The sequence below is a fragment of the Nelumbo nucifera genome, chromosome 2 (assembly GCF_055504915.1).
Source record: "Nelumbo nucifera cultivar China Antique chromosome 2, China Antique-T2T, whole genome shotgun sequence".
Classification (NCBI taxonomy): Eukaryota; Viridiplantae; Streptophyta; class Magnoliopsida; order Proteales; family Nelumbonaceae; genus Nelumbo; species Nelumbo nucifera.
The window spans coordinates 22,779,900-22,851,105 of NC_142650.1; the positions used below are offsets into that span (position 1 = coordinate 22,779,900).

Below are 71,206 nucleotides of genomic sequence, written 5' to 3' on the forward strand. Positions count from 1 at the left end.
TTCATTTTACTTTGGTAATGTATCTGACTTAGCTCGTTTTTATCGCAACTGCCATGGACGACATCCCTACCGATGAGCTCTTCGGGGGCATGAAGAAGGGGAAGAAAAAGAAGAGAGCCTCCAAAAAGGCTCGCGTCGATACTGAAGCAGCCACAACTGAGGTTGCCGTTCCTGAGCCCGTGAACCCACCAATTTCCGAGCAACCTCCCATAATCGATCTGGTCAAGGAGCACTCGGGCAAGGCCACCCCACCCCACATGCCCAAGGAGGCTACGTCTTCAGAGCCCGTCCCAGCAACCGCCACTTCTTCGGCCAGTGACGCTCCAGTTTGGAGCATTTTGACTCCGAAGTTTGGCCTTCTCAAGAACAAGGATGCGGTGTTCACTGAGGAGATCGCTCGTTGGGCCGACTTGCTAGTTGCTCAACTCGGGGCCCGAGCGGCCACACACTGAATGGTGGTACGTTCTTGAACTTGTCTTTCAAATTGTCTTGTACTTAGATTTTTTGGCAGGTGAACTCCTCCAACAAAATGAATCAACTGAAGAACGATGCACGAGCTAAGAAGGAGCTACTAACTCTGTTGATGTCAAAGAAGAAGGAGCTCGAAGAGCATGAAACGGCATTGAAGAGGGAGGTCGAGAACCTCAAGGCCCACGTAAAGGAACGAACTGAACTACTGCTTCAGGCGATAGAGGAGGCCAAGGTTAAGGCAGTTGAGGAGTACAAGTCCTTAGTGGAGTTTCGAAAAAGGCTGGTCGAGGCAAGGACAAGGGGTTACCGCAATGGGTTCAAACTCAGCAGGTGGTTGACCCGGCGTGAATTTCCCCACCTCGACCTTAGCGCCATAACCACGTCGAAGATCACCAAGGAGATGGCCATCGAAGTTGCCAAAGATCTGAACTCCGAACCAGAGAGATGACGACCTGCTTGATGACGAGGAAGAGGAGACTGGTGCTGGCGAGGACCATATGGAGACAGATCCTCCTGCCGAAGTCTCCAATAAGGATGAAGGGCCCCGAAAAGATTGAAGCCTCTTTTCTTGGACCCCCCCTCCTTTTGTAATGCTCAATGTTCCGAGCCTTCGAGCTCGGTCAATTGTAATCTTTCTCTTTCTCTTTGTACTTGAAGTTTTTTATCAATGAAATACAAGTGTTTTGCAATGTTTATGTGCAAACTTTTCTAAGTGTAGATTACTCCCGATCTAACAAACAAAACCAAATAAGAGTGAACTTTTTTCTATGTATAGATTACTCCCGAGCTGGCAAGCTCGACACTAGTGGGAATAATCTAATAACCATTGTATGCCAGGGCGAACAGGCACTCTAGGGTACATACCTGACTTGTCTGTGCCTGGGTCACTTTGCTTTGCCCTTGCCAAAGCGACTGGGTTTTAAGCTGCCTGTGCCGAACAGGCGACTAGGACTTTTATCATACTGAGGTCTGTTATCAGCTCGGCACCATAGCCCTTAGGCTTCCAGGAGTGACTTATGGTCCTCTCTCCAGCTCGTCGTTTATTTGACCAGTTTGGTGATTTCATGAGTGGCTTATACTTGGAGTTGTGGATTCATACATAGTATCTTCTTAAGTTGTCGATGTTCCATGCTCGAGGTACTATCTTCCCTTCCAAAGTCTCAAGCTCATACGTACCTTCCCAGTTCAGTCCGAGCTTACCCGTACTGGGCTTAGGTACCATAACTTTTCGTAGGACTAGATTGCCAACACGAAACTGCCGCTTCTTGACCCAGGCGTTATAGTACCGAGATAGTTTCTGCTGGTATGCCACAGTCCTGATGTAGGCCAGGTCTTGTACCTCTTCTACAAGGTCCAGGTTGGTATGAAACTTGTCATTATTTGTTTCCTCATCATAAGCCTCAAGTCGCAACATGAGCACTTCGATTTCTGTCAGGATCACCGCTTTTGTACCATATGTGAGGTTAAAGGGGGTCTCACCGGTCACTGTCTTGATGGTAGTCCGGTAGGCCCAAAGAACACTGGGTAGCTTGTCCACCCACAAACCTTTAGCACGTGCAAGACGAGCTTTCAGCCCGCGAAGGATGGCTCTGTTCATTACTTTGGCTTGCCCATTTTCTTGTGGATGTGTTACCGATGTGAAGTTCTGCTGAATCCCCATCTCAGCGCATCAATTTTGGAATTTAATATCTTCAAATTACTTCCCGTTATCCGAAATCAAGATTTTGGGGAGTCCGAAATGACATACAATGTTTTTCCAAAAGAAATTTTGCACGTTCCGAGCTGTAATGCTTACTAGTGGTTCGGCTTCCACCTACTTCGTGAATTAGTCTATCGCCACAACTAAGAACTTCATCTGTCTGGTTGCCGGCGGAAATGGATCGAGGATGTCGATTCCCCACTATGCGAAGGGCCACAGGCTAGTAAGATACTGTAAGTTGGTAGCAGGTTGATGAAGGATGTTGGCCTGCCTCTGACATCTGTCGCATTTCTTGACGAGTTCGAGTGTGTCTGCTTTCATTGTGGGCCAATAGTAGCCCTGCCTTAATGCCTTTTGGGCAAGGGCCCTACCCCCCAGGTGTCCTCTGCATAGACCTTCATGGATATCACGAAGTACAAGCTCAACTTTTGTGGGTCGCAGGCAACGTAGGTAGGGGAGCGTGAATGATCTCCTATACAGTCATCCGTCTATGAGGATGTACTTGGCCGATTGTCGTTCTACCCTCCGAGCTGCATTGCGTTCTGTAGGTAAGGTTCCATGGAGCAAATAATCAACGAGCGGGTTAATCCAAGTCAGTTCCACTTGCAACACAGGAGCGACCTCTTCTGCCCCCTGAAAATGCTGAGCTGAGGTAGGTTCTCTATGTACACAGTCCGCATAGTGTTGTCACTCGTACTTGCTATTCGTGATAGAGTGTTGGCCTCGACATTCTTGGACCTCGGGATTTGTCTGATAAAGCAAGAATGGAAGCTCGGCAGGATCTCTCTGACTCTGGTTAAGTAGGCTGCCATGGTCGAGTCACGAGCTTCGTAGTCGCCATTGACTTGGTTAACTACCAGTTGAGGGTCACTACAGACGATGAGGTGCTTCGTTTCCATCTCCTTTGCTAAGTTGAGCCCAGCAATTAGCGCCTCATACTCTGCCTCAAATCTGAACCAGAGAGCATACTCTAGCTTCACCTCGCTCGGGCCGTACAATATCAGTCCCACTCCGCTTCCTCGCTGGTTAGACGAGCCATCGACATGGAAGATCCAGGGCTCCTCGTCCCAGGTCGGTACTGCTACGACCAGACCAGTGCCGCACTGGTTGATGCCTCTGACGTGCGAGCGGGCTCAGTCAGTTCAGGGGTCGGTGCGCTGAATGTGCATTCTTCTATGAAGTCTGCCAAGACTTGGGCTCTGATCGTAGGTCGTGGCTCGAACCAGAGGTCGTATTCACTGAGATCGATGGACCACTTTGTCAACCTCCTAGACACCTCGGGTTTAAGTAGGATGTACCTCAGAGGTCTATCCATAAGGACAACAATGGTATGGGCTTGGAAGTAGGGTGTAATTTTCGAGCTGCTACCACTAGCGTGTACGCCAACTTCTCGATGTCAGGGTATCTGATTTTTGCGTCCTATAGTACCTTACATAGTAGACGGGCCATTGAAACCGGTCTACCTTCCTAATTAGTACCGAATTGACTACCTCATCACTTGCAAAGAGGTACAGCTTCAAAACATCACCTTCCATTTGAAAGCCTCATTCTTTTTAATGGCTTTAAAGAAAGGAAGGCATCGACCTGCAGATTTGGAAATGAAACGGCTTAGGGTTGTTACCCGGCCAGTCAACCTCTAGACTTCTTTTATTTTTCAAGGTGGACTCATGTCCATAATTGCCTTTATCTTTTTTGGATTGGTTTTGATACCACACCGGTTGACATTGTAGCCTAAAAATTTTCCCAAAGTGACTCCGAAGACACACTTATTCGGATTTAATTTCATATTATATTTTCTTAAAATTTGGAAAATAACGTCTAAATCATTAATTAAAGATTCAGAGGACTTTGTCTTTACAACCATGCCGTCAACATAATACTCCACTTTATTGCCAATTAAAGGCTCAAAAATTTTATTTACAAGTCGTTGGAAGGTTGCTCCAGCGTTTTTAAAACCAAAGGGCATAACTTTATAGCAGTATAGCCCTAGTTCAGTTACAAAGGCAGTTTTGTCTTGGTCAGTCGTGTCCATCCTAATCTGATTATAGCCGGAGTAGGCATCCATGAAACTCAGCAACTCGTGCCTTGAGGTCGCATCTACCAGGCGGTCAACTTTGGATAGGGGGAAGCAATCCTTTGGGCAGGCTCTATTCAGGTCGGTGTAGTCGACGCACATGCGCCACTTGCCATTGGCTTTCTTCATGAGCATCGGGTTTGCGACCCAGCTCGGGTAATGGACCTCCCTGATGAAGTCTGCAGCGAGGAGCTTCCCGCCTCCTCATCGACTTCCCTCCACCGTTCCGGGGTGAGGTTGCATTTTCTTTGTCGGACTGGCCTAACTAAAGGGTATACATTCAGTTTGTGAGTTATGACACTAGGGTCAATTCCGAGCATTTCTGCCGCAGACCAGCAAAAACGTCTAAATTGTTAAGTACAAAAGTTAATAGTTGATTTTGAAGCAGTTCTCTTACGAGTGCTCCGATCTGGAGAGTCTTGGTGGGTTCGGTTTCGGACACTGGTATGTGGACCGTCTCTTCCATCGGGGCAGCTCGCTCCTCGTTGTAGTCTGCCAGTTATTCCAGTTCGACATCCTCTGCTATCTTTACTTTTCTTTTGAGAGTAGCCACATAACACTTCCAAGACTCGAGCTGGTCGCCTTGTACAACTCCCACTCAACAATCCGTTGGGAACTTCATTGCGAGGTAGTAGGTCGACACTACTACGCGTAAAACATGCATAATAGGCCGACCTACGATTGCGTTGTACGAGGATGGGGTGGTGACCACCAGGAATGTGTGCTCAAACCAGACAATATTTGGTCACGTGCCCGCCTCCACCAGTACTGTGATACGACCTATAAGCCTAACTTCTTCTCCATTGAACCCTACTAGTGGGGCGTCTACCGGCTTTAGGTCTCTGTATTGTAATTGTAGCTTGTCAAAGGTTTCATTGAAGAGGATATCTGCCGAACTACTTGAGTTCACAAATATTCGCCTTATTTCAAAGTCATTGATGACCATCTTCACAACCAGGGCATCGTCATGAGGATACTGGATCCTGCGGGCGTCATCCTTGGTAAAGTAGATCGGTTCTTCAATCCAAGGTCGTTTGGGTGGGTTCTCTACTTCATGCTTTAGCTCTCGAAATGATGTTCTCCCAGCCGCCACTGTGCACCCCGCTACAATAGATCCCCCTGTGATTATATTAATCACTCCGCGGATTGGTCTCTCTTCTGGTAGCGGGCAAGGTGGTTGTTCGTTTTGTCTGCTACTCTTTGGGGCGTCTTTTTTCTATTCTCCTTGTCGGTTCCCCTGTTCCTTTTCTTCGTGTAGAATGTACTTTTTCAAGTATCCACGACGGATCAACTCTTCAATTTCGTCATGGAGGTTTCTACAGTTTTCTATACTGTGACCGTAGTCCCGATGAAAGTGACAATAGATGTTCGAGTTCCTAGTCGTTGGGTCTCCACAAAGTCTAGGTGGCCATCTGACAATAGGGGAATCCTTTATTGCCATTAGGATCTCTCCTCACTTCGTGTTCAAAGGGGTGTAGTTCATCATCTCCACTAGAGGGGTCCTGGAACGCCGACCCGACCTGTAACTTCGCGAGGGGGATTTGCTTCTCGAGCTCAAGGATTTGCTTCTTCGCTTGGGGGACTTACTTTTCTTTCTTTTCTTGTTGCTCGTCCCCTCTTCCTCCCTCTTCCATTTTTTCCTAGTTGGTTGTCAGTTTTCTGGTTTATTTCCTCTTCAGTGCTGATAAACTGGAGGAACTCGGTGATATTTTTTTGGTTTGTTGGCTACAACATGCCACTTGAACTCTTTATAGGTAATGCCTTTGCGTGCTGTGGTGAGACATACTGTTGGGTCAAGGTTCGGTATTCGTAGGCATGTCTCGTTAAAGCATTTGAAATAGCTGCGAATTGACTCTCCCTCCCTCTACACCACGTTCAGAAGGCTCTCCCGTGACTTTGGGCACTTCTTACTAGTAATGAATTGGGCCGTGAACATGTCTGTGAACTGCGCCCAACTTCCGATGGAACCCCGCACCAGGTTTCTGTACTAGGTTTGAGCTACTCCTTTGAACGTGGTGGAGAAAGCCACGCACATACAAGCCTCATCGGCCCCGACAAGGTGCATTTGGAACTGGAACGTGTCCACATGATCATTGGAATCATAGGACCTATCGTACTTGTCTAGTGGAGGGACCTTGAAATCTTTCAGCATGGGGGCTGCTAGGAGCTCGAGTGTCAAGGGAGAAGGCCGCCTCAAAAGAGCAAGCGTTGTTCCTGTGGCCACCGAGCTCACTTCCTCTCTTTCTCGACCTTGGTCAGTTGGATGGTTGGGCTTTGTTGCTGGATCATTTCTTGCTGATGAACGGCAAGTCTTGCGACGTCGCCACTGCTGGTTCTTCGATGGAGCGACATTTGTACTACTAGCCTCTGTGTTGTTAGGCACTTCGATCTTACTTCGAATAGTAGGGCGAGCTAGTTCGAAGATTCTTCTCGCCGCCTCCTCTTCGTCATGTGTTCGATGCTGGATGCTGTGAGGAACCGAGGGGTCTCTCCTAGAGCCTTCTGTCCTAGAGCCTGCACCTCGGACCTCGGATCATTGCTCCACATGGGAAATTTGCCAACTGCGCCTCTTGGGCTGGCTTGGTTCGGGTCTATTCCTTGGGCTTTCTCTTCGAGAGGCAGGGGGTACGTTGGTCGCCTACAACACCCCGGGGTGGAGTACGTCCCAAATGGGGGCAGTACTTGCGAAGTTCTCTCCCTACGAGGCGGGGACTAGTGCTGGTTGTTCGCCGGCTAGTTTGGTTGTAGTGGTGGGAATTGATGATAAAAGTAATATTGCTAGAACTGATGAATCTGTTGCATCTGAATCTGCATCGTTCGGACACTCTAGACAAGGTCGTTGAACTGGGAGTGTCCAATCCCAAGGGGAATCACGGAAGGCTCCGAGAATGTGGTGCTCACCTGGGGGAGGGGGACACTCACCTATTGGGTAGCGTGGGGTGCAAATAGTGATGAGACTCTAGATATGGTCAGAGGAATGGTGAACTGGCCAATTGTCACCGAGGGTCCTTAGGGAGAGACTATCTGCTGCTCTTGCCCCCCTGTGATGTTCATGTTACCCTTACCGTTGTGGCTGGAAGATGCCATTGTGGTTGAGACTGAGTTTGAAACTGTAAAGAGATTGGGATGACCTTTCAATCGTTTTCTACAGACGGTGCCAATTGATGGTGCGCAATCTGGAAGCTCCTAGCTAGAGGATGATATGGACCTTAGTCGTGTAGCGAGCTGGACCAAGCTGCAAGACAGAGGATTAAAGCACCTGGGGCGGTTAACCCGGTGAGGTCGTTCCGATGCTTAAGTCAGTTCTATGTTGTGATTGCAAGCTAGAATCTAAGTGCTAAAGAGCTTGGATGCAAGTAATCGCGCGTACCTGGACCATGGAGGGGTTGACGCCTTTATATAGTCGAGTTATTGTGGGTTTCCCGGAACATTTCTGAGATCTGCGACCTAAATGGGTGAGATCTGTTCCCGCTTTAGTCAGGGAATAATGTATCAGTCAATGAATTTCATTATCGTCGCCCGATTCAGACGGGGAGAAGATAAGGCTTGCCGTTATGTGGTATGATCCCGTAATATCCGAAGTCTGTTGGGAAGATACTGGGATTTATTACGTGACACTTCGATTCCTGGGCCCCGAACTCGATCAGCAACCGAGGTGTCATTACGCTGAGGTGAACTATTGCTGAAGTGACTTTACGTCGAGTTCCGCATAGCACTGATTAGGCTCCCTTTACTGAGTTGTCATCCTAAGTGCAGATCGCGTCCACGTAACTTTTATTTATCAGGTCGTGCCAAATTATTCCTCGTCAGTTCTCACTAATTATATTATATAAATAATATATATATATATTTATTGATTATATAATAGCATCAAATTTTTTTTAATTACAATCCAAATGGAATGAGATTCGAACCAAATATCCTGTAAGATATTTGAATTCAAATTCAATCATAACCTAATTGATTCTTATCAAATGCGGTTCGATCGAATTTATTATGGAATCGGATTGGATAATACCTTTTGCCAAGTCCGATCGGATCCGTTTGCACTTTGCAGCGCTATTCGTGCGTGATCACTTTACTTTCCATTCAAGAGTGGGTGAACTGAACCACCTGACCGTCAATGGTCAATAGACAAAAGGAATATTTCAAGTTAATCGTGAACGGGGGTAATTTGGAAAAGCCGTCAAGCAGACTGCTGAGTTCACATCTCCGCCCCACAAGGGGCCGCTACGCTAGTCTGGCTATGAAGGAAGAGGCGAAGAGCCAACCCAGCAATTTGAAATCCGGACTTCCAGAGCGAGAGACAACTGTAATCAACAACCGTAGTCCAGCTAATGGGTCGAAATCGAACCGTCGAACAAGTAACAGCTAACAAAACTAAAGAATCGTCAAACCGTCAACCTGAACCTGAAGTCACATACGGAACGGCTCGATCACGATCACAACACAAACTGGTCGCCGGGGCTCAAGGGATAAAACCTCCCGAGATTTGAGTTCAACAGTCAATTATTAAGGGTATTATCGTAATAGCACCTCCTATTACAGTTGTTCTATAGAAGTTCGCCGTTTGAAAGTTGTCTGACGTTGACGAGAGGCGGAAGTGAGTAGTGAGAGTGGAGGAGATAGGAAGTCCAGCGTGGCAAACGGAACCTTGTGCTTGCGTAGTGCTTTCCCTTTTATTTATACACTCTCCAATGTTTATTGATTCCCCCCTCTCTCTCTCTCTCTCTCTCTCTCTCTCTAGCCTATATTTCTCTGCTTTTGAGTTCTGGAGATTCTTTCTTTAATGGTGAACATGGACTCTGGAGATTACTTGATTTGCGTTTAAGTTTGCATCTCAGCTCTTAAATCGACTGGTGATTGAACATTTATTCAGCCTGGTGCACCTGCGTCGGAAATAGAAGGTCGGAGCAAAGATGTTGGACGGATTTCTGGGACGAGGGTTTTCAGGGAAATGGTTAGTCAGAACTCAGAACATCGACTCTGATCGTCGCTTTTAGATCTTCTTCTCATTTTTCTCATCCGTTGGACCGGAGGAACTGGGGAAAGGAAGGATCTTTCTTGTGTGTTTTGTTTTTACTAATTTTTTTTTTTTGGATTTTTGTGTTTCTTGTTGTAGTAAATCGTCAATCAAGGATATCAAAGCTCGAATCGATGTGATACGGAGGAAGAGGAACGCAATGCTGAAGTATCTGAAGAAGGATATGGCTGATCTACTTTCCAGTGGTCTCGATATCAATGCGTACGGCCGGGTAACGTTCATTTTATATCGCTTCCTCTTCACTGTTTTTCGTTGTTTCTTGCATTTTTTTGGACTGCATGATATAAATGCAAATTAAACAAGGATCAAGGTAGAGGAAGAAGAGAATATGGAATCGTGAAATTTCATGGAAAAAGGAAGAAACTAATCATCTGAATTTGTGATGGTTTTGTGCCTCAAACTTTTTTTTTTTTTCAAATTATTAGCTCTTCTGCTTTTTCATTTTTTTTTCTCTGCGAATCTGGAGTATATGGATTGAATTGGCCAAGTAAAGGGATTACGATTCTTTTCTTTTCTATTTTCCGTTCCATTTTTTCCTTGATCTTCATGAGCGATTTTAAGTTGCTTATCCTTGTTATCAAAGCAAATTTAAATTTCGTCTAGCTTTTTCTGAAGTTTCTTATGAGGTGAACGACATAAACTTTATGAGTCCACAATTTGGAGCCTAGAGTTTTTTAAAGATAGGGTGGGTGGCTTGTGTTTCCATTCAGCCACGCATACGGATTCATGTATCGCAGACCTGTTCAAGTGTGCCTTTGTTGTTTTTTCCCATCTATTTCTATTGATTTTTTACATATTTTCTGCTGATTAAAAAAGCTATAGACTTTCTTGAGTTCTACAGGCTTTTCATGTCTAATATATGTTCTTTGAGTCTCTTTTCATTTTCTCTGCTGCTCCAACGATCCTTTTATGCCTGTGCTCTGTATGCACCATGGTCTTATATTAGCAGCTGTAAGGTAAATTTTGTGCTTGTCCCGGAAAATCAATGCAACGTTAGATCTTGATTTCTTAAACATGCATTTCTATGTACTGGATACATGTATTTGGGTAGCAAAAACCTTTTTTCATGCGTTACATGCACATTAGGGAAGGTTGCATGAGGAGCTGATACAGTAACTTGGTGAAAGTTCATTAATTTTTTTTTTCCTATGGTCAATTTGCATGGGTGGATACTGTAACTTAGAGGAGTTTAGGGAGATTTCATACCTAATAAGCCCGACCCAGGCTTTCTCAAATATCCGGTCATTTTCCTATGGTCAATTTCATACCCAATCATTTTTCGGGCCAGGATCGGGCTTTCTCAAATAAGCCCGGCCGGATACTATTACATATAATAAAAAAGCATTTATCTTATATATAATAAATATTTGTTTCTTAAATTATTAATAAATATTAATTTACTGTTAGGAAATACAAATTGGTTTATTAATTTATTAAATTATTACTAAATTAATATAATATTAGTTTATAAAAGTACACTAAAAATAAGACATTTTGTCATTTTGTGTACAAGTCGGGCTTCAGGCTTTATATAAGGGCTAGGCTCGGGCTCAAGGTCTAGGCCCGATGGTCGGGCCGGGCTCGGGCCTGCACATTTTCTGTTGATAAAGAGGCAAAGACCGTCCCGGCCCAGCCCATGAACAGTTCTAATGACTGTAAACCTATATGACTAATACTTCTCTAGAGAAACCTCATGCAACCTTTTGAGGAATGTTAGAGAAGAAAGATAATCCAAAATGCCAAAGAGCTCAAACAGTATATGCTTCACTTGAGTGTGGGTTGTACAAAATAGTTTTCAAGGCTCCAAGGCAATGCTAGGCGATAGGGGGGCGCCTTGTCGCCTAGTTGCCTAGGTGATGGATTTTTTTTCTTTTGTAAGTAAAAAACATATATCCTAAGGTAGTTCCCTAGGTTCCATAACCATTTTTCCTTATTAATTATCCATAGTTTTCATAAGAAAAGCAAACTTCATGTTAAAGTATAGAAAATCAATATATTCCAATTTCCAACATATTCATGAGAAGAAAAAAAAAGAAAGAAAAGAAAATTCAAAAAATATAGGGGCTGAAACCCTATTTTTGTTATAGGAAAATAATGATTGGTTTAGGTTTTGAAGTCTTTGAGGGTTCAATACAACATTTAGCAATGCTTGTGTTGATTAAACCCTAACAAACAAGAAAATAATTAAAAGAAATTAGTATATAATCACACGATGAATATTTTAGTTTAATAATTTCTATTTTATAATTATAACCTCAAAAAATTAAGAATATAAAAGTATTTTATAACACACTGTACAAAACTGCTTGGCGATTAAAAAAATAATAATTTCCATTACTAATGAAATTCCTAATGCAATTAAAAAAATAATGCATTTTCATCTTTATTCACCAAGGTTCTCCAACCTAGTTTCTCTTCCACAAATATCTTGATACATTCCTGAAAGGCTTGTTTTTTGGCTGGATGTGGAACAGGCGGAAGGGCTCCTAGTTGAGCTATACCTCTCTTCCTGTTATGATTTTGTAGAGCAATTTTGCGAGTGTATCTTGAAACAGCTTTCAGTCATGCAGAAACAGAGGTATGCTTGGGTTACCATTCTATCATTAACTGACGTGTCTTATTTTCATATGGCATGTTTTTTAATTTCCTACTTATTATGCCCATGCTTTCTTTTATGAAGGAACTATACCAATGCTTTTAAGCCTTAAGTTATTTACTTACCAAATACCCTTAGGTTGGTTAAAAGTCCTAAGCTCATTTCAATCTCCTTCATTTATGAATTTCTAATCTTGATAAACTTATATCAGGAGATGCAGTTATGAGTTTGTGGTTTGTAACTTTGTGTCCCAAAGGAAATTGATTGTGCAAAATGGTGGAAACACAGGGATGTCTTCTTTCATATGGATGTTGTCCTTTTCATCAACTTGTTGCTGACATTATTGTTCTTTCATCTAAGAGCCAATTAGAGTTGGTTTCAGGTTTCATAACTCCCGAATTATCACTGTCTTGTAGATACATTCAGTTGATATATCTATAACATGCTTGGAGAAGAATAGCTCAGGATTAAAAGATAGAACTCAGTTATAAAAAGTGAAATGAAGTACCTTTACAAAACTATGTAGTCACATAAAGTGTGGCAAGATGAACATGGTGTGGGCAGATGTAGCATATTTCTGTGTTGGGGCCTTAAAGGGATATTAATAACTGGTATTGAACTTCTCATATTTGTTTGTCTTGGTTTCCATGTACCTATTTTTCAAGGCCCTAACATTATGCAGGTTCCTCTTTTCCTTGTTAATTGTGTTTTAGTTTATTTTTGTTTTCAATTACACTATGAGGTATGGCATTGATATATGTTTCTATAAAATTTATTTTACAGTGCATGCCCTGAGGAATGCAGGGAAGCTGTACCATCTCTAATGTTTGCTGCTGCAAGGTTTGCTGATTTGCCAGAACTGCGTGACCTTAGGCAAATATTTACAGAGAAATATGGGAGTTCCTTAGAAGCTTTTGTGAATCAAGAGGTGATAATGCATACCTCTATCCTGAAAAGAACAATCTTTGTACCTTAAAGCTCTATCTAGAACTGATCTTTTAAGATGGTTTTGTAGTTTGTTGAGAAATTGGCACCAAAACCTCTCACAATGGATAAGAAGCTCCAGTTAATGCGGAAAATAGCACAAGAGTTCTCTATAAAGTGGGACTCCACAGCGTTTGAGCAGAATATGTCTAACCAGAAGATGCCTAATGCCCCTTCATCTGCACAGGCAAGCTTATCTGATTTTCTACCCCTTTTGCCTTTTGTCTCCTTTGCTTTTTTTTTTTTTTTTTTTTCGTGTGGTGGGCGGGGGGGGGGGTGTGAGGGACTGAATGCAAGTTTAAATAAAAGTAGTATTGGGACCTTCTGTGTACACTTACATGCAACTATATCTTTTTTCCATTTGACCTCTTGGTTTAGCTAAATATTTTGCAATATTTTTTATATTTATTTTGCAGGACCAACTGAAGAAACATAGATCTTTCAATGATGGCAATGATAATGGACACAATGTGCGTGATGGCAGAGAGGATACTGTCCCTAAAAGAGATAACCAGAATGTCTTCTCTAGAGGAAGGCAGGAAATCACTAAGGATGGGTACAAATCACACAATGATAGGGAAGACACTGTCCCAAAAAGAGATAACCCAGACCATCTGCTTCATGAAAGGAAGGAGCTTACTGGTGATGAGTACAAACTGCACAAGGGTAGGGGAGATGCTATCCAGAAAAAGGAAGACCGGGATCTTTCTTCCCATGGAAGACAGGAATCTAATATTAATGGATACAAATCATTCAATGGAAGAGAAGATAATATCCCCAAAAGAAACAATCAAGATGGTTTATCCCGTGGAAGGTGGGAAGTCATCAAGGATGCCTATGAGCCACGGAAAGGCATGGACCATACTGTTGCCGAAAGAGAAAAACAAGATCTTTTGTCTGATGGAAGGCGGGAATTTACTGATGATGGGTACAAACGGCACAACACCATAGGGGATACTGTTATGAAAAGAGATAAGCAAGAGCTTTTGTCTGATGGAAGACGGGAATTTACTGATGATGGTTACAAACGGTACAACGCCAGAGGGGATAGACAGGAATTTACTGATGATGGGTACAAACGACACAACACCAGAGGGGATAGACGGGAATTTACTGATAATGGTTACAAACGGCTCAACACCAGAGGGGATGGACAGGAATTTACTGATGATGGGTACAAACGACACAACACCAGAGGGGATATTGCTGATGATGGGTACAAACGGCACAACACCAGAGGGGATACTCTTATGAAAAGAGAACAGGACATTTTATCTTGTCCAAGGCAGGAACTTATTGATGATGAGTACAAGCACTACAATCACAGGGAGGTTCCTAGAAGACCAGAAGTGGCTCCCACCCACACAGCACGAGAGCAGGTGAAAGCAGTTGGTAAAGACAAACCCATTCCAGGTAGTAGCCACAACGATCTACAGAATCATTCAAACTCAATAGAAAATGTTCCCAAGGAAGAGGCAAAAAGTATGAAACCTTTTTCCAATAACATTGTTCCCCCTCCTTACATCAAACCAAAAGATGGTAAATACGGAACAAAGCCCGAGGCTCATCTTACAGGTTCAGACTTTGATGGATCATCTCTTGGTCCTGCATTCCATAATAGAGACTTTGGCAATAATCAAAGACCGCAAATGGCAAAAAACAAATCAGACCATGTTGACTATGAGCGACAAATGGCTGGACCTGAAAGGATGAATGGTCAAGGGGATGAAAAGAATCACTATCAACAGAGTGATTCAGCTGATGATGGAAAGCCAAAACCAAGGTCAGTCAGGAGGAGACACTTGAAACCTCCATCAGGTTGTGAAAATGATGGTAATTTTGAATTTGATGAAGGTGTCAAGAGAAGTTCAAGTGGCAGGAGAAGAGATCATGCAAGACGGAGACACCATGCTTTATTTGACGATGATCAAGATCAGAAGGATGAGGAGGAAAAGATGATGGATAGGCTGCTGATACACTACAGTAAGAAGCAACCAGCTTATGAACAGTGTGTACACAACAGACTAAGGAGGGAGTCGAAAGATCCTACTGCACATCAGGCTCGTGCTGATGTTAGTGAGAAACAACCACCTTGTGAACAGTACGTACAAGACAGACCAAGGAAGGAGTTTAAACCTCCTGCACATCAGGTCCATGCTGATGTTAGTGAACGCAGACGGCATAGAAACAGAGATGGGGACCACTTGAGCTCGGAGGCGAGACATCCTCTAGCTAGAACACTGTCACTCCCTTCAGAACCACAAACTCCAACTGAGGTGTCAAGGAGGCCTGTTCGTGCTGCTTCCTTTCAGCCTGATAGGGCGAGCTCAGCTGCCCATGTCCATCCTAAGCTTCCAGACTATGATGATTTAGCAGATCGAATAGCAGCCCTCAGAGGAAGGTGAAAGGTAATAGCAAGTAAAGCTTATCCGTATCTTCTTTAATCCTCTACACGATTTCTCCCACTGTATTCTTACCGCATATTGTTTCCCTCACTCTTACCTCTAATGTTTTCTGTAATTCATTCTATCTTAATGAAAAAATACTGGTTTTTCTCTTTTATTATTCCATTCGCTCTTCAGTAGATATAAATTGTAACGGATCCCACATTGTCAATAAATTGTAATTGAGATTGAGATCATCCGTTTGATTAATGAGGATTCTACTGATAAATACTTGATTCCGTTTTCAACCAAAGCGTTTTACTAAACTATTTCCAGAAGGGGAACACCCTTGTTTTAATGAGTCCTGATTACTGATTAGCTTAACTTGATGGCTGTTTTAGGGACTGTATAATCAAGGTAATGGGTCCATCATAGTAATGGTCATTTTGATTTGTACGTTATTTTTTTTTATAATTATTTTGATTTGTACGTTATTTGTAAAGCTTCTTTTGCTTTACGAGAGAATGTCTTCTATCATCCATTAGATGCCCTATGAAATCAGATCTATCTATACTATTTTAAAAAGTAGGAATGGCCTCAAAAATATTTTTGAAATCTTCCAAGGACAATTTTATCCCTCTATTGATAAAAAAAGGGCAAATAGGGTAATTGGTTTTTGATATTAAGGCTCAGTTTGGAAGGAGTAAAAATACAAATTTGTAGAGTGTAAAACCTTGTATTTTGTATATATTTGTACAGTACATATTTGTATTTACACTCCTAAATTGAGTCTAAATGAGTTGAAAAGAGGTAATTTAAAGATATCCAATACATTCATTTTTTTCTCATTAAATCCAACATTTAAAGTGATTAACTTGCATTCATGTTCATTGAATCATGTATTTAAGTCATTTTTGTTTCTTTTCATCATAAGTTCTATTAATTAAATCCATACTTAATAAATTAATAATTCCAATAACATAAAAGCTTATGCTTTTAAAATCTACCTAATAAAAATGATATTTTCATCTAGGTGGTGGTAAAAAATTAAATCATTTTGGGTCAAATGGGTTAATTCATGTTGCCACAATTAAATAATAAAATTAAAAAATAGATAAAATGAAAAAAAATAGAAATTAAAAAATTGGAAACATTTTTAACATACATATTACACAATAATAAGTATGATAAATAAGAAATGTTTTTATTAATGATGGAAATGGAATGTAAAATTTAAAACCAATTGAAAATAAAATATTTTCTTACTCTCTCTCATTAAATTCTATATTTAAGATATATTTTTTTCATCATTAAATTATTGTAATTAAATCTACAATATTAATTTTAATAGTATAAAAATAAATATTTCGCAAAGTAATATGAAAACAAAACCATTTTCTTCCCTCTCGGTGGTGGGCAAACAATTCGACCATTTGGGGTCAAATGGATTAATAAATAATGTCATAATTAAATAAGAAAAAAATTAAAATAAATAACTATGAAATGTAAGAAGTATTTTTATTAATGATGAAAATGGAATTCCAAATTCAAAATCTGCCTAGAAATGAAATGATGTCATAGTCAAATAATAAAATATTTAATAATAGAAAATACAAAGAATAAAAAAAAAAGATAGAGAAAATTTTGGGCACATATCCAATGTTATATATTTATAAAAAAAATATTATGTACATCTCTAATATTGTGTATTCATTATATTGAACAAAAAAAAGTTTTATACATAAGGAATAATTTTATCAGTGATGGAAATGTGATACAAAATTTAATGTCAACCTAAAAATCAAACAATCTTTATTTTTAGATGGTGGGTTAGTGGTTTGAGTCAAATGATACCATAGACAAACAAAAATTAATAAGTAAAAAATATTTTATATAATGTAAATGAAATATATAATTTAAAGGGAAAATTATAGTCAAAGTCGGTTGTACATTTAAAACCAACAAAACTTTGACAATCAGTTCTACATTTTAAATTATAAAAACCTCCGCCATGTCATCAAAGGCTTATGTGGCTATTGCCAACATGGGACTCTTAGTCCATGTTGGATACAACAAAAAACTTATACCGAAAATAGATTTTCAGTTTCTCTTCCACTTCCTCTATCTCTCTCCCTTCTCTCTCACTCTCATAGTCAACTCTTGATTTCCCACTCCCTGTCTCTCCCACTCTTTCAGCTTCGATCTATAGCCAAATCAAAACCTCTATCTCCTCCTCCCCCCCCCCCCCCCCCCCTCTCTCTCTCTCTCTATTGTTCTCCCTCAATCTTTTTCATTCTTCTCCCTCACTCTCCCTTTCGGTCAATATCTCCTTCTCCCTCAATCTCTATTGTTCTCCAATTGGTGTAAATTTCATAGCCAAAAGATTCATTTAAATTTTTATCAAATTGGTGTAATAATTTTTGAACCATACCAAGTTGGTCTCATGTTCTTTTTATATGATTTGATTAATACCATATAAGTGTGTAAGAAAAAAAAAACAAGAGGAGTGGGAGAAAAACGGGGGGAGAATGATAAAATTAAAAGAAAATGAGAGATCAACCAAGAAAGAGAATATGAGAGATTGAGGGAGAACAATAGGTAGAGAGAGAGAGAATGAGAGAAATTGATATAGAGAACGTAAATATAAAAATCAAAAACCATATTTATTTACTTTCAAATCACGTAGTCGTTGAGTAGATAAAGATGACTATGAGTGAGAGAGTGTAAGGGGAGGGGGAGAGAGAGAGACTAAAACCCATTTTTTTACTTTCCAATCACTCAATATTAAAGGGCAATTTCAATATAAGCTTTTTGTTGTGTCCAACATGGATTTAGAGTCCCGTGTTGGCAACAACCACATAAACTTTCGATGACATGACAAGGGTTTTATAATTTGAAATGTAGAGCCGGTTGTCAGATTTTTGTTGGTTTATGGACCAACTTGTAGCCTAATTTTAAATGTACAGTCGGCTCCAATTATAATTTTCACTAATTTAAAACTAATACAAAAGCAAAGGTATTTTCTTATCTAGATGGTGGGTCAGTGATCGAACTTTTCAAAGAAACCCATGATGTCATAATTGAATAATAAATATTTAAGTTTATTTTTAATCATATTGTTACTTTTGTTCATTTTTAATTTCTATATTAACTATGATATATCTAAAATTCAAGTAATTAATATGAAGAAAATATTCTCACGTATAACACATATACTTAATAGTGGTTATAAGTTTTTGTACATGCAGAATTTTGGCCAGTTGAACCACTAGTTGGGGGCTGTCCACTGTTGGGCTTCAATGCTCAGCCCAAAGCCTCAGTCAACCTGCTTTCATTATTTAGTTTGGTGGGCCGAGTGAGTCCAATAATCCAACATTTACATGTTTTGTTATATACTATGCCCATAGAAAAGGAAAAGAAGACTGGGCACGAGTTGATTTAAAATTCGAATCACTATTTCTGTAGTTGAATTCAAATTCAAATATGGCCTGATTCAATTTGAATTCGCTCAATTCATAGGCCTATGTTCAAAAGAGTGTCCAAAGAAAAGTGTAGTGTGCCTGAGAATATTGGACACTGCTGTTAAAATGGTTGAAGCAGTGTTTGGGTACCAATGATAAAGCTCCACAAATTGGTATGTTGTTATTTTAGAAATCATTTTTCTTTTCTTTTTTCTATTTGGTACCATTGCTGTTGTTGCTGCTGCATATATAGTCATTTTTCATTGTCATGTCAGAGCAACAGTAAAAAAGGAACGATAAAACACCAAAAATGGATTTCAGACCACAGATATTTTTGGTACTGTGTGAGTTAATTGAAAAAATGCTGTCATATAAGCGTTACATAGGTGTTGGCGTTTATTGTGCGTGGTTTAACATTTATCAAATAAACACTAAAAAACATAAATGTTTGGATTTATGTGCACGAGACATTTGGGGAAATGTCAAATTCTTGTTTTCACGATGTTTTTTGTGTGGTGTTAATCTAAGGTAGAAAGTAAGAAACATTAAACCAAACAACAAAAGCAAGAAATGTTTAAAGTAGAATTATTCGAATAAACGTTTAAAGCAATAAATATCCTATTTATAAATGCCCATGAAATGAAATAAATACATCTTTCCAAATTTTCAAAGCATGGTCTAAGAAAACGTTTTTCAAAAAAGCGTATAATTAAACACCAAACATCTGAAAAATAGATTTAAGGTGGCATATTTTTCGAAAAAAAAAACCCAATATTGATTCCAAACACCAATTAAGCGAAAGATTGAACAGTTGTGGAACTCATGTATTTATGACTAGTTGGGGGGTGCTATCATTGGTTCCACTGTTTTCAAAACCGGTCAGACCGGAAAAACTGAGAACTGGTCACCTGATCGGTTCTGTTTTCCTCCAAAACCATTGATTTTGTCAGCAAACCGCTGAACCAGTCGATTAACCATTCGGGGGGGGGGTAGCCCATCCCTCAACCCATAACCCCTTAACCTAGGTGCAGACGGGATTTGATCGTAAGTCTTTGCTATAATCAGTAACAGACCTTACCAACCAGCTAGATGGCACTATATAAACAAAAATAAGGAAAGAAACGGTAGTATGATTGCAAGAAACATCAAATGGCAGCTTTCAAATAAACCAAGGTATTCAAAGTATGCATATTTTTAATAAATATTCCCTACTATGCTTACTTGTTACTGATGTGGAGCTTTTATAAAAATAAAGGTCCATGGTATCAAACACCTATGAATGATAATTGTCTTACGATATGCTTAACAACATGATGTTTACATTAGTGAAAATAAGGCTTTGTTTGGTTTAATAGAAAATAAGAGAGAAACAAAAAAAATGAAGGGAAAATTGTTAATGAATTTTGCCAAAGTTTTCAAGTGACTTTCTCAACTTTCTGTGTCTCTTCTTATCTTCCATCAAATAAAAAATGGTATAAGTTGGTGCTTGGAAGGCTTTTTTCGCAATTTCACTCTCAAGGACTTAAAACTGGTCCTGCTATATCAGCATAGCTCTCCTTTCAGGAACCTCTCATTCTAATTTTTTAATTATTTGATTTTTTTCAATTTTTTAATCCAGATAATTATCCCACAACCAATCAGTCTTTTATGAAATAAAGTGGAGCCAGAGACGTTTGGACTTGCCAAGCGTCCCCCGCCCATGTATGCCATTAATTCCACCTACAACGCTACAATACTTTATTTAAATTTTCATATCGGAGTCCTATTTGAATTTCAATTTGGTCAAAAATCCATTAATTTTTGGCAGCCTTTTCCCCATGAATCTCCTTAATTTGGGCTATAATAGGCAAACCACAAAAATTCCAGGAATTTCTGCGATCTTCGTCATTAATCCCATTAAATTAAGCCCTCTATAAACCACAACACACTAAACTAATACTATAATACTCTATTGGTAAGGATGGAATCCTCCTCAGTGCTACCTGATCCTTAGCATTCAATATGTTGCACACAAACATTCCTAACAAGTCTTGTTTCCATACGAATTTGGATGCTAAGATTCAGATTCGTTCTATTGGAAAGGATGGAATTTGCACACAAACATTCCTAATGAGTTAAAACAAGGTTCACTGAAAGGGAGGTGATGATGCGCAATTTGAAAGTTTCTAGCTGAAAGATGATCTGGACCTTAGTCGTGTAGTGAATTGGACCAAGCTGCAAGACAAAGGATTAGAGAACCCGGGGTGGCTAACCCAGCAAGGTCGCTTAGATACTTAAGTCAGTACTGGGTTGTGTGAGCTAAAAGTTTGTATGCTAGTAAGCTAGTGAGCAAATAATCGCGCGTACCCTATGTCATTGGGGTTGGTGCCTTTATATAGGCATTGTTTGGCGTAGGCTTCACGCACCGCATCTGAGATTTCCGAGAGGTCGTGCCTTATCAGTCCGAAATCCTTGGAGGTAACTGCTATGCACGTTGACCATCCTCCAGAACATTTGGTACGCGAGCCAACTTCAGAGAAACCTGGGAGTGTCGGGGTATGCATGTCGAATTTGTCGGCGAGCACATCTCGCAGGTCACCACCTGGTCCTCAGTTAGGTCGGCAAGCCCTCGAGAGAGGTAGTGCCTCTCGTCGAGGTCACTTCGGCCGGTGACGAGGTGTTGCAAGCCGACCTAAGTTGTGGTCGAGGTCGCCAGGTCAGCGATAAAGCTAGGTTGCCAGGTTGGGGCGAAGACGAACTACGATCTAGGACTCCAAATCATCGCTTAGGTGGCATCTGGGTGTCATCCAGCTGTTTCGGGATGCCATGTGTCATGAGGTTATTGGAGGGCCAAATCCGCCCTCATCAGAAAGCATGCTTTTTGGTAATAAAAATTGAAAACAAATAATCGGATCCTCATAGAACCCATTTTAACGATCGAGCAAAGAAGATGACGAAAACAGGTTTTTCGCGACCTGTTTTCGATAGTATACCAAATTTATCCAAACCCAAATCGTGTTTCGGACGATTCGCACCAACAGTGAATCATAGGTTGTATAAAATCAGTAACAATAATCAATTAATCAATAATAATAGAATTAACAGTCATTAATAAACGTTATTATCAGAAAAATACAAAAGTCAATTGTAGGTCTGTAGTTAACAGTAATTATTTTAAAATTACAATTAAATAATTACATATTTTTAATAATTAACAGTATTTTAATAAATATTGTATTTACTAATTAACAGTATTTATTAAATAACAGTAATTTAATCATTACGATATTATTCATAATTAAAGTATTTTCCATAATTTTTAATAATCTACATAATTACCAAAAATACAGTATTTATTAATTAATAGTATTTAATTAAATTAACAATATATTCATAAAACGGTATTTTGTTAATTACAGTATTTATTTAAAAACAATGTATTTATATTATTTTTTAAAAATGTATTTACAACAACCAAGAAAATTAACAGTAATTATTTTTTAAAATTACATTTAATGACATTTAAATAATTACAGTATTTTAATAATGTCGTATTTATTAATTACAAGTATTAATAATTACAGTATTTATTAAAAATAATGTCTTTATTAATTGACAGTAATTTAATGATTACAATGTTTAAAAATTATAGTATTTGTCATAATTTTTAATAATTACAGTATTTAATTAAATTTACAGTATTTTCAATAAATTAAATAACAGTATTTTCAATAAAAATAATGTATTTATTAAATAACAGTATTTTCAAAAAAATAGCCAAAAACAAAGTAACAAAAATAAACTGTAATTAACAGTAATTATTAAAAAATTAACAGTAACTATTTTTTGTAATTAACATTATTTTTTATAATGTTTATTAATTAACATTAGTGTAGAAAATACAATATTTATTAATTAATAGTATTGAATACAGTATTTAATTTACACTATTTAATTATAATTATAAGTAATTATCAGAAAATTAATAGTAATTATTTTGTATAATTAACGGTAATAATTTATATAATTAACAAAAATCAGCACACGGTAATTTTATAATTAACAGTACTTATTAAAAATTACAGTATTTATTAATTAACAGTATTTTCGATAAATACAGTACTTAGTTAATTAATAGTATTTATTAATTAATATTAAATACAGTATTTAGTTATAATTAATGAACAGTATTTATTACTTAACAGTATTTAATTATAATTATCAGTAGTTATCAGAAAATTACATAGTAATTAGCCGTATTTATTAATTAGAAGTATTAGTAATTACAATAGTTATTATAGTAATTATTTTATAATTAAAAAAATCAACATATGGTTGTTTTATAATTAACAATAATTATTTTAAAAAAAATACATTTAATTACATCATATGTTATTTTATAAGTAACAGGAATTATTTTTAAAAAATTACATTTAATTATATTTATATAATTATAGTATTTTTAATAATTAGGTATGGCAATTCATACTTTGATATAGTAACAAGTGAATGCAACATTTAAACTAGGGATGGCAATTTCTACCATACTCGGTGGGTACCCATCCCTACCCTCCCGAACGACAACAATGGGACAAGCTTTTTTGCTTGAAGAATGGGTTTTGAGGTTTTACAACCCATAGGGGTATGGGTTAGTTTAATTAATAGAAATTTTCATAATTACAATAGTTTTAATAATTAACAGTATTAATTAATTAATATTATTAATTACAACATTAATAATTAATAAAAAGTAATAATTGTTTATAACTTAAGCAACTATTAGATCTATAAATTTGCAAATTAAAGCAACTATTTTCTTTTGAATTAGGTCTAGCTGAGATATGCATCATGCCCACACATTTATCACGGATAATTAGATTCGAAGTCTAATTGAGTATCAAACTTTTGGAGTCCAATGATGACTTTAGCAGATCGGGCCCAAGCTAAATAACCCCTAATAAGCTCAACTTGGAAGTTATATGCATATATGGTAAATATTATTATATAATATTTAAATAACAAATTTTGTATTAATATATATACAAATATTATATTTTTTATACTAGACAAAAATTAAATAAAAATTAATTTGTAAAAAATCATAGTTTTATAATTAACATGGGCCTCTTAATCAACATAAAATATGCAAGCCCAAGCCCAGCCCTTATATAAAGCATGAAGCTCAAGCCCGAGCCCAAGCCCGAAGCCTAATCTATACACAAAATGTCTTATTTTCAGTATACTTTTATAAACTAATATTATATTAATTTAGTAATAATTTAATAAATTAATAAAGTAATTTATATTTTCTAATAGTAAATTGATATTTATTAATAATTTAAGAAGCATATATATATATATATATATTTATATTTATTATATATAACATAAGTACTTTTTTTATATATGTAATAGTATCAGGCTGGGCTTATTTGAGAAAGCTCGAGCTTGAGCCCATGAGCCTGAAATCTTATCCAAGCTTGGAAAATAACAAGTTAGGTCAGGTCGAGCCGTTGGGTTACCAGGCCCATGAATATGTATAATTGTATATATAAACAATTATATACATCAAAAATCATATGAAATAAAAATTTAAACATTTTTTTCTATTTTTTTTAAATGGACCTCTCATAGCTTGGTTTGATCTGTGGCCTGGCTTGGCCTAAGGCTTAGCACATGGACCAGCCCAGCCCACGGTATGGCACAGGCCCGTGTGAGCTCGGGCCATTGGCCGTGCCGAACCGACCCCCCAAATTATCCTAGGGGGGGAGGCACGACCTAGGACGCCCCATGGGCCGGCACGACACAACATGCGAGTTGTGCCATGCCGGCGCAGCACGACCCGATTTACACCTTTACTTGAACCCGCCCAATACTGGGGACATGGCGAGGAAATTCGGGGATTCCCCATCCTTGACGAGGAGTGGGGTGCCTTGCCTTTAAACTCGCTCGACATTAGGGAGTGGTTGCCTTGCCCTGAACCTGCCTGACACACGAGGACAAGGCAGGAATGGAGTAGAATGTCTTGACTATGAGGTAGGGATAGGGATGGGGTATCCCGCCCTGAACCCACTCCGTTGTCATTCCTATATAATTGTTAATTATTAGTGAAATTAATAAAAGATGTTAACTTTTGTAATTATTTTTATTTTTTTAAAGTTAATTGGAATCTCATTTTAAAAATAATAACAATTATTAAAGTTACTACAAATTATTAATAAAACTAAATTTAATAAAAATATTTATTCATATTAAATTAACAATGATTATTTTCTATAAATCAACATTAAATGGAAAATACAATTATTAAAATTATAGACATTAACAATAACTTTGAATACTTTTAGTCAATTAACATCAAATTTTGATTATTAATTTAGTATTAATTAATAGTAAATAAAATTATTAAATCTTTTAGATTTCCCATGCATCGCACGGGTCCCCGCATAAATAACAATTAGATAAATGAGAAAGATTCACTTTTTTCAGGTATCAGAATGAAATATCAAAGCAAGACATTAGAGAAGTCTTCAATTGGAGCTTCCTATTTTTAGTATTTTTGGACTTCAACTTCTCCTAGGTTATGGCTTTAAAAGAGCATCTCACCAAAAGATCTTTCTCATGCTTTATTGGCTTTCTAAAGCCCAGCCACAACCAAACCAAAGAAAGCCTAAGATTTTCATGCTTCTAGATTTTAAAAACTAGGGGAATTGCTAGTTTGGAATCATTTTTTTTTATTGCCTGTTTGGCTTGAAGGAAAAGGTAGAAACATTTTTTTTAGAGAAAAAGAAAACACTTTAACACTACCTCCTGATTGCTGAACGCTTCTTTTGTTTCGTTTTAAACTGTGGGGCCTAATATTCTTGAAGTCAACGACAATGAAAAAACAAGGGTTTGATTTGGAGAGAACCCCTTCAAATGTTACAAAGCCTATGCTAACAATTATGTAATCCAAACAGCTCCTGTCTTTTTTATTCTAGTAATGTGCTAACCACTTAATCATTTAGACAGGAACACATATTTCTTTCAAAATTGATTGCTTACATTTTACATGCAGAGTGAAAGAGATGTTGGTTTGGAATGTTGTATCAATTATCACCCACATCTTTTCTTCTGGCTACATGCTGTTAGCCGTGTCCAGTCCACGCATCCCACACTTGGTGGGCCGGCCCAAAAAGCCACTGCCAGTCTTGTGGGCTTCAGAACAATACACCGCCACACTTTAGAATTTTGATCAATATCACTAATAGGGAAATAGGCTTATAGTGTCGCTATAAAACAAAGGACCGATAGTGGGCCCACAAGCTTTCTTAGATAAGGAAAGAAAAAAGATCGTTTGCTGGCTTCCTTCTATTGGACTCTCGGTCATTAAAATCTCATTAATACTATTCTGTCGTGGGCCAGAGGGCCCAACAAGTTTTCAAGAGAGTTATGCTAGGCCGTTCTCATCTTAACTGCGATGCGATATGCCTTCTTTTGTGTTGCCTCGTTTTTAATGAAAGATAGATCAGAGGTTCAGAGATCACCATCGTATGGGTCCGCTACGACAAAGAGAAATATTACCTTTAAGATCTGTTTGATCTAATCATCTAGGCTTCTTATCTAACGGAGGACAGTCTACTACATCATCTCATGGTAACATAGCTGTCTGCACTCTGCAGCTCAGCTGTCATGATACCGGGTTTTAGTAGCGTAGTGGGCGTCTGCGTGGCATTTGCCAAACAGCAGTGTGGACCCACCAATAAGATTTACTTGGACCCAGAATCGGTCCACCTGGGCGATTTTTATGGGTGGTTACGATGCCTGCTCTCGTCGTAGCTATAATGGAACGAGTTGTACATAGCATCTTCTTTTGTGAGTTGCTGAAGTTAGCAGCCAATCAGGTAGGAACCCCGAACCTGCTCGTTTCCTGCCGTCTTCATTTGTTTGTTTCTATCTTCTCCTCCGAAAGCTATGAACGTTGAATTTGAAACGTCTCTCTGCCTTCTTCGTCAAGTATTCTGGGGGCTCTCGTTTTTTATTTCAGAATATGAGAATTAAGATTTCAGAAGTTGGTTTGAATTGAAATCCCGGTTCTGATCGTCTGTTGCCTCATCGTTCTGGGCTGATAGCCGAAAATTTCGTCATCTCTGTTTTCCTCCTTTTCTTTTCTTCTTCGAATTGCAAACAGGGCAAGGTCACCCTTCTCTGTTCTTCTTCGGAATTCAATCCCTCCACCACCCTCCTCCTTTACCTCAGAAACCAAAAGCAAAATTAACTTCTTTAAATGCCCAAATCCTCCGAAGCTGAGAACCGGAAGCTACAGGACTAATTATGGGCTGCACGCAATCAAGAATCGAGACCGAAGAAGCTGTTATCCGATGCAAAGAGAGGAAACAGTTCATGAGAGAAGCTGTCTCCAAACGCAACGCCTTCGCTGCCGCTCATGTTGCCTACTCCGTGTCCCTTAAGAGCACCGGCGGCGCTCTCACTGACTACGCCCAGTGCCAAGTCCAAGATCCCCGACCCCATCAGCCCGTCATCCAACCTCCCATGGAAACTCTCCCTCCACCTCCCCCTCTCCCCGATTTCAATCCTCCGGCCCCTCTTCTGCGTGCTGCCACCATGCCTGAATTCTCTATTCCCAGGGTCGACCCCAAACCGGCCGACCCCATACAAGAAGAAGACGAAGCTGAAGTGGAAGAAGAGATCAACCTTATCCGTCGTGGCAGCCGCAGTGCCGCAAGAACTTCCGAAACGGCAGTCCCACCACGTCCACGGTCGCCGCCACCACCACCTCGATCGCCACCTCGCGCTCCACCGCCTGACAACTCTGTGCCAGCTCCACAAGAGTCCGAGAACTCCACCTGGGATTATTTCTTTTCGGTCGAAATTCCTGCACCGTCCTTGAGTGAAGTGGAGGAGATCAGTCCCGAGAAGAAGGAAGGTGACGGCGACGGGCATGATAATAGGTCTAGTAAGAAGGAAAATGTTGTTGCTGATGGTGACACTGAGAGTAAGGTTGAGCCTCAGACGCCGGAGAAGGTGATTGAGACGCCCGTGAAGCCAGAGAAGCAGCAAAAGCAGGTGGTTCGTTCGCATGCTGCATCTTCGGAGGCTAAGAAAGTAAGCAAGGTGCCAAATATGAATCTGTTTCAGATATTGTCCAAGATTGACGACCACTTCCTCAAGGCGTCGGAGAGTGCTAGGGAAGTGTCTACCATGTTGGAAGCCAATCGGTTCCATTACCACTCTAATTTTGCTGATAATCGAGGTATTTGGATTCAAATCATCTTTTCTTTTCCATAATAACTGCATTGAAGTTGTATTTATGTGTTGATCTACTTATATTGTGTGTTGCTATGTTTCTTCTCCTCTATGTTATGCATTCATGCTGTATTTCTATGATCTCTAAAATTAAAATTTCAGGACTTAGAGTCTTACATAGGTGAATCTCCAAGTTGGTTATGTATTTGAATTTCTGATATTTTCGCAATTGGTATAATGATTATTGAGAAAAGAGTATCAACTATCAAATGTAAGGAACGAGAATTATGAGAATGCAAAACAATTTTTAAGTGGAGAGACAAATGGAAATTTGCACTAACTTGTGGTTTAGGAAAAATATCTGGTTTACTTCATTCCTTGGTGGACAAGCAAGAGTGTTGGATTTGGACGTGGGTGTCTGTTGTGCAGTATGGACCCCCCACAAATGGAGTTATCCAAAAAGAAAAAGAAAATTAAGTGAAAGGAAAATAAAACACAACACCAAACAAAACTTGAACTGATTCTTTAGCCTTCTTTTTGTGGATAAACTGAGGTATTTGTATTGTATTATATGACAATAAAGGTGGGAGCCAGGGACTCTATCCCATATACAAGGCCTGCACAGTCCTTTTCATGCGACTCCTGTACAAGTATACAACATATACAAACTGTACACTTGTACATTATCTGTAAATGGAAAATAATGCTATATCAGTCATTACAAAAAATTTGGAAAAGGTAGATACTCAATGTCCATCACTACATCTTTTGATCTTTATTCCCAATGATTCTTTAGTCTTATATTGTTTTTCTTAAAATTTATTTACCAATGAGTGATATATATATGCTGTTAATTTTCTTCTTTATGTTTAATTACCTTGCTCCCATTTGCAGGACACATTGATCATTCTAAAAGGGTCATGCGTGCTATTACGTGGAATAGGTCCTTCAAAGGTTTGGCTAATGCTGATGATGAGAAAGATGAATTAGATTTTGATGATAATGAAACTCATGCATCTGTGTTGGATAAGTTGCTTGCATGGGAGAAGAAGCTTTATGATGAAGTAAAGGTTTGTTGTCACTTAATTTGGTTTTATCATCCCTTACTTTTCTACTTCTTTCAAGTTCTTTGCACAACTGTGTTAAGCATTGTGGGCCAGAGATCCCATTATTATCTAGGATTTTTTCATGTTAGGTTGCAATGGACCCTAAATTGATGTTGATCTTTCTGTTCTTTAAGGCTCAGTTTGGAAGGAGTACAAATGCAAATATGTAGAGTGCAAAACCTTAAATTTTGTATTATTTTGTACGTATTTGCACCAAGGTTCAAAATTTCGCAACGTATCGGACCGTATCAGCCAATACGTATCGTTCCAGTACAAGTCTGATACACAAAATGCATAGAAATTATCTGTAGTGTTCCTTTTCGTATGTATCGATCTGTATCGGACCGTTTCAGGCCCTGTATCGGTCGATACGGTTCTGAAACAGTCTGATATACAAGTCCCCTTCTCTCTCATTAATTTCATTAAATTATATTTAAGGCCGAATTACTTCTCATTAATTATATATTTACTCCTATATTTAAATGAATTTCTCTCTCATTAAGTAGTTAATTACTCCTATAATTAATGCATTATTTTAAATTTGAATTTCAGTTTTAGCGCCTAATTGGAACTCTCTTCTCATTAATTTTGTTAATTAATAACCCTCTTTCTCATTAAATTCGTTTTGTTAGTATAAAACTACAAATTAACAATACCAAGATTTGAACCCAATACATTAGGCTTTAAGAACTAGAGGTTCACCACTAAGCCACGCCCATTTGCTTACTATTTGGTTATGCATTTTTATTTTTAAGTAAATTTTCTCTTTTTCTTAGTGTATGCTTATCAATAAATGTTATAATTAATTATTAAAATTTATGTATTAATAAATATTAAGATAAATTTTTCTGATTGCTTTAAAACTAATGTATACCGATATACATTTTAGTTTTTTTTGTTGTTTCACGCTTTAGTTATTCCATCATTTGTCAATAGTTACTAAGTGTGTCTCAATATCTTGAATTTTATATAGACCATTAAATTACAGTTTTTTACTTTTAAATAACTTATTTACAATCATCTAAAACTTGTAACTATTGTTATTAATATATCTTTTAGGATTTATTTAAGATTTTTAGCATATTTATGCATATCTTGATTTTTCGTACGTATCCATGTATCCAAAGCGTATCCCGATACATCTCTTAAAATTATCTTTCCGATACACCTTACGTTTCCGATACTTTGAACCTTGATTTGCACTGTACATATTTGCATTTGTACTCTTTCCAAACTGAGCCTTAATGTTAGCTCTTTTCTTATTTCTCAGATAAGCAATACCATTTGTCATAAAATTTTCAATTAACATTTAACTGTTTTATGTTCCTTTGATCGCCTGTAAGTCTGAAGGCAACAGATGAAAGTAGAATTTCTTACAGATGTGTTTTATTGAAACTCAACTGTTTCATGAATTTACTAGAGTGGAAATTATGTTCGAGATTTTAGCATGATTACTTTTTTGTTGTGTAGGTTACAAGTGCTTATAGACCTTGTTTGGGCAAAGTATACAACTTACACCGTTAAAATAGATTTTTAATTTGTAAACTCAATATTTAGTCAATGTTCTGAGAAATTGGCCTATATTGATCTACTAAGGCTGTTGAATTCTTAACAAATAGTGCAAATCTGTATATAGTTCTTAACAAATGTGAAATTTCGGATATATGGAGTGTAAATCTTGTTTATAATTCTGCTTTTGATTTATTACAACATCCTGGCTCTTACTGGGTCGGGTTCATCCTTGACAGGCTGGTGAGCTTATGAAACTTGATTATCGGAAAAAAGTTGCTTTGCTGAACAAGCAAAAGAAACGTGGCACCAATCCTGAAACACTGGAGAAAGCAAAAGCAGCAGTAAGTCACTTGCATACAAGATACATTGTTGACATGCAGTCCTTGGATTCAACTGATGCAGAAATAAAACGTTTACGTGATGAACAGTTGTACCCAAAACTTGTTACTCTTGTTGATGGGTAAGTGGCCATGTAGTAAACTTGTAGAAAAATAGGTGAGTCTTTTCTTGTATTTTAGGCAACAACCTGATTTATAGTTCTCAGAATGGTTCGTTTCTGAAGTACGAAGTCTTTCTGTGATTTGCATATGGATGCTGATATTTTGTGCTTTTCTGGATGATTGCTGATAAACCTTTTCTTATTTCCTTATGTAAATATCAATTTTCTGCTTGTGAATACATCTTTTTTTTTTTTTTTTTGTACTGAGCATATCAAGGATCTCTACCTTATTTGAGTTTACTTGACAGCAGTTTAAGTATGCTCAATGTTCTCTCTCTCTCTCATAGTAACATATGAAGTGTATGTGTCGGAAGTTATATTCTTCTGCTTTCCTTTGAGAAATATGACCTTTCCATATAGAGAAGCTGTAAATTTACCTAGTACTATGAAACTTTGGGGGAATGGTCATAGGCATGTAACTTGAAACAAGCCAGAAAAGCTTTGAAGTGCATTTGATTGAACTTCCATTATTGAGTAACAAATGTTTTTCCTTAATTAATGCTTTCATTTCTTATTGAATTTAAACTTAATATATTTTCTTTCTGGTAATCCAGGAAACTTGGATGTAAAGTTAAAAAACATAGAAATATAAAAATGCACCCTTGATGTTTGGGATAAAGGAGTTTTTCTTTCATTTTTACTACACTAATAAAACCAGATTTTACTGTTGCTGATAAAAAAAATCTTTCAACAGACAGATGTTCCATAGAGAAAATAACCCAACAAATAATATTTAATCTCACCCCAATACCCTTTTGCTAAGAAGCTCGATACAGGGAAGAAACAAGATAGATATAGAGATTTCACTCTAGTAATCTCAACATTTCTCTAAACCAGGGATATGCATTTATTTTTGGTTCAAAAATTTCAACTGCTTCAAAGTAAAATGTTCTTTTCCAGTCAAATCTGAACTTACTGAATCTTTGTAGATAAATGCATCTCTACTCTCTAGGATTTCAAAAATTTAGAAAGAAGATCTCTACCCAACACAAAAAGTCTCCAAAAAATCCATTATAATAAAATAAAGCATGCTATTTCAATCTTCCATTTGACTACTGACTCTAACTCATTGATCCTTGGTATGAAAAAAAGATAGGGGAAAAAGCAAGAAAGGATAGTTGATCCTTGATCTAATACCATGTAATGAGTTAGGTAAGTAATATAGAAAAAAGAGAGAAAATAAAGAGAAGTTTGAGGTTGAAAAAAATAAAACTGAATTGTAGGCCAGTTACCCCATCATATCATCTCTTTGATAGGATACACAAAATACAGGCCTATGGCTAAGTGAATAAATTCAGTCATTCAACAATCTTGAATTCATGGAATCTGAAATACTTATTATTCTTGATCTATGCATTCTAACTCTTATATCAAGATTGCAATGTCTTGATCCATAATTCCGCTGTCATATGGCTTGATATTAGTTAGTTAATCTATTCGCTACCCTATTTTTGTTTCCTTTACTCACCCACTTAACCAATATTATTTCTCTCAGGGGAAGAAGCAAATTTCTCTCATGCCTAAACTCTTAGACCCTATGAAGACCTATACATAAGCAATCTGCAATCCTACCTAATGTAGTTATTCTCTTCTTTAGTTTATTTCACAATTACCAACTAGACCATTCTATCCTAAATCCTATTTTCCATCCTCCGAAACCTTATATGAATGTGTATTTATAAAATAGTATAAGAATTTATTTCAACCTATGCTACTTATGAAAAAAATTATTTCAATCTATGCCAGAAGAGTCACATCTATAACCATATATAAATATCACACCAAGCCATTCTTGTTATCAGGGCAGCACATTCTGCAGAGAGCCCACATATTTGTAGTGTTTTACACTGATTCATCATTGCAGAGTGCATGGTTTCATATAATTCCCACTTTTCAGTCATTTTTGAGTTTTGATCTGACCCAACTAAGGTGGTCAACCATGCTTATTTGCATCAAATTATCATCACCAACCTCTTCAACCACATTATCAAGTCTCAAGTGGTTTAAGTGAGAATGTTTTATAGAGTTATTCTGCTTCTCTGTCTATGTTGGCCTGACTGTGTTAAAGTTATTAATCATGGCTCTTTGCATCACATCCTCCTCCTTGGCTTCCATAACATAATGCAGTTTAACTGTGATTACATCTTTGATCACAGTAACTGTGCTTGGTGCAATGGTAAAATCTAGGGCTAACAAGCATGAAAACATAGGTAGTCTGAGAGCAGCCACTTTACGCAAGGAATGCCAAATGTTGGGTCTTCATCCAGAGACCTTCCAAGATCCCAGATACCTAGGACCATCATTGGGTAATGGCCCTTTTTTTTATGTTTTCTATTGTGTTGTTTTCTGCAGCTTTCAATTTGTCTGAAAATGCCTGTAGTGGCTCCTTTCTATTTGGTGGACAGTCTTGTATTCTTTTCATTATTAATTTCAATGTAGTATACATTGGAGTCACTTGAATTATGGCATTTAACTCCCTGTGTACTAGATTTTGTTGTCTTAGGGGTGACATGATAACAGCTGAAGTGGATGAACTAAAAATATTATTGCTTTGTCTTTTGGTGAATAAGCTTCTAAGGAGGTTGTGGTTTCCTTAATGGTTAAAGCTGAAATTGAGTAGATTATCATATCCTTGAATAATTTGTACTTTTAACTATTTTGTCCACTAAAAGACAACAAGAAATTGTTCAATTCAGCAACTTCAGCTGTTATATCAGATGGGCCCCCTAGAGGTCTGTTTTTCATTACTATTAAGAACTACATGATTGTAGATTCCAAAATTAATACTGATATTTGGATCACAGTATGGCCAAAATGTGGGAATTGATGCATGTACATCATAGAACACAGATGGAGATTGCCGTAGACCTCAAAAACCTGGACATATCCCAAGCTCCCAAGGAGACAAGCATACAGCACTCAGAATGTATTAAACAACTGTGGAATGTTGTCCAAGAGTGGAACACACAACTCCAGAAGCTAATGGCCAATCAAAAGGATTACATTCGAGCTCTCAACAATTGGTTGAAATTGAATCTCATCCCTATTGAGAGTAGTTTGAAGGAGAAGGTATCATCTCCACTCAAGGTTTCTAGACCCCCTATCCATCACCTTTTGCAAGCCTGGAATGAGCACCTTGAGAAGGTTACGGATGGTGTGGCCAGGTCTGCAATAACTGCATTTGCAGCTGGTATCGAGACAATCATATTACAGCAGGATGAAGAGATTAAACTGAAGGACAAATGTGAGGAGATCAGCAAGGAGCTTGCACGCAGAGAGAGGATTTTGGATGCGTCACGTCGTAAGTACTTGGAAAAAAGGACACCTCCTGATGAGATGGACCCAGATAATGTAGACAAGAATCCTTTGGAAGATAAGCAGTTAATGGTTGCCACCCTACGGAAGAGGTTGGAAGATGAGTTGGAACAATACCAGAAGCATTGTAGGCAAGTGAGGGAGAAGTCATTTGTTAATCTTAAGATGCACTTGCCTGAACTCTGTCGGGCCATGTCAGTTTTCTCTCTTGCCTGTACCAATATGTACAAGGACTTAAGGTCCAATGCACAGTCTCATACCCCCATAAAAAGCTTGCCTTAAGAATGTTGTAAGTCATGTATAGTCAATAGATCTGCAGGTTCTTACCGAGAATTCATTCTTTTCTTACAGTTTGTCAAGGACAGGAAGTAATTGACTTTTTCCTTATACATGTCATTTTTTCCCTTGTAGCTATTTTTGAACAGCTGAGGTACTTGTCAAGCATTCTGAGGACGTTGTACAGTAGAACCACATTGGAGAATACATTTTTTATACTAAACAATTGTCTCAATGACTTGAAGGGTATTTTCTGATTACCCAAAATAATATACTGAGGGGTGTTTGGTATTTTCTGATGCTTAGGGTGGATGGTAGTCTTGATAACATGAGAGGTGTTTGGTATAGTGCTGTAGCATTTTGGGTTGGTCAATACAAGTTTGTGAGAAATATGTATTGCCACATCATGAGCCTCATTTCACTTAGAAAAATTTACATATGTGAGAAAAATCAAATTTGTTGTTTTGGGTAGAAATAGCAATTTATATTGATAAACCCAAAATGCAACAGCAACCCAATACCATTTACCAAACACCCCCATGATCTATGGGAAATGTCCTTTTCTTTTCTTTTTAGTTTTTATCCTCTAACTTTATTTTTAAAGAAAATGTTTGAGATATTCCGAAACAGATTTCAGGTCCTTTCATTTAGAGTCTTCAGACAAATCTGAGAAAGTCGTGCAAATTTCTCTATGAAGGGTGCCAATCTGAAAAAAACCAGATCATGACATCAATTGGGATTTACTCTTGTCTCTCAAACTCAAATGGTAATGGGTATTAGCCTTGGATTCTGGTTGGAAATTCTAACTCCTTTCAGGTTCTAATTGACCATTTTGTCTTTCAAACTTCAAACTAGTTGGCCAATATTGATTTCTGTCCATGGCGAGGCCACCAAATCTTCCCACCACCATGACACAGCTATGTATGCTTTGTGGGTTAATAGGGTTGACACAGCCTAGAAGCTATGTTTGGTGAAAATTCCAGAAATTCAGAATACACTTCAATTGAGCTAATAAATCGACTTTTGGTGAAGCTAGTCCCACTAGCTTCTTCAATGCAATTCAATCAAACCGAAGCCTTCCCAAACAGGCTCTTAACAGGACAGAGGCTGCGTGTTCTATAAATGAGCTAGCTCAAGGATTCCAAGACATTTTCACATCCACAAGTCATCTGACTTTGGTCCTATAAAATTCCTTTTTCTCCAAAATGGGAAATGGTTCTGTATTACATAATTTTCCTGTATAAATTCTGAGAACGCTCTCAATGCAGCTATTGGAGGCAAGATACATTTTCTTCATTCATAAAGATGACCGAGTTAAGCAGGCATTGCATGACTTAGAAATTCATGGTTTTAAAACACTTCTGAAGGATCTGTCGAAGTACATGACTGACCATCAAGCTTTACCAGGAGTTGATTATGTTGGTGCTTTTTATTGAACTATTTGGAATTCCTTATCACAGAACCACTATTATACCAACTTAACTATATTGCTGGTAAGTTGAAATAGAAACTTTTGTTGACAACTAAGGTCTGCTTCATTGGTTAGAATATATCCCATTAATTGTAGAAAATTCATTTTATTCTTTTTGGCTCCCATGCTCCTCCTTTCACTTACACGAGCACAGTAAACAGTTCAAAGGAGACAGCAAAGCCGTTAAAAGGAATCTTGTAATGTCCAGACTGCAAGTATTTACAAGACATGGTTTAAGTGCTGGGTAAAAGTGTCAATAAATTTATCATCCACACTGGAGAATCACCTGGTAAAATGAACAGTAAAATTAGCAATTGATTTTTAAATAAGAAAAAGAAAACCAGCATTGGCAATAGAAACATGCATTGACTCCAACAGACTTATCATTCCATGAAGTAAAAGAAGAATTGAGATAGCTGCGCACCCACAGTGAAGATCTTGGCCAGGTGGCTATGTTATTATGCTGAGCAACAAAACCGTCTTCTCCCCCTTCCCCGTGCTTCATCATGTAGATTCATTCCTTTGGGGCGTGTAGGGCAGGCCTTTGCCAATAGCTTTGCTGTAAAAGGCCTTTAATCTTGTAACATAACTAGAACAAAAGTTTATTACGAAAACAAAATAGAAGGGGCAAATGGAAATCTAGAATCCAGGCTGAAAATGTCATACAACAACATATCTGCACCACAAGACCTAGTAGCAAGCTAAGAACATTCCTGCAAACTGTAAAATATAATGCTCTTGGTCAAGGTTGACCAAAATATCAGGGGACTTTAACCAACATGAAGCCATTCAATTTCCATCAGAACCAACTGAGAAAAGACTCGAAGCAACTATGGAAAAAAATGTTATCCCATGATGACAATGTTTGGATAAGAATAATATTCACCATATGGATTTACTTTGGCCATCCACTTCCCCTTCTGACCATCCAGAAGAATGAAAGAAATAGGACAGTCAGCCATCAATTGGGCTGTTATTTTGGATTAGATCTCCTAGATCAGAAGTATGACATAATTGGTGAATTTACTAACTTGAATGGGTGTTTTGTATTTCCTGCAATTATAATGATTCCTACAGCCGGGGTGCAAGGGAACATAGCTATCCACAGAGAAATAAATGAAAATTTACCTATTTCATAGAACAACTCGTTAACATTTTGTGAAGTTTTTGCTGAAGTTTCTATGAAAAATAGCCCATTTTCTTGGGCGTATTGCTCACCTTCCTGCAATAATATAGAGAGATCCAATAACTATACTTGATAAGAAACAATTAGAAAAGCCAGTAATTTACAATTTTAATCACTCTGAAAGAATAAGATTGACAAGCAAATGAGGTGTTTCTGATGCTAAGAAAATTTGATGGTATAGCAGCAGTGATGACAGATGGTATAACATAATGACCCACAGAAATAATATAGAAGCTGAAGGAAGGATTTGATCCCTCTGCTATAACCAGCCAGAGATCTTATCAACAGGCTAGCTGGATAAAATGAATTGTAGCAATACATTTGGCTTGAGAAAATGGGGACTGAAACTAGGTTCTAAGTCCAGGTCTATGGCATCAACTAAATGCCTGTATTGGATTTGAAACAAAGAAATCTTGCTTCCTAGACTAAAATCATTATCATTGAATCATTCCATAAACAAGTAAATTGTTAAAAAGTTAATAACGTTGAGCAACAAAATGGAAATCAGAAGACCATGAAGGATTTTGCACATACCTCATTAGCCACCTTTCTCTTATCTTCCAAGTCGGCCTTGTTTGCCACTAACATCATTACCAAATTTGGATTCCCTAAAATAATTTAACATGCAAAATCAATTATATTCAATTATTGAGATACCAACTTTATCCCTCAATCTAGATAAACCAGGAGAGCTAATCTCCATATGCATGAGGGTTTGGCATTAGTGCTGGCTGCCAACCCGACACAACACTCCTTTATCTGGGCTTGGGACCAGCAGCTTAAGACAAGCTCACACTGGCAGAGTTAGGAGTGCTAATCTGGTATCTTAAAATTTATTATAAAAGTTTCTTACTCTAATGCTGTCATGTCATTGATTCTGAAGAGATTTAAATCTCCAAATCATTGAAAAAGTTCAACATAGGACAAGGAACAGAAAATGAATAAGAGAAAGAGGAGAATAGATCTTCTACAGAAAATTATGATACAAGAGCAAAGTTCAACTGATCTGTTTTGGCCTTTTAAGTTCATTTAATCAAATCAGGTAAGAAAACTTAACATTTAGCCAAATAAGTAACAATTTCTAGTTATAGTAAGTATAAATTTAATAATGACATGGTTTGGTGCTATGATCAAGTCACCCAACAGAAAAAGCTATAATCCTAGGGGAAATGAAAGGGAAATGGCTGGACAAGAGAAGAGAATATCCAAATTTAATCTCACGATGTACTTCCAAAGAAAAGTTAAAACTTCCATGCTATTTTTTCTTCTTAATCTAAACTATATGAACCATAAGAGAGGATATATTTAAATGGTTTAAGCATACAAGGCACATGAAACTGAGTGGAATCCAAAATTAATCTATCGTTTCAATAAGTCACCTTGTCTTTGCAGTTCTTGAACCCATTTCTTGGCCCGAATAAATGAGTCCTGAGGCCAAAACACCACACATTTTATTAGTCAAATCAATTCTTAGAAAAAGATGAATATATAGATGGAAGAAAAAAAATCAGACAATGAATTGCATTTTCAAATGAGCATGAAAGATCATGGCAACTAATTACAGCCCATAAACATAATAAACACTTCCAAGCATAGCTAACTTTAGAAAACCTAGGAGGCAAAGGTGAGCAATTGCACACACAGACATAGATGACTGTACATACACAGTGCTGCTACTTGTCAAGGATTCATGAATGGAAGGGATTAAAGGGAAGAAGACCATGCCACAAGTACATGCATTATAATAAATTAAAACATCATTATATTACCTAACTGCACATGCACACCAGGAATACCACAAAGAATATTGAAAGAAAAAAAAAGAATTCCATCAATCTTTAGAATTTTATTTTCTCCTTCATTACAAGTGCAGTCAACAAAATTCTGAGGAAAACATTAGAGTTTTGTAGAGAACATTGATGTGGGCCCCACATATGTGGTCCCACTCTGTCCGTAGGGTAGAATGTATCTAGTCACAGCTGTGGTCAATGGTCAATTTGTTATTCTGTTATTCCTAGTTGCTATTTATTTTTCAGTTTTATATTGTTTGTTATGTGTTAGCAGTTATGATGTAAGCACCAAGGGCAGATATGTCCTTTCATGTAACTAGCATATCATATATATATTATATTAAAGTGGCGGCGGCAGAATACTGACATTCTGTTCTTCTCCTCAAAATTTGTGTTCTACTGCTCTCTCACCACTCTTTCTTCTACTTCTTCTTCACTTTCTCTTCTCATCGAATCTGAAACTTCTTAGTGATCAAGACTGATAGCAGTCTTGAACACCTACAAGTTTCATTAAACCTCCATGGGTAAAAGAAGTTACGCATTGACAATGTTTGCATTTAATAGAGCCAGAACTGCCTAGTTCATGGAACTATATATCCATATTTTTAAAACCGCCTAAACAAGCAATGACAGTCATTAGAAGATTAACAAATAGCTTACTGCACTTGATATGTCATACACCACAATAGCAGCTGCAGCACCACGGTAGTACATTGGGGCCAGGCTATGATATCGTTCTTGTCCTGCTGTATCCCATATGTCAAATTTCACAGTGGCTTCATTTAATGACAATATCTGAGTAAAGAAGGCTGCTCCTATAGTTGATTCCTGTATATTGTCAATTAGTGTCAAAAGTTCACCATAAGAAAAAGGAAAGACCAGGGAAAAGACGTAACGGAGTGAAAGATACAAGAAACCAAGAATAAACCTGGTAATCAAAAAACTGGCCCTTGACAAATCTTAATACCAAACTAGTCTTTCCAGTCCCCATGCCCCCAAGAAGAACCTGTAAAAAAATTATGAAAAAACTGATCACAGATGTAAAAAGTTTTGCAGTATGATTCATGTTTAGAGTCAAATCAATGTGAGCATAAAGAACGTGGTCAAGCCCCATTCTCCAGCATCCTATATTTCCGTATTTGGCACTGGCACAAAATTTTTGTGGCAACATTGAAACATTAACAGAAATAGGGCATTGAAGTTCCAAAGAAGTAATCTAAAGTAAAAATTAAAATGATTTGACCAATTTATTTAACCATTCCTCTTTTGTGTGGAGAAATCAGAATCCTTGGGACAATTTGCTAATTGCTAATGATTATTGAACAAGTTGTACATGAGGAGATGCAGAAACCGTCAAACTGCTACGGTTTCCCCAAAAGACAAGGACCATCTATCCAATTGTTATTGAAGAAAGCAAAGCACAAGTTAGCAAAAGCTGAACCTACTTAACAACCAATGGGTCAAATTAAATTGTTTCATTTCACGAGAAGTGCCAAGAATTCCGAAAAATAGGGTGAATTTCAATTACAGCTGCGCCACTACGTTCTATTGCCGTATTAATCTATAAGCAGCTTCTTCACATAGATATCGAATTTCTTAGCTTCTGCAAATAACAGGGTCATCCTAGAGAGCCGGTACTCCGGAAAATCTGAGAACCCGCCATTATAAAACTATTAATGCGTCTACAAGAATAACTTATGAGTCCACTGGGCAATTGGTACCACTCTATTTGCCTAAATAAATAAAAGAAAAGAAGCAAATATAGATAGAATTACAGAAACTTTGGTGGGTGGGAATAGTCATGATATATCTTGGAAACAACAAGAAACTAGCAAGGAGAAGAAGCTAATCAAGGTTAAAGAAGAGGAATACAATCCGGAAAGGGAAGACATACCCACCAGTTTGGCCTGGATATTCTTGTTGCCTGTCCTCGCCATTTGAATGGATCAGTAAGTAGTCGAGATCGATATTGAACTTCTGTATTGATCGGAGAGAGAGAGAGAGAGAAAGAAGAAAAGCTGTCGAACTTTATCTGGGTCTGGGAATACCTATTCATCGTCAAAGAAAAGACAAAAAAAAGAAAAAGAAAAAGAAAAATGCTAGAAGAGAGAATGGTAGGTTTTGAAATTTGAAGACTGGTAGTTGGCTGGTCATGGCACCTGGTTTCGACATCCTCCTCGGTCCATGCTCCACACTGTATATATTCTTCATTTGAATTATCGCGCGAAGATCGAAAATTGAACGTTTACTAATTACTATGGCGGGTATTCTATGCGTAGCTGTTCTCATCAACCACATATAACCGTTAGGGGGATCCCCGGTCATCATTAACGGGTCTGGATTGGGGCCGGCCGGCCGGCCAACCCAATTATTTCATTCGAACTCATGCCACGTGGCACTGATTATATTGAAATATCACCATTGAATATGTTCAAATGTCACCTGACCTCCGTATATGTTGCCACGTAGGGGTGTCAATCACCGGTTTGCGCTAATCCAAAATAAATTGGTCACCTGTATATATTGCCACATAAGGGTGTCAACCGACAGGTTTGGGCTAATCCAAAATAAATTAGTCTGTATTCTTATTGATTTGAATTAGACTTAAACTAAATTTTTGATAATTTGATCATGATGGCAAATCCTTGTCCAATTTGAAATCAATCAAAACTGAAAACAACATAAAATTACTTTTATGAAAGTAATTTTACAAAAGCACTTTTATAAAAACATTTTTATAAAATCACTTTTATAAAAATAATTTTATGAAAAGTATTTTTACAAAAGTACTTTAATAAAAATACTTTTACGAAAGCATTTTTACATAAGTACTTTTATAAAAACACTTTTACAGAATTAGTTTTATAAAAGCACTTTTATAAAATCTTTAATAAAAGAACTTATAAAAGTACTTTTACGAAAGCATTTTTATAAAACTACTTTTACACGAAAGCACTTTTATGAAATCATTTTTACAAAAAAAACTTTTACGGAAGTACTTTTACGAAAGCATTTTTATGGAAGTACTTTTAGAAAATCACTTTTACGAAAGCACTTTGACAAAAGTACTTTTATGAAAGCATTTTTATAAAAACACTTCTACGGAAGCACTTTTATAAAAATACTTTTATGAAAGTACTTCTACAAAAGTACTTTTATAAGTCTATGGAAGTACTTTTCGAAAAGTGATTTTGTAAAAGCACTTTTACGAAAATATTTTTATCAAAGTACTTTTACAAAAGTGTTTTTTCAATGCTAAAAGTGCTTTTATATAATTTTCGATATTTCATTCGATTTGGATTGGATTTGGTTTGTATTGGATTTGGACTGGGTTGGGTCCAATCCATTTATAAGTGGAGTCACATTGGACTGGATCGGGTTGCACCAAATCTGTCCAATTGACACCTCTAAATGCCACGATATAATGTACAAATATGATGTGTGCCTGTGTGGTTGTTATCATGGTTTTCAAAAGTAGGACCGAACCGGACGGTCGGACCGGAAAAACTAGGAATCAGTCAGGTTTTACCCCATAACTGTTATTTAGCCAAAAATCATTGATTTGGTCAGAAAACCGTTGATCCGGGCAGTCAAACAGTTTGAACTGTTCGAATCATCCGACAGTTTTGACCGTTTTTTATTTTTTTTGTCAGAATGGGCCGTTTATTCGATTATAGCACTTGATTGTAATACAGTTTGACCAGACTATTCGACCTAGAAACAGTTTGACCTGACTGTTTTAAAAACCTTGATTGTTATACACATTCTAGAAAATATAAAATAAACAAGAGGATTGGATGGATATTCTTGAATCTGACAGTTCTATCTTGGTCTCACAGCTAATACTTTCCCAAGAAGGAATCAGAGGAACAGAATGAAGGGAACTGGTTGCTTTACAGATTGGTGAGTAACACAGGCCAATCCATTCATTCTATGTTCCTTGTTGATCTGTTATAGCACTTGGCTAGCATTTTCTTTTTCTTTGTTGGAGAAGAAAAGTGCAACTTTGATTGTTAGTCTTCTCCTTGATCCAGCTGGCCCTATTAATTTTATTTATCGAAACATAAACTGGAATATTCCCTTTCAACGCTTCTATTCTAAGGTTCAACACTGAAACAACCCTACCCTTTTTTCTTGAAAAATTATATTTTAAAGAAACTCCTATTTTTATATTCATTCATTGAAAAAATAAAATAAAATTATAATACAATTACACGCCTGACAAGCTGGATGTGTGAATAATAAGTAAGGTTGTGTTTGGTACCATCGTTGTTTGTATACGATATGTCTTGGATAGATCAACACAAATTTTAGAGATATTTTTCTACCTAAAACATTCTTTTCTTTAGGTATTATATGTTTTGGGTTCATCAACACAATTATCATGTGACAACTGACCACATTTCTCACCACTTTGTATATTAATCAACTCAAAACATTTCATGTAGAAACACCAATGATACTAAATATAACCTAAACTACAAGATAACTTCAGTATTCACATGGATTGAGCTTTACCTTTAGATAAAAGGGTATTTGGATTGTGATTAATTTGAGGCTGTGTTTGGTTTGTATAGGTTTCCCTATCTTTACTTTCCTCTCTTTACCTTTTCTTTCAAACCAAATACAGCCTGGAGTTCTAACCTTGTTTTGTGACAAGCTCTAGATTTTTCCAGAATCTAAAGATTTTTTTTTGGTAAAAATCTCATTAGAATTTCTTGTTTTTTATAATTTTCTTAGGTGGGATATTTTGTCAATATATTAACTGACAGTTTAAAATTATTATCTTGATTTTATATGAGAATGTTCTACATAAAAATTTTCTATGTTTTTCTAGTTTAAAGAAAATTGTGTGGAATTCACATTAGTTCTTTATTGATTTATCATTTCAATAGGAGAAATTATATGAAATTCCTCACTTGATCTTTGAGAAAATTAATGTTGATTTTTCTAAATGAAAACTATATCAAAATTGTTTTCTTGAACTTTAGAACAGTACATTTTCTCCATTTTCAATAATTTAGAATTTTTATGGTGTTCATATGTTTTTGAAATTGCCATATCAGCGAAAAAAATCAAATAAATAAAAAAACATGTTCTTGAACTCTGTTTTTTATAAAATTGGTTTTGTTTCAAAAAACAATTATTCCATGTTTTCGAGACCATCAAAATGGTGGTTTCGATACATATATTTCCTGATTTATGAAAGATGATGAGAGATATTGTATATGATTTGTGATGTAGCGCAATCCAGCTGCTCCCAGCTAGAGGTGATCTGGTTTCCAATAGACAACGGACTCGGTTGATCTGCAAAAAGTGAGTCAGAGAACCCGGTGTTGCTTACTCGGCGAGGTCGCTACGATGCTTAAGTTAGTACTTGGTTGCGAGCTGATAATAGCTTAGAATGCAAGAGAGCTAGAGAGCAGAGATTACACGTACCTTGCACCCCCGAGGGGTGAAGCCTTTATATAGTGGAGTCCTTGCAGGTTTCGCGGAGTGGTTCCGGAATCCTCGACACGATGAGGTCCATTTCTGCGATAATTGGGGATAACGCTACCAATTGATAAGATTCATCACTTCCGCCCGAATCGGACGGGGGAGATAATGTTAGTTGTTACGAGGCGTGATCTCGTGAGGCGTGGAATCTGGTGGCAAGATCTTCAGGGTTGCCATGCAGTGGTTGGTTAGTATCACCCGAGCTAGTGCCGTTTGGATCCGACCTGGTACGAATGCCAAAGTGCCTTGGGACCGAGGTGGTCCTGATGCGATCGTGCATCGAGGTGAACTTGCCCTGAGGTGGTTTGGTTATTCGATCTCGATCCGTTGCAGACTTGGTGCGTCGGACTAAGCCGTAATCCTGCTAGTTAGGTCGTTTCCACGTGTCCCCCTATTACTAGGTCGGGCCAAATCACCCTACATCAATTTAAAACAAAAACATGTTTTTCAAACCGACAATTCAAGAACATGTTTTTTTGTTTCAATTTTAGATTGAAAAAAACACATATAACCAAGAACATGTTCTCCATATTTCTATTTAAGAATCAATTTGTTTTAAAACTAGGTGGCGGCTTTGATTTGTTTTTAGAACTTAGAAGTCACATTGAAGAACTTAGAACCAATCCTCATTTTAGGGGGCGTTCTACAACATGAATTATTTTTCTTGTTGTTAGTTTGAAGGACAAATCAACACCATCTGGTTTAAAAACAATTTATTTATTAGAATAAAAACACAAGCTACACAAAAACAAGAAATATGTATGAATTTTTTGTTTTCATGCTTGAAGAAAAAATGTTGTTTTTTATTTAGAAAACATAATTTTGATGGTTTGTTTTTTGGGCTGCGTTTGGAAACGATGCAAATAATTGTGAATGCAAATTTGTAGAGTGTAAAGCGGTTCATATAAATTGCAATGTTGGGTTAGTTTTGCACTGACAAATTTACCTTCTTACCAAACAGACTTTTAGCTGTAATGGATACAAACACGAATTCCAATAAAACATATGCCTTTTTTTATCAAAAGTCCACTTGAATGCAAATTTACTTCTTTTTTATATATTGATGTACTTTTACATCTTATTATCAATGTAAATATGCATTGGTCTGTCATTTGTTAATGCATAAATTTAATGCTACCAAGAACAAGCAAAAATAAACCATAGTGCAAATTTACCCTGAACCGGGATTTACACTCCATTTGCATTGTTTCCAAATGCAGCCTTGGGAACAAAACCACATTTTTTTCACCTCCCAAAATAAAACAAAGTTAGAGAGCTTGCTTTCATTTGCTTATGATGTGACAACTCTGAAAACAAGTGAAAACAAAAACATTCACATTATCAAACATGCCCTTAATTTTTCAATCCATTTGAACTACTGGCGTATAAATAATAAGCCAGGCAACTAAGTCCTCTCACTAAGGCTGTGTTTGGAACCAATGTCGTTTCCTGAGAGGTGTTTTCTTAGAAAATGGTGTTGCATAAGCATGTTGTTTTATCAAAAAAAAAAAACATTTTCTCATGTTTTCTATTTGGTACCATTGCTATTGTTGCCACATAGACATTTTTCAATGCCATGTCAACATATTGTTGCTAGCAACAATAGAAAAAATGGAAAAACACCAAAAATGACATTTTCTCATACCACACCTTCCCTGATTTCCAAGGCATGGTATAAGAAAACATTTTTTTGGAAAAATGACTAATCAAGTAGTAGACATTTTCCCAAAAAGCAGATTTATGATGTGGTGCTGATGTAGCATTGTTTTATGAGAAAACGGCATTGATGCTGAACACCTACTAAAATTTCAAATATTTTCTTCTGTTAGTACACATTACACATTAGAGGGGGATTAAAGGGGTAGGAATAGAAGAGGGTGCTCATGAGCTCCATTGACCTTATTATGGAGAATCAGAACTTGCATAAGTTTGATCCTGCACCTCCACATTATAAGGGACACCAAGTGATCATTTCAGCTACTAGTAGAGGTGTAAAATGAGTTGGGCCAACACGACCAGCTAGTTACAATGACAAGAGAATGACACAACTCCTAGGGCCAGCTTGGACCAAGCGTTTGTGGCCTGTGGCCCGACACAGGGCCTAGTCAAAACTAGTCATTATATAATGTTTAGAACCAACTACATGGGGGTATAATGGCAAAAATATCCCCCCACTAAGTATAAACAGCTATTTTGGAGGCTATTTGTGTATTTTACCAAATGCGATACAAAAAATGATTAAAATACCCCTAGTAGCTATAAACAACTAGTTTATAGAGGGCATTTTAAATAAAGTGATAAATAAATTTTATAAATGACCAAAACAACCATCTCAACAACTAAAATGGCTAGTTTGGGAGAATATTTTGGTTAACTCAATTACTTCTAATCCCTATAAATATTCTAATCCTTACCAATTTTCATCATAACAGCAATCAAATACAATCTCTCATTCTTATACTCTCAATTTCTCGTACTACTTTACTCTCATACTCTTTATTTACTATTTTAATTTCAACAAGGAGGCTTAATTGAGTGTCTCAAGTTGAAGTTGACAATTTAGGAGACTTAAAAACTTTGCATTCAAGCTGAAATGCTGAGTCCAACAAACTAGACTCCGAGGACTGAAGCGAAATTACCAGGTTAGATGGACTTTTTTTATAAATTTTAGATTTTAATATTTATTAAAATGGTTGGTTCTTCTAAGACCCCCTCTCAAATCTAATCTAATGCTGGCCCTAATAATTCTAAGGTACCAAGAGAGAAAAAAGCAATGTTCGGAAATATTTTACCATCAAGGATGTAGCAGGAAAAGGCATGAGAGTAGTTTGCACTAAACCAAAAAGTGTTTTGTGCTATTAAAGTAGTGTTGGCATTGGCCATTTGAAAAGACATGTATCAAAATGTTAGATATTCAACATAGATAATTTTGATATTTTAGCCTGATGGAAAGCATAGGAAAATAATTATCCTATACTTGCCACTATGGCACGTGACCATTAAACCCTTTGGCTCTGTTTGTTTGCAATGCAAACGCTGAACCGGGGTATTTATGTACTGTGGTTCGTGTTTGTGAGTGTTTGTTTGACATGTAAAAAAGTAATGATTATCAGACCAAAACTGTATTTTCTGACATTTTTGTACTCTGAAAAGAGAGCATTACTGTACCTATTTTTTGATACAATTTTGTATTCTTTTGATAATCAACCTTTTAACCAAAGTTAAGGCATTGGTGCATAAGTTAGTTGGAGCATTTAATGATGGGACCCACACTTAACACCAATTTCAAACAACAAGATGAGTGCAAAAATGGTTTAAAATCTGAACCGTGTTAGCATTTAGGAACCGAAAAGAAGGTAAATATGTAGTGTACATATTTGTGTTTGCATTGCAACCAAACACAGCCTTTGGTATCCAAAGTAATATGGAATCTTGTTTTAGTGCAGCAAACAAGGTGCTAGATGTTAAGAGTTAAATGACAAATGAAACATTGAAGATGTGCATTTGTTTGAAAGGTTGGTTGGATACAAAGATAAACTACAAAATAAAGGAAAACATGACATGTCATCCAATGTATTGCCAAAAGAAGAATAAGGTGGGACTTGAAGAAAGTTTTTTAGATTATTGTAAATTTTGAGATTTTTAATTTTATCTATACCTTGTAAGTTATTCGTAATTTTTTTTCTTAATTCCATTGTAAATTTTTATTTTCTGTTTTGTTTTTGCATTTTTTTAATTTCATTTAATCGTTTTATATTTTCATTGTTTGGATTGGTTATTCATGTAGAATAAAATTTTAAGATGATTTTTTTTTCAAACTATTGTTGCAATCATTTAATTTGTCACTTTTTTCCTTCATTTTTTCATTGTTTCTTGAGTTTTGATTTTTGTAGTGAAAACAAAAAAAAAAGAAAAAAAAAAACTAAACAATATAGGTCGGCCCAACCAAAAGGTTTGTGAGCCATGGGCCCAGGTTCGTGTTGGGCCCTACCCCTAACCTGCACGGGTTGTGCCGACATGACCCAGTACAATAGCCGTGCCAGCCTGGCATGGCCCACCATAATACTGTGGGCAGCATGAAAATCTGGGCCGTGTTACCCCACTAGCTACTGGGTCAATTGCACCATAATCTTGAAACCACCATCAAACCTACCGATGATAGTGAAAACGGACTTGGGGACACTTCCATTTGTAGTTAAAATGTTTGGGCCATTTTTCTCTTATATTTCCATTCCGTCTCACCAGTATCTTATTGCACTCGTGTTTCTACATATATGCAGTGGACACTTGTCAGGAGCTAGGGAGGTGTTTGTTTGTAATATTCCACCCTTTTTTTTTTGAATTCTTTGCATGGTAATTTTCTTTTGGAATGATAATGTATAGTTTTATAAAAAAAAAATCAGAATTTGCTCATCACAGAAAATACCTCACACACATCCCACCTGTGTATCGGGACAGATTCCCAGTGTATGGTCGTGACATGTTGTGACCTTGGTGGAGGCATCCAAAACATCTCTGTATTTCTATGTTTTTATTCATGGAAAAATATTCTTAATGCACAGCTGGAAGGGCTGTGAAGTGGGTGTAAGGACCAATTTTATGAGGAAATCAGATTACAAAGCCAACATAAGCTTGTTTGGTATACACATTTGTAAGCACCACAAGATTCAAATTAATGCTTGGTCATTGTTTGTCTGGTTTCTTCTTGAAGGAGCACTAGTTTATTCTCACTTTTACCCTCACTTCCACAGCATATTATCATTGTGCCACATAACTGGTTTTCTATTTTGTTCATTCAACTAGCTAATGACCACCCTGTATTATGTATGGGCATTGGGCAATTATGTTTATTATATTATTTGAGATTAATTAATCTGATTTGAGGTTTTTGTTTAATTTAAGACATTAAATTGGGTTTAATTTGTAATTGATGACTCATTCATTGAGTTTGGATTTCCTCCTCACACCCACCTCACAATACGTTGTAGCCATACATAGAAAACATCTCAATATAAATGAAATCATACAAATATGGGAGATGTTTCCAATACACATCTACAAGTGCTGTGAATTGATTGTAAGGAAGAAATCTGGATTCCATTTTCATTTGAAAGAGTGAGACCCCATACCATTGAATATTTTATGGTGAGTCTTACTTAATTAGGGTATTGAGCTAAAACTTTATATAAATCTCACATCATTTGAAATGGATAATTATAAATAGAATAAAAAAACATTGAGTTTTTTTGTGTTTGTATAATGGGCAACAAAATAATAGGGTGTAGCCCTCTCCTGGGGTGATCATGGACTGGGCCCAAGTTGGGCTTAGCAGCCATGCAAAGGGTTATAATATAATCAGACTCAGCTTTTAATAAGATTGGATGGAGCCTAATTTAAATCTAATCCAATTATATAAATATATCATCCAAATCTGGGATAATTAGATTAAATGTCAAATCTAACTATACATTTTCGGTATCTAACCCCCATGTCAGGTGAGGGCAGAATTCAATCCAAAATTTTTGGCACCTTCAAAAACACTGAGCTTAAGTGTTTAACAAATAGACCTGTTTACGGACTGGGTTTCGAGCCTAACTTTACATTGCATTGGGCTTGAGCTTCAGGCCCATTTAAATTTTAGCAAAAATCAAACCGAAGCCCGGCCCATGAATAGGTCTATTAGCAATCTTGTAAACAAATTCTATTATCGTGGTCATGATATTAAACAATACAATATCTGATGTAACCGTTTTTGGTCACGTACCATTTTTTGGGATGTGTAAAATTTTTTGGCTAAGTACCTCGTGTTTGACTTGGTGGTGACGTGCCTTGGTGATGAGCTACTTGGTGGCGAACTTCCCGGGGGAGAACTGCCTGGTGGCGAACTGCCTGGTGATGCTCCCTGGTGGCGAACTGCCTAGTGGTGAACTGCCTGGTGGCGAACTGCCCGGTGGTGAACTGCCTGATGGCGAACTGCCTGATGGCGAACTGCCTGGTGGCGAACTGCCTGATGGCGAACTGCCTGGTGGCGGTGCCTGATGGCGAACTGCCTGGTGACGAACTGCCTGATGGCGAACTGCCTGGTGGCGAACTGCCCGGCAGTGCTCCCTGGTGGCGAACTGCCTGGTGGCGAACTGCCTGGTGACGAACTGCCTGGTGACGAACTGCCTGGTGACGAACTGCCTGATGGCGAACTGCCTAGTGGCGAACTGCCCGACAGTGCTCCCTGGTGGCGAACTGCCTAATGGCGAACTGCCTGGTGGCGAACTACCTGGTAGTGCTCCCTGATGGCGAACTCGTCACTTGACTTGCTCCTAGGCGGTCTGCAACTCAGAGGATGGTGGAGCTCCCTGGTGCAGCGCTACCCGACTACCCCCTGCGTGAGGTGATTTTCTCTCCTTTGTAGACGGCGGGAGCTGAGGGACCTGCGGGAACTGAATCAGAGGACCCGGGGGTATTTTCCCGGCGGGGACTCTCTGATGCCTAAGTTAGCATTCTGATTACAGAGGGCTTGGAGAGAAATGAGAGAGCTAGAGAGCGGGGGTTACCATACTCTTTTTTCTTCTCCCCTTGGTTTTGGGGGTCGGAGTCCTTATATAGTGGTGCCCTCGCGGGTTAGGTGGGTGAAATGCCTTCAAATGGTAAGACGTCATATCCCGTCAGAACTGGGGTACGGTGATGAACTCCTCGAGGTTGTCAGGCTGGCGCTTGTGCCAGGCGTCCAGGTCGGCGCCTGTTAGTCGACGGGTCGGTGTCCGGGCCAGGTTGCCAGGCCAGCGCCTGTCTGTCGGCGGGTCGGTGTCCGGGCCAGGTTGCCAAGTCGGCGCCTGTGTCAGTCGACGGGTCGGTGTCCGGGCCAGGTTGCCAGGTCGGCGCCTGTCAGTCGGCGGGTCGGTGTCCGGCCAGGTTGCCAGGTCGGCGCCTGTGTCCGGGTCAGGTCATCTGGTCGGCGCCTGTGTCCGGGTCATGTTGTCAGGTCGGCGCCTGTGTCCGGGCCAGATTGCCAGGTCGGCGCCTGTGTCCGGGCCATGTTGCCAGGTCGGTGCCTGTGTCCGGGCCAGGTTGCCAGGTCGCCGCATGTGGCAGGCTGATCCGGCCAGGTCACGCAGGCCGCGCGCCAGTTCGCGCGCAGGTCGCGCCAGGTCGCGAGGTGCCACGTGTCGCAATTTCACTGGGGCCAAATCTGCCCTCATCAATATCCATGCAACCAAACGTGAACTATGAAGGAGATTAGTTTGAAGCCAAGCGTGAAACCGTCATCCACCACACATCTATCCGGTATAAGATATAACATCTCCGTTTTGGCTCTGCATCTGAAATATTTTCGTATTTATATGTTTTTTTTTAAGGGAGATGTTCCAGATACACGGCTAAAATATGTTGTGAGGTCTGTGTGTGGCGCTCTTTGTGAGGAACAGATTCGAACACATCTTATTACTTTAATCCTTGCGTGAGGTGAGATTCCTTCTTAGACTCGACACGCCTTTTCACATGTAACATGCTTCTTTTTATTATTTCAGCTGCTTCTTTTTATTACACTCCAAAAGCATCACAGAAAAATTCTAGCTTTTTCCTTTCTCAACACTAGCTAGGAATCTTCCATTTTATTAATTCAGAATATTTCAAGGTTTGACGGCTCGGATTATATCAACTGAAACCCTTCTAAGTGGGATCTCCCAGTGACTTTTGCCTTTTTCTATCCGTTTCACACGGTGGGATTTTATTCACAAGTATGAAATGGGCTCATTGTTATCCATCAAAACCTGAATGGGTTTGTTCATCGTTGTCGCTTCCGAGGGAAGGAAGAAGAGATAGAAAGAAAGCGATATAGATAATACAGTATCCATAAGACCTTAAATCCAACACAAGCTTGGAAGCTGGAAATCTGATGTCTAACGAAGTGATAAACGATAAACCCTAACCCCAGCAGCTGAATTACTCCACTTCTTCAATAATTCATAAGCCTTACAGAATCTGACGCGTGTACTTCCAAGAATACTACTTTCCTACGAACCTCATCTCTTCATGCAACCACTCACGTCAACTCTTCCAAATCTATATCCCTCTCTTACGATTAGGATGATTCAAGTGGAACCAAGTGGAATATCTTGCAGAAAAATTAGTAGGTTGAATTTGAGATTGACTTTAAAATATGAATTCGAAGCCTTATATTTGAATTATGTTTGAGTTCTATTCGGAGATAAATTTTATAAAAATTAAAAATTATACATATAAAAATTTATATATATGAAATGATAGACATGAATAATTATTTTTTATTATATATATATAAATATATAAATTAAAATATTATATATTAGTGTTTTTAAATCATTATTGGTTCAGACAATTGGACCGTTTGGCTTGAAAACCGTCTCAGCAATCGGTTACTTGATCAGCGACCCACTGACTTCGGGTGATCAAACCATTAACTCATTTAACCCAGATGACAGTTTTGGCCTTTTTTTTTATTTATTTAATTATTTTATTAACTGCTGACCCAAAAACCTGTGGGTGATAGCTAAAGCGGCTCTGGTTCCGGATTGATTTTTAAACTTGCAAAATCCACGAGCCAAGCTTCATTATATAGCCAACTGGGCCTATATATTGGATTCGGACTCGAATGGCCCGAACTGAATCCATCTTTTCCTGAGGCAAGCTCAAACTCAAATAGTTTGTAAAAAAAGCTCAGCCTCTCTTTCTTTCTCTCATCACAAATCGATCACCACCCCACCGACGAATAAAAGTCAAGAGCTGAAGAGCACCACTTGATCGGAGGAATTGCTCTGACCTCACAATTGATTGAATCTCGTAATATATATCTCCTCCGAATTTGTCTTATTCTTTAGACTAGAGAGCTTGCCAGTTACGTTACAATTCATAGGTTTTTATTTATAAAGGCAAAAGGTTTCTCTGATTTTTCATTCACAGACATGGCAACTCCTAGCACCATTAACGTCGGCTCCTCTCTGAAAGGCGGTAACGCTGAATCGGGTTCAGGACCGGCCAATTCGTCCAAGGGTTGGTGCTGCTGCTCTCCGACGACACACAGTGGCTCTTTCAGGTGCAAGTTTCATCGGAACCTGTCTTCAACTTGGATGAGACGCACCAAATCCGTGTCCGGAAATAATTCTTCTCCGTCCATCTCGCCGAAGTCCGTTGAGTCTACGTAGTTTCAGTACCTGGGAATTCGTCACCCCATTTATGTAAGGCCCTATATATGTTATGTCAGTAGTGTTGCTTTTGTACAAAATTTTAAAGGTAACTATAACCAGTTGATTGTCTATTTTTCTTTTCCTTCTTTTGATTAAGTGTGAGGTATCAGATATCTCTCTTTCTAGTTTCGTTGGGCCTGAGATGGGGTAATTAAGGTCTCCTTCCAGTTTACAAAAATCAAAATCCAAAGCAAACCCAGAAAGAATTTGTTCTGTTAGAAAAGAATATCGATCTCCTTGGCTCTGAAGTCTGAACCTTTGTAGTTAGCTGAAAGGACAACTATATATCATCGTATGAATTAAATATGTTTGTGATCAGATGCTGTTGGGGAACTGGTTATTCCATTAATGGGTTTTTGATGGAAATAAATTAATCGCTTTTAGTTTCATTCATCTATTTGATCAATAGATTCTGAATTCATTTTCATGGCTTCTGTGCCCATCTTTATCTTCAGAGTTGAAATTTTACAATCCAGGAATCCACAGTATGAGAGCTCTATCACCAAAGAGACCATTGAACCAACAATAATGATCAATAATCCATGGCTTTGGGTCAAAATCAAATCATGGTTTTCTTTTCTAACACCCCAAAATTCATATTGGATAGATGGGATATAACCATCCAATGGCAACTCCGAGCTGGTCCCTGGTCGAATGGCTGGGATCATCGATCCAGCATTCCAGTGAACACGATGTTTCTGCAAATCATTATTAATAGGAAACGTAAGGTAAAGTCCAGCAGGTAGGACAGTAGGTGAAACATCCGGTTTACAAATCAATGACATAAACCATTAATATTACGAGTTACGACAAATCCATGAACAGTACCAAGTAGTACAGTATGAATCAGTGTCTCACATCTCTTTCTTCCTTCGATTCCAAAACCAAATCATTCAAACCTCTCAACTTAATTACTTTCTCAAGGGAAGAGAAGGGTCGCTTTTGCAATCTTCTCAATACAATACACAAGAATATGCTTTTGATACCCCAAGCTTTGTGGGTAGAGTAATCAGAGGCCATTTGATAACCGCTGAAGTGGCTGAACCCAAAAACTTATTGCTTTGTCTTTACTCTTTAGCTCAGTTTGAAAAGAGTACAAATGCAAGTATGTACAGTGCAAATACATATAAAATAATATAAAATATAAGATTTTGCACTCTACACATTTACATTTGTGCTTCATCCAAACTGAGCCTTAGTTAGTAAATGGGTTTTTAAGAGGTTGTGAGGCTACTTGAAACTAATAATAATTCATTCAGTTCAATCACTTCAACCGTTACTCAAGGACTTGTTGCTTTAATTTGTCTTTTATTAGTATATTAAATGAAATCTTTTAGGGGGCATAAAATATATAAATTCCATTCAGCCGTTAAGAATCTCACAACCTACTTTTTGACTGATTCATTAAAAAACAAAACAATAAGTTATTCAATTCACATCAGGTGTTCAGTGCTTTTACCCTAATACTCATACTCATACTTCCTTCATTCCTACCAAAAAAATCATAATTATCTGACGCCTAGGGCATTCTTGCTTTGAAGCAAATTTACATAGACAAGCAAACAATTTTGTTCTCTTGGATTCCAAGAAAATTAATTGGTTAGTAGATTTGATGAACTATAAACCTCTAAAGTTGAACTCAACTGAAAATTTTGTACAATTTCGCCCTTTGTAATTAATTTTACAAATAAATGATTCCTATAGTATCGATGCTGCATATACAATACTGTTTTATGAGAAAATGGTCTTTTTTTTGTTTGGAAACATTGTTGCTAAGTAGGACATTTCCTGAGGCAACGATAACACCTTCTGTTTGGTACTGGTGCTCCATATCTATTTTTAACACTGATACCCATTATAAGAAGTCCACATCACTGCCACATCATGTCCTCATTGGAAGCAGCAAGCTTCAAATTGAGAAAACGTTGAATTCAGCGTTTTCCTAAACAACACCTTTTCGATTTCTAAGGTGTGATTTGGAGCACCGTTTTTTTTTTATTCCAAACATGTTATCATTTTCTGGAATACCGATTTTTCCAACATAGTGCTGATGTGTTACCATTTTCTGGAGCAACGACATCGATGCCAAACACCACCATAATCTAATGATGAAATCTTGAGAGTCCAACTTGGTTTCATGTATGGTTTATAACTAGAATTCTCTAATATTTATTAACTAATAATTTAAGCAACTTATATTAGAATGTATACAATATATTTATGTATATTAAATATATTTATATATGCAATAAGATGAAAAGACATTTAGACTGCAAGGTGCCAACTGGTTGGTTAGTAAGGTCTTGGCTGGTTGTAGGAGAGATTTGGCATTAAATCCTACGTGCACTAGGGTTGGGGGCTTATGGGTTTGGGGATGGATTACCCCTGGGTTGTGTAGACCCATTTTAGTTTTTGATTTTACTTCTTTAAATACTTAACTTGAATTTAAAAATTGAGATATTTGGACAACCACTGTTTGCAAACGTTGACACCATATGATGCCATTAACATATTATCATTTAACTTTTATGGCCTGGACGTGAAGCCAAGACAAATATGGCGTGAGTAACAGAAGTATATACAAGTATAGCTCCCTAAGAAACATCATCTTGAACCTTATTTGTATAAATTGCCATATTGGCTTTTATTTTCTTGAAAATTGACATCATAACAAATAAATAAGTTGAAATGTCAACACATTTATCGTATATACATTCTTTATCATACCATAGAAAGAAAAAAAAAAATAAAAATATTTTCTACTTACAGGGCCCACCATCTTGTACTTTCATTCTACTCCTTGTTCTTAGATTAAGTTGGTATTTTCTTCTATTATTTTTTTTTTCTCATTTTGGATCAATCGTTCTAAGAGTTTGTAATTTTTGTTGTTTTTCTTCCTTTCCTTATTTTTTGGCTTTAATTTGATCATATTTTTCACCTTGAAATTAATTTTAGTAACTTAGAAAACACAAAAGAATGTTTGGTTTGATGAAAAAAAAAAGGCAAAGAATTAGGGAAAATTCTTAGAGAATATCACAAATTCTTATTTTCTATCAAATCAAACATAACCTTATAAGGTATTGAGAGCAGCTACCATTGAAGGGAGATGTTTCAAATACGTAGTGATAGTATCTTATGAGTAAGAATGTGGGAAGAATAGGTGGATAGGATATCCGGACCCACTAACTCTCTTTCCACCTCCTACAGCCGCACATTGTGGCATGGTCCAACTTAGGTCACAAATTTAATGACCCAATAATTGGATCCAACTCTAGACCCGGTTAGAAGTGATACTGGATCTCCTCCCCATAAAATTTAGCCATAGCGGTCTTTAACATTCTACCGAAATTTCTACAATACCTTATACTTTCAAACCATTTGGCCGGTCCATGCCTGGAGAAACCCGGGTCTAAACCACTAAGACCCGAAATCAGTGCATATGTCATATGATATGGTGTAGATTTGGGTATACCGTATACATTTGTCCCGGACCAAACCCGACTAGACATATCCCTACATGGGGGGCCGCTTTTCTTGTACCCGATTTGTAATCTTCTTGACACCCGTACCTGTATTGACATTGTTTCCTTCGCTGACGACGCCAACCCCACCCTTTTAAAGTCAAAACAAACCAGAAAACAACGAAACCAACAAACCAGGAAAATTCCTCCCTCTCTTCCCCTCTCTCTCTTCGTCAAGTCTTGATCGACCGAAAACCCAATCAGTTTATTATAAGTTTGTAACACCTTTTGCCTTGCTTCCCTTTGAAGTCTGAAATCCGAACTCTGAAGTCCAAACGCCAAGGTTGCTTGGTTGCAGAATGGCGGCAAAGGGTGAGCCAGTCTACTACTCGCCCATACCTTCTCCCCCACCAGAGCTCCAGTACCACCAACAACCACCGCCGCAGCAGCATTACATCATCCTCCCTCTCTATTGCCCCCCATGTCAATTCCGCGTCCTTCGGCGCCACCTCCTTGGCGTCGCTGCGCTCCTCCTCTTCGCCGGCGGGTTGTACCTCATCTGGCCCTCCGGACCCGAGGTCAACGTGGTACGTCTGGGTCTTGGCCATGTCCAAGTGCACACCTCCCCTCGTGTCTCCATCGACGTCTCAGTAGCCCTCACTGTCAAGGCTCGGAACAGAGATTTTTTCTCTTTCAACTACAGCTCCATCGTCATCTCGATTGGGTACCGGGGGAAGCAATTTGGGTTTGTGACATCGAACGGGGGTCATGTCAGGGCGAGGGGTTCTTCTTACGTGAACGCTACTCTTAACTTCGATGGAGTTGAGATCCTCGACGACGTGTTTTTATTGCTGAAAGATTTGGCTAAAGGTTCTATTCCCTTAGACACTGTTTCAGAAGTCCAAGGACAGTTACAGTTCTTATTCTTCTTCAACTTTCCACTCAAGGTAATCGCTCGTTCATCCTTTTTGTTCGATTGGTATGTGCTTGCTTGTGAATGCTTCGATTAGTTTAATTTCAATTGGTTGAGAAAACGTGGGCTTGGCTGAGTTAGTACAGATGTTGGGAGGAGGAGATGCTGGAAAATTGGGTTTATACTCAAATTGTAATTTCTTTTCTTTATTTAAGAGTTTAGTCTGGACATTCCAAACGAAGTTTAAACCTTTTAGACTACAATGGTGTGGTGCTTCATAAAGACTTAGCTTCTGACACTTTAGGAAGACAGAGGAAACATTATTGTTTCCGTAGCAATTTCTTCATAGTGATTACATACAAATAGTTAGACTGATAGCTTGTATTCATGAATTATCAGAAACAAATTGATCAAACAAAGGGAAAAAGAATTATCATAAACAGTCTTTTTTTTTTTTTGTTTTTTGTTTTTGAAGAGGTAAAGTAAACAATCTCAAGCTCCGTTTCTGAATTATATCCATACTAAACAGTTAAACATTGCCTCTGTGTCGGGGTTTGAGAATTGCGGAGCATAAAGACTCTGCTCCAAAGTTATAGGTATGCTAATAAAAGGGAAATTGTTATTTGTAATACATAAACCTAGGTATTGTAAATCTGTTTTTCACTTCAAGTTGGAAACTCTATTCTTCTATCACATTCTTTTGTATGATTTCAATCTTGATTCAATTTTTTTGTAGGATTCATTTATTAGAATTAAAACTTATACTTAATTCCGACCAAAACCCACTCACATGCTTTTGTTAACTGGTTCAAATACTAATTGTTGGCCAACAAATTTATCTTTTAACTGCTTTGTAGCTTTTTATGGCCTATGGGGCCAATTCTTCTCACGGGCTGTCAGTGTAGCAGTATTTTGTACGTCAGTGGTGGCATGTTTGCAGATTAGCTATTGAATGGTTTATGTAATAGGACTCTGTTTCTGTTAAATCTTCTTTATGCCTGGCTGTGACATTTGATCCAATTCATGGAAGCTTCACATTATCAGTTTGGGTGCATCTGTAAATCTTTATCATGAATATGGATTATGTGTATTTTGATGTTCAACCAAATGTTCACAATGGAATTCTTCTTCAGGGCTGCTTTAGTTCAGGAAACAAACTATCAGTAATTCCTTATCCTAGTCTATCCAGTTTTTGCAAGCAATAACTATAAACTTGGCGTTCAATATCATTCTTTTATTGCACAATTGTACCAGATTGCATCAACATCTTAAATTTAGATCATATCTTTTTTGGATCAACTAGTCACTTGGACACTAGTCAGTCATCAATTGACTAGAAGGGCCAAAACTACTAGTCTTTGCATTGATAAAATTGAGCCTAAGTTGTGTGTGTGTGTGTGTGTGTGTGCGAGAGAGAGAGAGAGAGATTTCACAAATCATTGTTGGATCAAACTCTCATGTCAATAACCATGGAACATTTTTTTTCATAAATAATGTCCATGGAACATTAAACCATTACCTCCGTCATGTTCCTGCTGCCTGAATCACTCCACAAAAAGAGTCCATCCAAATTGCTTCATGGGATAACCTACCTTATGCAGGACCAGCTCAGTTCTAGTCCTTAGAGAATGTTGAATGGTCTTTTTGATCAGAGTTTTATGGCTGTTGATGGCTGTAATGGCTTCTTGAAGGAATAAAAGAGAAAATAAGGAGAGAAAGAAGAGAGAAAATACCTGGAATCACTCACAGGATGCCTAGAATCACTCTAGGGCATGGGAATCACTCACCATAGCTAGCATAAGCTGAAGAAAACTCAATATAATTCATTACCTTTGTGTAAAACGTCCATACATACTTATAGACTCTAAACTCATAATAATCCTAGGAGTCAAACTGTTAGACTCAAAATAGTCTTAGGAGTAAAACTGTTAGACTCAATAATCCTAGTAGGATTCAAACTAAGCTGTCATATCCTATTTCAATTCAAAGAAGACTCAATAACTCTAATCCTACTTATGCAATGACTCTGGAATTTTAAACATAAACAAACTATAACTAGATAATTTAAGCCCTATCATTGGACCCCACAGAAAATTGCAAAATGACAAAAATACCCTTGGTGTTCAATTCACTCCAAATCCCAAGTATCATCACTATGCCATATCAGGACCTGTTGTAAGGCCTTCTTTCTAGAATAAGTCTTCAAGGGTGCTGATCGATTCCTATCACTACCTTATCTCTCCACAATACAAGGTTTATTGCTCCCATTGCTCCTCAGATTTCTTTGTTCCCTTCATATCAAGGGAAAAGCTCTATATTTTGGACTTACATATTGTGAGATTATGCATAAAGCCCCAAATTCTGTGCTCAAGTTTATTACAAAATGAAGCTTTGTGCTCATATTTCCCTAATGTTTTTTGAATTTATATTTTACCCCTTGTACTAAAAAGTTATTAGCATTTGCACTTCTAACACAAAAGCATCCAGATTTGTAAGTTTTGGTTGAGTTAACAAATTGCCCTCAACCTAGTGTTTCCAGAATTTCAGAAAATGAAGGCAAAACTACCTATATACGTATCCCAGAATCTGGATTTTTGTGCACTGCCATGGTGTGGGCAACCAGGCACTCACTCCAAGTCAAGGTTTTCAAATTATAGGAGCTTGAATGGTGTTTTTTGCTAGAGAAGGATCAAGAGAAGAAGTGTAAGGGATAAAGTAGACTGATGCAGGGTGTAGGCACACATAGAGATAAGGAATATACAAGCTGCAGGAGCTTTAGTGTTCTTTACTAGAAAAAGAAGAAACAAGAGAAAATCTATAATCATTATTTCCTTCAACTGACAGCAATATGTTTCTTGGTTGCATTTTTTGATGTTCTATAAAAAAAACCATGGTTTCTAAATATTAAGCTTCAAAGTATAAATTTGTGACTTTGTGTTAGAGGATCTTGTGGATTTGCATAAGTCTTAACTTGCAAGTTCTGTTGTGAGGATGAAGGATTTAGTGTACATCTTTTTTTTTGTTGATAGAAAAAGGATTTAGTGTACATCAACTTAGCATATAAACAAACCTTACCATTTTTGTGTTGGCTGGGGAAAAAAGACCCAAGGTTAGAGGTGTGCCCACTGTACTAATCATCCTGCTCCCCACCCCCCCCCCATGAAAAAAAAAAAAGAATGAAAAAGCACTAATTTAATGCAAATATTTGACAAATGATATTGTACTAACCATCCTTTCTAAGAAAAACTAGATTTTATTCATTAATTCTGTTGAGTTGTGTTTTATTTTTGGAATTGTTATCAGGCAAAGATATCTTGCGAGGTGCATGCGAATACGGTGAAGCAGACAGTCACTAGTCAAGATTGCTACCCCGATGTGAGGAATCATTTTCTTCGCTGCTACTTTAGATAGATTTCATTCTTAAATAATAAAGTATTCAGTAGTTTAGTAATTAATCTAATTTCAGCTTCAGTTATTAAGGAACTCATAACTTCCTTGATAACATATTCACTAATAGACAAAGCAGTAACTCATTCAGTTTATCCACTTCAGCTGTTATCATATGGCCCTTAAAATTATATGCTTGTGTGGTAAGTGAATCTACCTGCCTCTTGAGTTCATGCATGGTCCATTTGATCCTGACACACCAGTCACTGGGTCACCATCCCAAAATTGTTCTGTTAGAGTCTATTCAAGTTCTGACTGTAGGACATTTTTATATCTGGCTGCCTATAGGTTTTGACTGGCCTGAGCCATAAAATTGTTCAGATGGTTTCTACGACTCTGATGAGCTACAGCATTTGGGCAATATTTAGTTCATTGATAGTTGTCAGGAATCGATGGATATGCACTTAAGCTTTGGATAAAATGGCTTGCAGAACATCTTTTTTGTTCAAACTGCATTGAGTCTTCATTCATAATCTTAGTGCTGGAATTGGTTTCCTGCCTTTAATCATTCGAAGTTTCCATCTACTGCTTGGTACCCACTAATCCTTGCTTATCACTAAGGGGGAATTTTACAATATGAATTATTTTTCTTCTTGCCGGTTCCAAAAACAAATCAAAACCATCTGGTTTGAAAACAGATTCTTTCTCAAAACACAAATACAAAAAACTTGTTCTTGGCTGTGTACGTGTTATTTTTTTCCTTTGTTTTCATTACTGAAACCAAAAACATGTTCTTGAATTTTCAAAAACATGTTTTCATCCAGTTATTTAATATCATATTTCATAAATCATATGATTTCTGCACTACAAAATTTGTTTTGTTTTAAAAATCATTATTTTGATGGTTTCAAAAACATGTATTGTTTTTTTTGACACAAAATTAACTTGTTTTTGCCTTTGAAAACAAAAACAGTGTTCAAGAACATGTTTTTATTGTTTTTTGCTAATGTGGCGATTTCAAAAACAAATGATAACAAAAACATTCATGTTGTACAACACCCCCCAAAAGAACAAGAGCTAAAGAAGAAAGAATTTATGCATTTTTACTGTGTGGTGATAACTTTTTAGCATCCAATTTTCTTTCCTAATTCTTACGTTGGTATTGGCAATTTGGCATATGCAGCAATAGTAGCAGGATATTTCGTAAGAGATTCATATGAAGTTGGAAAGTGCTGATTCCCTGACTTTGTGGCACTCCTTGAATTTTCTTAATATGGGTACGGAGATAAACATGTTGGGTTATTGAAGAACAGGTTTTCTTTGTTTTTTTCTATTTCCCGTTGGTATATCAATGTATATGTTCCAGAAGTTCAGCGTGGGAAGCTATTGCAAGGAACTGAGTTCAGTGTTGATGAACAAACGGAGAGATTAGCCAAAGGAAGATCACTTAATATGAAGAGAAAAAAGACATTTTGAAGATGCCGGAGAATGTCGAAAGCAGGTGTACATCCACGGGCAGGGATGGAAGGAAATGGATCAGCACATGTTGCAGCAGCTATGGATTTCAGAGGTCAAGAAATGTCGTCGTTTTCCCCCCGGTTGGCTAGAAGAAACTCTTTCGCAAGACAGCAAGGTGGCTTGAGGAAAATAGCGGTTTCATCACTTCAATTTTCTCCCGTCTTTGGTTCCTGATGTCTTTTCCTCCAAGTGTATAATATATGTATGGCTTTTCTTCTAGTGTTTCTTACTTTCTTCTGTTTTGTCCATTTCTGTACTGGATTTTCCTGTTCTTCAATGAGATTTTTGGGTACTAAAAAATGTGTCTGAACGAGACTTCCATGCATATGTATCTATCTTATTGGGCACCTCAACTTGCATGTTTCTTCGAATCCAGATTTGCTCCTCACGCCAACATCACAGCATTTGCAGCTGCATATGAGAACATCTCCCTAACTTTATATGTTGTCAATCATGGGGAGATGTTCCCAATCCTCGGCTGCAACGAGTTGTGAGGAGCGAATCCGAATTCCATTTTTTTCAGCATGTCACTCGTTATCAGATCCCATTATTTGGTTTGCAAGCAATGGGGATTTGGGGAAGCTCATAAATCGGGCTGACGACTAGGCATTGGGACCCCATAAATTAGTAACCAGGTTCAGAAAGGTTGGAGAGGCATCATATTCACTTTTTTTTTTTTCTTTCATTTTGCAATCTTAATCTGTCAGCTAACAGAGTACCTCTTGTCACAAGGGAAAGTTGAGGCCCTTGTGTCACTACCCCCAAAGTATAGGGTATGCCCTTTTTCTAAAAGGAATTAGCAAGTCTCCATGGAACCTAAACCTAGAGCTCTGATCAAAGAAAGCAATCTGTACGTTGGATACATTTTCAGAGAGGCTAATGCTGCTGCTGGATTGATTGGCCAACTCAGCTAATCATATAGAGTCAAGCAATATAAACAGGTCTAATTTCTCTCTAAATTATATTTGTTTCTGTTGTATCCCTATTTGTGTAAAAGCCCTACTCTTTAATTTTTATATATGATAAATAATTTCCTGTTCTGGGTAAACTGAGAAATAAGACGCCTTCTCTCTCTCTCTCTCATCCCTGCTTCTGTTTGCCGGCGTGTCTAGTTTATGAGATTGATGACCCAGCACTGAGAGATTACCCACAGTCCACAATCTACAAGCCCTATTTGTTGTTTTAATTTTCCAGGCTATAAGCCCTATTTCTTGTGCTGGTGTCCTTACACCCCTTTAAGGCTTCAACTGAACATGGCGTCTGAGCTTCCTTTTGAAGCTACCCAAGCATAAGAAAGACTGAAAGACCGAGAGACCGTTACGAAGAAGGAGATCATTTGCAAATGCTGTTGTAATTATGGACCCAAAAATAACCCAAGTTGGGCTTTCATCCAAGCCCAACATGCAATCCTTTGCACACTCACAAAGGAATAGATTGAACAGTTAAAATTAACTGAGTGGGCTTTTGTGGTCATATTTAATGATGATAATCTGCAAATCAAAATCAACATATTCTACTCGATCTTATTAAGCCAATCTTCAAACAAGAAGGAAACTAGAAAAAAGAGAGCCCCTTGTTTTCAATTCAAAGTTGAAGCACAACCATCGGATATACACAGTTTCATGCTTAGGAGAACCTCTGATTACTGGCCTTGTGTCGTGTGCGACTGCGACCACCCCACTCGTACTCACCATGATGCTGCCTGCACCGGAACGAACCTGGATGCCGAGTGGGGGAACATATACACCTTCTCGGCGATCCCCCTGCTCCTCCTCCTCCTCCACCACCACCTCCTCCCGCTGCCGGAACTTCCACAGTTGACGCTTGGGGGTTCACTTCCTCGAGCAACAAGGACACGTGAAGCGCAAACCATCTCCTTGCCTTGGCCAAGTCGCCGGGGCTGATCAAGGGAAGACCCGGATGACACATCTCTCTTTCTTCTTCCTCTGGAGATAAGAGAAGAGAAGAGAAAGGCTAGCTAAGCTTTGGCCAAATGGGATTGATTCTGTTGGCTCAAGTATTTGTATATAGGAAGGAAAGAAAAAGGAGGAAAGGAGGCAAAGTGAAGCTGGGTATAAAGAAAAGACTTGAGGCTTTAGATCGATGGATTCCCCCAAAGGGATTGCTTTTTAGCTTTGGCCGTGGAGGTGTGGTCGTGGGTGTTTTGGGTGATGACGAGTCGACGTGAGAGACCCATCCGACGAGGAATAACTCACTACAACACTTGTCCGAGGAAGGGCGTCAGCGAATAATTAGGCACTAAGAGTCTTGAGAGTAGAGACGTCCTACTCGCTACCTGCTACTTTACCCAATATCGGGTCCCCATCCCCACCACCCACCTGGGTTTCTTACTTTCATTATTGTTTGCATGCTAATTTTGAGCTCTAAAATAAATGAGGGATGAGACTTGACAGTCACATTGATAATTTTTAGTTTTTTCCCAGAAAAAACAAAAGTAAATATGAATTGGATTCCTTCATTGTTAGACTCTTATTTTTCCTTCACTTGTTCTTTATTTTGTGTTTTGGGTGGCTTTTATTTTTTATTTTTTAAGTTTGTGGAGCCCAATGGATGACCTCCTGAGCCCAACTCTAACCTTTGATGGATGGTTTTGTAAGAGAGAGAGAGATACTGGTTACTGAGGTGAGTCTGGATTTAGTGTTTGGATGAATGGTTAGTTTGCAAATTTATTCTGATCCATCGCCTGCTGAGTATTGCCACCCTAAAAGCTGAATTAGTTTCTCCGATTATTTTAGTGGTGAGATGTTCTAATGGGTCAAATGATCTTTGGATTATTGGCTCGAACCAATCCATTTCAACAACATGGGAGGAGGGAGGTGTCGACTGTCGAGATAATAATTAATGTTAGCATCATCTTTCATTCATCCAGATGAGCAGCATTGGGATGGTGAAAGGCCTCCTCTGAGTCCTCTCATCTTCTTGAAAGGTTATTAGTCAAGTTGGACGTCAGTGGTCAGTCCATTAGTGACCGAAAGGGGAGTGATCCAACCTGGCTGGGTGGAGAGAGAGAGAGAGATACTCGGCCATTTCTTATTATTTTGTTATCTTTTCCCCTATTTTAATCGACCATTCCCTTTCTTTTTAGAAAAAGGTTACAACTTACAGTGAACATGCACGTTTAATTAATGTACGTAGATGATAAAGTTGGAGAACTGATGCATATGGTTTACCCCCAATCTCTCTGTACATGATCTCTTTCTTTGGTTTAGCATAGTTATGTCTATATATGTTACTGTTTACACAGGCTAGGATTCAACTTGGATCAGGTTCAGCCCAAACTTGGACCCATTGATATGAAGCTAAAAGAAATAGTGAGTTTAAATTAAATGTCATTAACCTCTTTATTAGTCTGTTCCAATTTGCAGGAGACAGACATGAGGAGAGAGTAATGCTGCAAACTCAAGCACATTGAATCCTCTAGAGAATGGAAATGCTACCTATATTTCCATTTTACCTTGGAGTTAGGGAAGCTCTGCCCATCTTGTGTTGCGCTTATCAACTTTCTTAGGACTAGAATAGTGATGAGTTTAATTAAAAGGTGAGATCAACTTAGGTTCAGTTTGCCCAGTTTCAGCACTTGCTTTTGTCCTAATTCGGCTTTTAGCTAGAGCAACTTTTCAGTATAAAGCCAACCGACCACAATGTACGTACCAAAAGAGGAAGAAACTAGCAAGTAGGATAGGACTAAGAAATTCAATTCCTTTTTCCTCTAAAAAGAAAAATATATGCTCCTCTTATTGTAACCAAGTTACTTTAATTTAGGGTAGTAAACTGTAAGCTAGAGATGTTTTTATTTCTTACTGGAGGGACCCGATTTGATTTATTAAAACTAGGGGATTGAAAGACTGAACTCAATGAAGTTCTACGACCCTGTTGATCTATTGCTCCTCCTATAAATTTAAATTTGAGTAGGTCAAATAATCAGTTCAGGCACCTGGGGAGATGAATGTTGCTACTCAGAGATCAAAGGGGTCGTGACTCGTGATGGCTAGTTGGCCGGTGTGAGTGCTGTTGACAAATGAGAACTTATTGATATGGAATTCGTGTAGGAATGTATGTGGAACGGGCTTGGGATCCAAGAATTTGTTAAATTCAGAACAAACCCAAAGGAAGCCCTGAATGATGAATATTGGAATTCCTCTTGTGCAAGAATCCTCCTTGGAATTGATTCGGGTCCAAGACATTTCGAGAGAGAGAGAGAGAGAGAGAGAGAGAGAGCACCCAGGGAGGGTGGATTTGTGGTGTGATTCGATGCCTTTCTTCATCTCCGGTGATTCCTACAATAAAAGCAAGGAAATGGACTAATGGAGCATGAAATTTATTCAAGTTGGTTGGTGGGGGATTTTGAATTTTTGGGTCGGATTGTGATTGAAACGGGAGGGAGCATCTTGGCCTGGCCGGGTCTAGCTGGTGGGGACATAGGACTGGGTCTAGAGCCTCCATAAGACCACGACTAGAAATGTTAACAGAAAAATGTTAGGCCCGAGCCCGAGTCCGGCCTGACCAACGGGCCTACAACTTGGGCCCGAGCCTGGCCCGACCAACGGGTCTACAACTTGGGCTCGAGCCCGGCCCTGATAAAAAGCCCGAAGCCCGAAGCCCGAGCCCGAGCCCGAAGCCCGATCTAATAAAAGAAATTCGAATTTTTCTCTATTCAAATTGACATTTTCTATTTTAATTTAGATGTTTTTTTTCCCCTATTTAAATGAACAATTGGCCTACAAGTGAATCAACAACATTCTCAAATCAAAAAATTTATTCAAATGGACATCACATAGGGTTTTTACTTAGGTTTAACTAAAGGTCGGGCCAGGTTTACTTAGGTTTAACTATAGGTCGAGCCGGGTCAGGCTATTTTGGCAAAGCCCGAGCCCGGCTCGAATTTTATGCGGACCGGGCTTTTTGGCCCGAGGTTAAGCCCACGGGCCAAAAAGCCTGTTCAAGCCCATCTGGGGGTCGGGCTGGCCCGTCGGGCCACCCATCCCATAAACAGGTCTAACCACGACTTGCCGCTTGTGGATGTTCCTAAAGAGTCCCAATATGGTCCATAGGGTTCCAACAATCAGTCCCAACAGCCATTATAGTTGTACATCGGAAACATCTCACCTTGAAGGATGGAGATGATTTCCCCTACCGATATGAGGATGGGGAAATTTTTATTCTTGATGATGGGGATGGGGAGAGCACTCCCCACTAGCTAGGGGTGTCCATGGACCAGTTTTGGATTGGACCCTATCCAAAACAAAATCAATTTGGATAGATTGGATGGACCGACAAGACATATTGAATTGGTCCAGTCCAGACTTAATGGTCCAAAAGTATTTATTGGATTGGATTGGACCTGGTCCATCTGTAATAAATTTATGAATACATTACAAAGAACCCTCATACTATGGGGCAAGTGACAAAGCCCCCCCTGAACTTTAGTCATTAGACAAAGACCCCCTTCGTTGGCACTCCGTCAGTTAACTTCAAACAAAATTCTCATATGACTGTTTAAAGTTTTCCAAATACCCAAACCATCGTTTTCTAATTTATTTTATCATTTTCTTTAGTTTATGAAATTATCTTACTTTGTTTTTTTACACTTTGTACTGTTCATTGTCTTCTTCAATGGAGAAGATTCATTTACAGAAAGAGAGAGAAGAAATCAACGACATGAAGCCAGAAAATCAGAGTATGTTGTTTTCCCGGTCACTTTGTTGAAGCAACATATCTCCATTTGGGTTAGTTAGTTTTAAGAAAAAATGGCAAGAAAAGAAAATAGAAAAAGTTTAGTGGGATATTTTGGTAATTTTACGCTTTCCGTTATCTGACTTAACTGTCAAGGGGGTATTTGTCACAATGTAAAAGTTTTGGGGGTCTTTGTTGCAAATTGAAGTATAGGGGGGTCTTTGTCACTAACCCCATAGTACGGGAGTCTTTGTAATTTACCCTAAATTTATATTGGATTCGGTTGGATTGAGCCAATACTTGATCCATTGGTAGAAGATAAGAATATAGATGTCAATAGACCAGGTTTGGTTTAGAATTAATCTAAATTAAAACAAATTTGAACAGATTGGACTGGTCCAGACATTGAATTTGACCTGTCCAAAATGGTTCAAAATATTCATAGGATTACATTGGACCTGGTCCATTTGTAATAGACTCACATTGTAGTGGATCAGATTGGACCAAATCCAGTCCCATTGACACCCGAGCTCCCCACCCCATGGGGTCTACGATCCCTGCTATGTCAGGATCCCGATTTAAATTTGTATAAATATTGTTTAAAATATGGTTAAATATGTTTGAATTTATTTTGATAAGATTGTAAATTGTAATTATTTTGTTTTTAAAATTTTTAATGAAACAAAAACCAAAAATAAAATGGAGTGAGGATCCCACAAGGATGGGAAAAGCTTGTCCCCACTGACGAGGATGGACGAGGATAAGGATGGGGTTTTTTGCAGGAACAGGGTTGGGGAGTGGCTCTCCATCCCCACCCCACTCCATTGTCATTCACAACCCAACCACTTTCGACCATCATTTGTAAAATTACTTTTCCACAGAAAAAAAAAAAAAAATTCTCCACATCTAAACAACAAAACTTGCTGTTATTGCTTCTGACATGGTTGCAAATGTATCAGATTGAATTCAAATAAGTGTTTATCTCATTCTGATCCTAAATATAATGGATGTATAAAATATAAAATAAAACTTGATTCATTTATATATCCAGATATTCAATTGAAAGATCTATGAAGTAGTAAAAAATGATACTTCAATAAAAAAAGACATGATACCCTTGATGGAAAATAATACATAATACCGGAGGGTTTTGACCAATCAAAACCTTCTGTGAGTTTGATAAAAAGCCACGTGATTGATTATCACTTTTATAATATCGGTTGATTGGTCACAAGTTTTTGTTTTTTTTCTGTATCATATTTTCAAATCATTTCCAGAAATCTTTGGTTGAAGAATGGCTTTTACTGATTTGGAATGATTTTCATCTCATAAATAAACCACTGAAGCCAGAATCATTCATGTTTTAGAACACTTGTAAGGATAGTTTTATTCTTCCAACCACACCCCTTTTTACCATGGTTTTTAAAAACGAACCGGTGACTGAACCGGTCAGGGGTTCGGTTATCAGTTCGAATGGTCCGATCGTTCGACTCAAATGGCTGGCCCATTCTAATAAAAATAAAAAAATTTAAAAAAATTAAAAAAGTTAGAAAACGGTCAAAACCGTTCGAACGATTAATTGGCCGATTCAACGGTTTATTGACCAAAATCAACGGTCAGGTGACCGGTTCCCAGTTTTTCTGGTCCAACCGTCCAGTCCAGTCCGATTTTGAAAACAGTGCTTTTTACTCATGGTCATCTTCACCTAGGGGTGCAATTCGGATTGGTTCAATTTAGCATTTTATACTTCTTCATTCCGAGTAAGTTGGGTTGGGTTCATTTAAATTTTGATGAAAATCCAACCCAAACTTGCTCAAGTTGCACTGACATCAGCCCTAACAAATAGAAGTATGAGATGTGGAGTGAGATCATATTGAAAGCGTATTGGAACATAATTTATGAGAAGATGGAGGATCCCACGTGATTGGTTTACATGTTGTCGAATTCATGAGAAGGAATGAAAAAGAACATAAACAGGGGTAGGCATGCTAATGCATAACTCATTAGCAAAGCAATGGAATATAAGTAATATATGAACGAAAAATTATATTAACATTCAATCCCCCCCCCCCATACTTTCAAAGGGTAAACAAAAGCAAAAATAACAAATTTTGCTTTTATTGGCAATTCAATTATTTTCAAATTTCAACCAAATGAGTTGTGACTTATGCATATACGTAGAATAAGACACCCTTGTCTCAAATCATAACCAATCTGGTTTTTTCTTAGTTGAAAGTGCTTTTCTTTTCCTTGGGTGAAGAATGACTTTTTTTGTTTTTCGCTGTGTTTTGTCCAGCAAAAAGAAGAAGAGTCGTCTCTTCTGAAAACAAGAAGTAAATTTAATAAAGTTGAAAAAATTCTACGGATAGCAATTGTTTTTTCTTTCAACCACATCATCTCCGCGTTGCCGAACAAGTAATCTTGTTTTA

At 37.9% G+C, this 71,206-nt stretch overlaps 5 protein-coding genes and 1 long non-coding RNA gene across 12 annotated transcripts; 4 read left to right on the top strand and 2 right to left on the bottom strand.

Annotated features, from left to right (window-relative positions):
• Positions 1-1,190: 1,190 nt before the first annotated feature.
• LOC148801990 (uncharacterized) lies at positions 1,191-2,131 on the bottom strand. Its single transcript, XM_088897806.1, has 2 exons — positions 1,672-2,131; positions 1,191-1,201 (listed from the first exon to the last, which is right to left on the bottom strand). The coding sequence occupies exons 1-2, from the start codon at positions 2,129-2,131 to the stop codon at positions 1,191-1,193; spliced, it is 471 nt and encodes a 156-aa protein (XP_088753932.1).
• Positions 2,132-8,950: 6,819 nt separating this feature from the next.
• LOC104595213 (Regulator of Vps4 activity in the MVB pathway protein) lies at positions 8,951-15,509 on the top strand. 2 transcript variants are annotated; one of them, XM_010255830.3, is made up of 6 exons: positions 8,951-9,204; positions 9,367-9,499; positions 11,763-11,866; positions 12,668-12,812; positions 12,900-13,055; positions 13,285-15,509. In XM_010255830.3, exons 1-6 carry the CDS (start codon positions 9,164-9,166, stop codon positions 15,271-15,273), a joined length of 2,568 nt encoding a protein of 855 aa, XP_010254132.1. In that variant the 5' UTR covers positions 8,951-9,163; the 3' UTR covers positions 15,274-15,509. The 2 variants fall into 2 exon arrangements, with proteins under 2 accessions (XP_010254132.1, XP_088755161.1); XM_088899035.1 differs by lacking the exon at positions 11,763-11,866 and having other exon boundaries at positions 8,955-9,204.
• Positions 15,510-26,607: 11,098 nt separating this feature from the next.
• On the top strand, positions 26,608-34,937 carry LOC104595215 (protein ALTERED PHOSPHATE STARVATION RESPONSE 1-like). Of its 2 annotated transcripts, XM_088898786.1 has the most exons (5): positions 26,608-27,945; positions 28,833-29,008; positions 30,793-31,016; positions 33,860-34,659; positions 34,782-34,937. In XM_088898786.1, exons 1-4 carry the CDS (start codon positions 27,006-27,008, stop codon positions 34,650-34,652), a joined length of 2,133 nt encoding a protein of 710 aa, XP_088754912.1. In that variant the 5' UTR covers positions 26,608-27,005; the 3' UTR covers positions 34,653-34,659; positions 34,782-34,937. The 2 variants fall into 2 exon arrangements, with proteins under 2 accessions (XP_088754912.1, XP_010254134.1); XM_010255832.3 differs by having other exon boundaries at positions 26,609-27,945; positions 33,860-34,937.
• Positions 34,938-36,157: 1,220 nt separating this feature from the next.
• On the bottom strand, positions 36,158-41,253 carry LOC104595216 (ras-related protein RHN1-like). 5 transcript variants are annotated; one of them, XM_010255834.3, is made up of 8 exons: positions 40,988-41,249; positions 40,022-40,099; positions 39,754-39,921; positions 38,683-38,731; positions 37,838-37,911; positions 37,246-37,339; positions 36,546-36,676; positions 36,158-36,403 (listed from the first exon to the last, which is right to left on the bottom strand). In XM_010255834.3, the coding sequence occupies exons 1-7, from the start codon at positions 41,147-41,149 to the stop codon at positions 36,576-36,578; spliced, it is 726 nt and encodes a 241-aa protein (XP_010254136.1). In that variant the 5' UTR covers positions 41,150-41,249; the 3' UTR covers positions 36,158-36,403; positions 36,546-36,575. The 5 variants fall into 5 exon arrangements, with proteins under 5 accessions (XP_010254136.1, XP_010254135.1, XP_010254137.1 ...); XM_010255833.3 differs by having other exon boundaries at positions 36,542-36,676; positions 40,988-41,244; XM_010255835.3 differs by having other exon boundaries at positions 36,542-36,676; positions 40,992-41,158.
• Positions 41,254-53,132: 11,879 nt separating this feature from the next.
• Positions 53,133-54,197, top strand: LOC104595217 (uncharacterized). Its single transcript, XR_002022568.2, has 2 exons — positions 53,133-53,400; positions 53,521-54,197. It is a non-coding gene; the product is annotated as an uncharacterized LOC104595217 (long non-coding RNA).
• Positions 54,198-57,447: 3,250 nt separating this feature from the next.
• LOC104595218 (uncharacterized) lies at positions 57,448-63,430 on the top strand. Its single transcript, XM_010255837.3, has 3 exons — positions 57,448-58,212; positions 61,482-61,553; positions 62,749-63,430. The coding sequence occupies exons 1-3, from the start codon at positions 57,625-57,627 to the stop codon at positions 62,752-62,754; spliced, it is 666 nt and encodes a 221-aa protein (XP_010254139.1). The 5' UTR covers positions 57,448-57,624; the 3' UTR covers positions 62,755-63,430.
• Positions 63,431-71,206: the final 7,776 nt, after the last annotated feature.

Bases quoted from the DNA above. Each gene is read 5' to 3' on its own strand.
- LOC148801990 (XM_088897806.1), bottom strand. From the start codon at position 2,131: ATGGGGATTCAGCAGAACTTCACATCGGTAACACATCCACAAGAAAAT.
- LOC104595213 (XM_010255830.3), top strand. From the start codon at position 9,164: ATGTTGGACGGATTTCTGGGACGAGGGTTTTCAGGGAAATG. The intron at 12,813-12,899 runs GTGATAATGCAT...ATGGTTTTGTAG, and splicing joins AAGCTTTTGTGAATCAAGAG to TTTGTTGAGAAATTGGCACC. The intron at 13,056-13,284 runs GCAAGCTTATCT...TTTATTTTGCAG, and splicing joins ATGCCCCTTCATCTGCACAG to GACCAACTGAAGAAACATAG.
- LOC104595215 (XM_088898786.1), top strand. From the start codon at position 27,006: ATGGGCTGCACGCAATCAAGAATCGAGACCGAAGAAGCTGTTATCCGA. The intron at 27,946-28,832 runs GTATTTGGATTC...TCCCATTTGCAG, and splicing joins TAATTTTGCTGATAATCGAG to GACACATTGATCATTCTAAA. The intron at 31,017-33,859 runs GTAAGTGGCCAT...TTTGGATCACAG, and splicing joins CTTGTTACTCTTGTTGATGG to TATGGCCAAAATGTGGGAAT.
- LOC104595216 (XM_088898787.1), bottom strand. From the start codon at position 41,149: ATGAATAGGTATTCCCAGACCCAGATAAAGTTCGACAGCTTTTCTTCT. The intron at 37,912-38,682 runs GTGACTTATTGA...AAATTATTTTAG, and splicing joins TCAAGAACTGCAAAGACAAG to GGAATCCAAATTTGGTAATG. The intron at 37,340-37,837 runs GTATGTGCAAAA...ATATTATTGCAG, and splicing joins AGAGAAAGGTGGCTAATGAG to GAAGGTGAGCAATACGCCCA.
- LOC104595218 (XM_010255837.3), top strand. From the start codon at position 57,625: ATGGCGGCAAAGGGTGAGCCAGTCTACTACTCGCCCATACCTTCTCCC. The intron at 58,213-61,481 runs GTAATCGCTCGT...AATTGTTATCAG, and splicing joins TCTTCAACTTTCCACTCAAG to GCAAAGATATCTTGCGAGGT.